The sequence below is a fragment of the Neltuma alba genome, unplaced genomic scaffold (genome assembly GCF_004799145.2).
Source record: "Neltuma alba isolate B1F8T4 unplaced genomic scaffold, ASM479914v2 tig00012419_pilon, whole genome shotgun sequence".
Taxonomy (NCBI): Eukaryota; Viridiplantae; Streptophyta; class Magnoliopsida; order Fabales; family Fabaceae; genus Neltuma; species Neltuma alba.
This window is the reverse complement of record NW_021636908.1, coordinates 1-72,089: the sequence shown is the minus strand read 5'-3', so window position 1 is coordinate 72,089 and position 72,089 is coordinate 1. Positions and strand designations below refer to the sequence as shown.

At 31.8% G+C, this 72,089-nt stretch overlaps 2 protein-coding genes across 2 annotated transcripts; both read right to left on the bottom strand.

Moving 5' to 3' along the window:
* Positions 1 to 29,542: 29,542 nt before the first annotated feature.
* Positions 29,543 to 30,061, bottom strand: LOC114726982 (metalloendoproteinase 5-MMP-like). Its single transcript, XM_028913689.1, has one exon. It carries the CDS (start codon positions 30,059 to 30,061, stop codon positions 29,543 to 29,545), a length of 519 nt encoding a protein of 172 aa, XP_028769522.1.
* A 17,441-nt stretch (positions 30,062 to 47,502) lies between these two features.
* Positions 47,503 to 48,612, bottom strand: LOC114726980 (metalloendoproteinase 1-like). Its single transcript, XM_028913684.1, has one exon. The coding sequence runs from the start codon at positions 48,610 to 48,612 to the stop codon at positions 47,503 to 47,505; it is 1,110 nt and encodes a 369-aa protein (XP_028769517.1).
* Between the last annotated feature and the right edge of the window lie 23,477 nt (positions 48,613 to 72,089).

The following is a 72,089-nucleotide window of genomic DNA, read 5'->3' as shown; positions in this document are numbered from 1 at the left end:
CAATCACTTGATCGATCAGTACTTTATCAATCAAATGATCGATCATCATTATCCTACTGTTTTACTGTGATAAGTTATTTTTCGATCACTTGATCGATAATCTAATTATCGATAAAATGATCAATCATCCAATCTTCTAAAACATTCTTTTTCACATAACACGATCGATCAAATTCTTTCTTGGTTTTTATGGATTAAATCTTTCAGATATTGTTTTATCGATCACCTGATCGCTTAATCCTTAATCGATCATCTATTCGATAAATTATACAGTCTGATTTTTTCTCCTAGAATATTTTTCTTGATCTTTTATCGATCAGTTTATCCATCATCTATTTATTGATAAAGTACTCGATCATTACTCCTTGGAAATCTATTTCTACCACTTAGCTTTATCGATAACATGATCGATCAAATATTCAATGATCACTTGATCGATCATTGACTTATTTCAACTAGTTACAGTTACTATTAAAATACGTTGATTATTTTTCTTCGAGCTTTTTTTGGCGTTCTTGATTATCTTAATTCTCTATTTTAAGAATCTCAAAATAGAAAGTGATCTTGAAACTGTTCTTTACATGTTTTTTTGAAGTCATTCTTTTCACTTTTCGATCACTTGATCGATCAATGATTAATCCATCTCTTAATCGATAAATGTAGTTACTGGTTTTAAAAGTTCTCACTTTGGATGATCGATAACTTGATCGATCAATCAGTCATCAATGACTTTAATCAAGGATGTTCATTTCGTGTTCAATACTGTCAACTTATTTGATTAAAGTATTACTCTGTAAGGAAAACTTATTTGATTAAAGTATTATTACAGATTACAGAGAAAAGTTCAACGGTTATCCAATGGTTGCTTAGTAGTCTGTAACCTACCATGTCAGAAGCATTAATGGCGAGAACCGTTACAACTGAGAAAACATGCAACCAAACTCTCAACGGCTAGAAGCTCTTCTGTCTAACGGTTACTAAACTTCCTCAACTATAAAAGGCATGAAGAAGCATTGAATGCAAGAATTAAATATGCGAGCTACCTTCTATTAATAATTTACTGTTGCATTCAATACTCTGTTCTTGATAATACTAAGCTTCAGTGATTCTCATTTATTTACTCTGTGAGAGAGCTTTATCTATCATCTTCAATTACTTTCTGAGTGAAAATCAAGAGTGTGGACTCTTGAGTGGGTTTGTAATCTTACAGATAGTAAGGGGGAGTGATTGAGTGAATCAATTGCTGTACCGCGACACCAAGAGCCCGATTAATCTTGGAGCGTAGTGAAATACTCAAAGGTGTTCTGAGGACTAGACGTAGGTCAAATGGTTGAGACCGAACCAGTATAAACTTTGTATCCACTCTCTGCAGTGAAATCACTCTAACTCACGCTCTCTGTGTCTATTTAGCTTACTGTTTTAATACGCAAGATTTTTATAACTCACCCAATTCACCCCCCTCTTGGGTGAGACTGCCACTAACATAAGTATAACATGAAATAAAAAAATGATATTGTAACTTACAAAATAGCCAGCTGCATGAAGACTATATCCAACTCTTTAAAGTTGAGAAACTGAACGAGGTCCTTCTTGTCAATGGTGAAATCACATGTTAGATCTGAACCCACAACCCTCACTTAATCCTTCGAAACTTTCTTGCCATGGAACGTTGTACCCAAGAATGCTCAGCCACTAGCAACGTGATGAGATGAACCTTCAAAGTCCACATAGAGAGTGTAACATCTTAATTTTCATATATCTAATATTTAAACAAATTTTTATAGAATGGGTAGAGGTTAAACATACATATATGTAATTAAAATAATTCTGATTTTTGTGTGTGTGTGTGTGAGAAAATGAATAAAATAGCGATGTTAAGAAGTCCCACATTGATTAGATGATAGGAAGATGGATAAAATAGTAATGTTAAGAAGTCCCACATCGACTAAATGATGGGAAGAGGAAGCTCTAGGAGCCTATATATAGGTGGTAGTAGGGGAGAGTTAAGGATGAATTAAATAATTTTCGCACAAAACTAAAACAGTCTCAATAAAGTGTTGTTTACGAGTTTGTAAACCATTGGATCGGGCTGCAATTTGGTCAGCTGATCTTAGACTTCAAACTCGTTAGTTTCAACGGTTGCATCATCAATTCAATGTCTGAGTTACAAGTTATTAGGTACTTTTTCATTTATTTTTTTTAGATTTGGTAGATAGAATACTAGATAGTAAGTTAGTGTTTTTAAATTTGTTCACCGTTGGATTAACCCGAAATTTAGAGAGAAGTCTTGTGACATGTAAGACATTAAATTCAATGGTTGGATTAATAATTACACTTCTACAGTAAGAATAAATTAACTCATATTGAAGTTATCCATCTAAATTCTTTGAAGATGGAACATAAGTTATAAATTGAGGGTTCTTTATCTAGGTTGTGAATTTGGTGTTTCAAATGATATAATTTAATAATTAAAGATAATATAAGTTAAAGGAGCCTAGAAATTGAATATAAATCATCATATATATGTTCTTACCCCAAACCTTAGAAAAAGCCTTTCGAGCTAGAATTTCGAGTAACAGCTGAATGTATTAGAGGGAGCGTTAAAGGCTAAAAATTTGTGAGTAGTTTACTCTAATACTGTAGAAATAATGTTTTAATTTCAATTGTAGATATAAACCCTATTGTGGCATTTTCGAGTACAGGCCTCGTTTGTGCTTAATTGTTAGCTAGGAGACCAGGTAACTAAATTTCTATATGTTACATGCATTGGTATGAGGTTGGCGAGTGATTTTATAACCAAGTTTCGTATACATATATTATGTTTTGTATGAACTGTCGTGTGGGATACTGTTTTGAAAAGGATTGAAACCGTTTGTATTGTTAGAAATTAATGATTATGACTCTGAGGTGTTATTCTGGAATTCGGTTGCTTATGTATATAAATGTGTTATTTTGAACCCTGTGCATCTAGTTTGGGTGGGGGAAGGAGATGATTGGAGTTATTGAGATGTATATACTTACCATGTGGTATCGGCCTCCATACGGAGCTCTATGATTGGCCACTATTATTGTCACACTAGTTCTTTGAGGGACTGCGACATCTCACTAGTTCTTCGAGGGGGGACCCATGGTCCACCGAGTGCTCTGTGGTCTTTGGTCGGTCCATATCACTTGAGTGGTGAGTTTGTCAGAGTAGCCAGTCAAATGAAAAGAACTTAGCCCATGGATCCAGTCGGTAGAAATAAGGAGGATATAAGGATGGATTTGGGTTCATGGATTTCATATGACATGATATCTTCATTTGATATTTATATCTTTTGAATAAAATGAAAAGTATGTTATCTCTTTTTGAAATTTATCAGCTGTATGAGAGTGGCAGAAATATTCGACTTATATGGTTACTGTGAGTTTAACTGTTAAATAAATGTCTATTGATTGTTTTGACTTAGTGTATCCTACCTGACACCTTGCTAGCCCATGCTAGCATGTGTGATAGGTAGGATTTAGTTACTAAAACGTTGTCTCATCCCTATTGTTTAATATTTTTCAGGTGAAAGCTCTAAAGAAGGGACGTCAGGGAAGGCTCAGGAGGAGTAAAGCTACATTAGCAACTGGTAGCGTCTCCTCGATTTATGAGCTATGTTGTATCATGTATATTGCTACCTTAGGATAAACTGTGTTTATTTGATTCATGCATTATGATGTGTTATATCCTTTGAGTTGTACTATGAATTTCTCATTTAATTCTTAATATTTCGATCTATGAGCTATATTATATGTTGTTTTGTAACCATATTAGATGAGATTGATCATTTCTTACATAGGTTGTATTTGAATGAGTTAAGAAAAGTTCTTTATCCGTGATAGGATGTATGATTGGGTGCTACTCTTTTCTATCATGGATAACATTATGATATAGTTAGTTAGTGTAGATGACTGTGATATAATTTGGGTTCGTATTTAGCTGGTTTCGTTATAAAAAGCTATTTCTTAAAGTTACTATATAAAAAAAAAGTTAAGTTTTTTAGTTTATTTAGGAAGGTTGTTTCAGAGAGCACACGGCAGTCCATTGCCTTGGGCAAGGTCAAGATCAAACATTGTCAGCTGTTACATCTAATTATTACTATCCTTCCTACTTTTAATCATAGGTAAGTCTTGAAACATAGAAAGAAATTACTTAAGGCACACTAAATACACTTAAATAGATGAAATTAACCTTGAGAAGATTTGAGAAGATGTGTGATTATTACCTGTAACAGGTCAAACACTTGAGGCATCTGAAGTTCGGTTGTGCCCATCATCATCATAGTCTATTGAAACTTAGCATCAAACCCCTCACACATCTTTTGCATCTCTGCCTTATGTTCTTAACTAAGTTGAGCTCGAACCCTCTCCGTTTCTTCTTGTAATCACTGGTTAAACTCCTCTTTAGATACCATGTTAGCAGAGGATGAACCAGTGCTTCTTTGTGAACCAGAGCCAACAAACTATTTAATACCAATTCCTTTAGAGGCCTATCTAACTCTATTGGGATGGACAGCCTTTCCAATTGCAGTCACCAAGATATCCACCCGTCCATGAGAAATGAATGTATCTTGGGATATGCTCCTCAAGTGTATCCTGTAACATAAAAGCAACAAATTCAATTTAAGATAACTAAAAAAGTAGTTAATGAAGCATAATATTTGATATTACTTACAATCCTTTCAGCAACAGTATTTGAAGTGATATATTGACCTTTTTTAACCCTTGCTGCCTTCCATTTTTCTTAGTGAGAAGGATGCTGGATGGGTAGAATGACTCCAATAGGGTCTGAAGCAACAGCCATTTGTGCAGTCTACAACTACTCGTCCATCATACTTCTTTCCAACCCGTTGTACCCTCCACGAGACATGGTATGTCAGTACACATTTAGCTCAGATATTTGCTTATTCTTCCTACTCAGTGCCTATGACAATGAAATAAATTCAATAAAGTTAGTTTAGTTAAATAAATTCATTAATAACTAAACTTGAAGAAACCAAACCTGAAATGCAGGGTCTTCCCGTTGCTTGATAGACCTCTCCCATGCCTCACCACTAATAAAAGAGTATCGATCCTTAGGATGCTCTCCCTTTCTTTTTCCATAGAGATACTCCCTTGGAAGCATGGATTTAAAATCTCTCCACCGTTCATCAAATTGTTTTAATATACGGTATTTCATCTCTTCTGTTGTGGGAATATCAAATGTGAGTTACAATAAAATATAATAAAATTAGAAGTAAATAATCAATTATAATTGAAACAGATACAGAAAAGAATTCATAATATACCAAAATATCCTCGCAAAGCTTGTCCTTCACATTTTCATCTATCATCCTCCAATTAGGAATGTCAATCCCAATTTTACTACGTGCTAGATAACCCACATAACTGTTAAACTGATTCACTTCAAGACCTATTCCCTTCAAATCATCATCGAACTGTACTGTTATCCTCGTGGCCTGTGTGGTATCATTACGCAAAGCTAACTTTTTCATACGGGTCGGCCCTCTATCCTTTTTCTTGCTAGTAAAAGAGTTGTCATCACTAAAACCCTGTTAACCAGTACCTTGATGGTTGGATTCGTCCATTTTCTATTCAAAGAATGACTAACAAATGTAAGAATACAAAACATCAAGTAAATTTAATAAGAAACATCACATTATGAATAAATAATAGAAAAATAATAAATGATAAATATCAAACAAATTTAATAAGAAACATCAAATAATTTATTTAGGCTTTACAATGATTATCCTCCCAAATTCCTTCACACAATGATCATCCCTAACAGCATAGTCGTCATCTACCAAATCTAATTTAGTTGTTTTAGGTCGAGTAGCTGTAAAAGGTAGGGTTTCATCGAGATTGAACTTTTAGTTAGTGTCATCTCTACCAACTACTTGCCTCTTATCTTGGACCACGATAGAAAATTTTTTCTTTGTTAGATCAATGACATAAAACACTTGTTTCACTTGACTTTTAAAATAAATGGCTCATTTCTATATCTAACCCTTTTAAGGTCAACAAAAACAAATCCAAATTATTTATCCACTTGCACAGCATTACTATTAACCCAATTACATTTGAAGACGGAAACTTTAAACTTGGTATAACTAACCTCCCATATCTCTTCTTTTACTCCATAATAGAACATAGACGCCAACGTTTGGTTTTTATCTTTTGAACTAGCAAAATGCATAGTTTCGGCTACTACCATCACCCAACTATTCTGCATAGTAATCTTATCGTCTTGGGCTTTTGTGTAAGACGAATAACCATTTATATCATATCCACCCTAACACACAATCTTAAAATGAGGCCTCGTGGCTAGCCTTTGTATTATCTCAAAAGGATTGTCATCCTTTAATACTTCTTGCTTGAACCACTCTACAAATAATTTGTTATGCTTATTAGCTAGTTGCATATTATTCTTTCTTGGATTGATATTTTTTAGCATATTCTTGTGAGTATCCGAGTAAGACAAAACTTCATATATGTTGTTTAAAATATATAGATGTGCCTACATTACAACTTTATGAGATATAGACCTCACTATGACACCCTGTGTTCCCATGCTGCTCCCTTAATCATGTTGAGATTGAAGAAGTCCAACTGCCATTATCCTATAAAGATATGCTTTACAAAACTCAACTGTCTCCTCAGCTACATATCTCTCAACAATTGATACTTTGGGCTGATAAGGATTCTTATAGTATCTTTTTAAGATTTTTATGTATCTCTCAAATGGATACATCTACGTTAAACACACAAGGCCACAAAGTCTTATCTTTCACCCAAGGTAAGCTATCAAATGGACCATAATGTCAAAAAAATGATGGAGGAAAGTGTATTTTTAATTGGAAGAGGATCACATAATCTTTATTTTCTAATTTATCTAACTTAGCAGGATCAATGACTTTGTTGTAAATAGTATTGAAAAACATACAAAGTTTTGTAACAGTGCTTCTCACAACATTTTTCATAATGCCTCAAATGGCAATTAAAAGCAATTGTTGTGTCAACACATGACAATCGTGAGATTTCATCCCGTTATCTTCAAATCTTGCATTGAAACAAACTTTCTCAAATTAGAAGAATAACCTTTTAATAACAGTGAAAAGAGAGAAAATGAGTCAGAGAAAATATACTACCTATTTAATAAGGGCAACTATTCAATACTCTCATTAGTTTGTGAGAAACTTATACAGTAAAAAGGACCAGAATTAATGATAGTGTTATAAAAAAAATATTTGGTGAACAACATGGGGCTATCAGCTCACCCACAATATCCCTTTACAAAAATGAGAGAAATAGTGTTATAAAATTTTAATTAAAAATGTAAAATAAAATAGTAGGCAAAATTAACTAAATTCTTTTGACCCTACTTCTTCTATTTTTCAAATTGAACTCTTTAAAATTTTCCCACCTCACCATTAGTCTCGTACCAAAGGGAGCTCTAGTTCACCCAAGCGCACACACTTATATAAAACAAATAAGTACCAATCTAATGAAATCTAAATTCAAGAGTTAGAATCATAATTATTCTGGGAAAAATGTTTAATAAAGCAGAATATTTATCCTAATATAATTTCTTATCTTTTTTAATTATGATAAAATATGTTTAAAGTAACTTGTAAATGTAGGGCTACGTGGTAATTAAGTGACAAGAAGAGAACTTCACAGTTATGGACTCCTCTTCAATAAACTTGGCCAGTGTCTTCAATGGCCTTTGCTTCTCTCGTCCATGTCCTCTTCTTTTCTAACACTGGTTATTATAAATAAGAGAATATGACATTTAAAGACCCTGAAAATTGTTAAATTCTAATTTATATTCTCAAAATAACATAATCGCTGTGAAGACTAAATTAAAGTGATAAAATTCATGCAAAATTATCAAAATACCCCAATTTGTAAATAATCCTTGTGACAATATTTCACTGAAAATAACAAGTTCTGATTATAAAATAATAAGTCTAGAGGTGAGAATTCTATAAAAACGTTTTTTAATGTCAAGAATGACATTATTTTCAAAGCTGACTTAAGAACAATAAGCATGATTCTAGGATAACATTCTCAAGTTGAGATTTTATTCTCTTTTTTTCCACAAATGAGGCTATTTAGTAATGTTGCTTGAATTTTATGATTCCAATTTATTTTTGGTCTCTTGTGGGAATTACGTCATTTTGAAAACCCAAACTCGAATTCAACAATTTTCAGGGTCTTTAAGTGTCTTTTTCCTAAATCAAAAAAGAAAAAAAAAACAATATTTCTCCTATTCATAATATAGGCTCTAATTGAGAAGTTAATGTTGGTCCTATATGTAAGATTTATTTCACATGTTTATTAATTTTTTTCTAAATTAACCCTATTAATATTTTCTTAACAATAATCAAGCAGAAAAATGAGGGAGAAAATTAAAGAAGATAATTATAGTATTTGAAAAATATATATATCATATTAACTAGTTTAACTAATATTTTTAATCTATTTAAATTAGTTAATTATTAAATTTTATATTAACGATCAAGTCATATAAATGAAACAATAACGCATAACCACCGTGTGGCCAGAGAGACAGAGAAGCATGAGTGAGCCCCCCGTAGGGCACTAAATTATTGTACTGGCATGATTAATGTGATGTCTAAAGATGCCTAAGAGAAAAAGACAATAAACTCCCTTACAGTGACCCCAAAATATCTCTACAATTAATTTTTTTGCCAACAATATCTCTACTATTAATAAATAAACCCCAGTGATTTGCCAACAATGGCTGCCTCCTAAACAATAAATATGCAAAAATTAAACCTTATTTTTTTTAAATATATCCTTATTTAATAAGGGAGCAAATAACCAGTAATGTCATAGATCATAAAAGATAATGTAGTACGAGAAAAAGATAATGAAACAGAATAGAAAATTAATTAGGGACAAGATTAATAAAACAGTATTTAATGTTCAAATACTTCTAAGCGGGATCTTACAAAAAAAAAAATCAAACCAGTTCAAAATAAAACAGTATTTAAATTGTTGGATAAATTACAAAATACTTTATAGTATGGGGTACAAATAAAAAAAAATATTTTATGGTGGTATATGAACCACGAAATATTTTAAGATGTTGGATGCACCATAAAAAATAATTCAGCATGCTTGATCAACCTTAACCCTTGAAATATTTATCACCTAAAAATACCTAAAACTTGTTTAAAGACACAGAAGTAACTCATCTTCAACGCGTATAACGTTTTTTGCAACTTTGTGCAACATATTTTTAATTATATGCAAAAAGAAAGACATTTACACAAAACTAAAAGCATTTTAGAGGGAGCCAAGGAAGAGTTATACCAACTCAATTCAGGTCCTTTTAAGCAAAACAAAAAACTTTTTAAATAAGGACTTTTCATCAGTTTTTTCAATAACTTTTCCAACTAAAAGGCAGAGCAAACACACACTTTAAGCTTTTTATTTTTATCGAAAGACAATTTTATTCAAATAAAATAAAACGATTACAAAAAAAAAAGATTGATCAGCCACATATAATTTAAGTGAAACTCAAAAAATTAAGGAAAAAAAAAAAAGACCGGCTCAACACTAACACTATAAAACATGAGAGGTGCAAGGAAATAAGAAAAAACGATAACCGCCCGAGGTTTCTTGTCGGCGTTCCTAGCTTCCAAAGCCGGATCCTGCCAAACACTAAGCTGCTACCAAATAATTTACTCCTCCGGTCCTTAATATAGGACCCAATTCTTAAGTTGATTTTGGTCCTAAATATAAGACTCATTTCTTAAAAGTAGTTAAATGGGTCTTACATTAAGGACCAGAGGAGTAATAAAATTGTTAAAACATTAAAAATATGAAATCTTATTAAAAGAAGAAGTGGAGGAATGTTAACATTCAATGAAAATTAGCTAACTTGACAGCTCATATTTATTATTAAGCGTGTGTTTATGGGTACCTGTTATAGCTTTTTCAAACCGTTTCTGATTTCTTTCTCAATTAGCTAACTTCACAGCTCATATTTATTATTAAAGGTACATCATTTTCAGAAACAATATTTCCCCTGACATATCGTGCTAAAGGATTTTTCTTCAATTATTTCATGAGAAACAGTAGTTATTTAAACTATTTGTAAAAGCAATACTATTCTTTTAAGTATCAAAATTTCACTATCCGTCTTAAATATAAGAGTGAGTATATAGGTTTTTTTAAATTTTAAATATAGAATCTCAATCTATTTTGTATCTAAAATTTATACTTTTTTCTCAAATACTCCTTACACATATTAAGGGTTATTTTCCAAGAGATAATTTAAAATGCAAATAACTATAGAAGTATTTTTAAAAAAAAATCAACACATTTTGTACAAATAACTAACAAAATTAATTAACTGGCTATTATATTTAAGATTCATTCAGGCATACTAGATATTCTGCTGACTCCCTTAATTACATATAAAGTAGTATGTGGTATATTAATTAATTTACACTTATATATACTTTAAACATATTCTTTGATGTTTCCTTTTGATCATGATTTTACCTGAATTTAGGGGATGCTTGAATAAAAAAAATTATAATTTTAAAAATATTTTTATAATATACAAAATAAATATGTAAAAGAGTTTACTTTAATTTATAAAAAAATTTTTTAAAAAACACTTCTTAAATAATTCAAACATCTCTTTTGTCACGGGAACCTTGTTGAGGAAAACGATGAGGCAATGAAATTAATTAAATGTCCCAAATATGTACGTTGTGGCTGTGGCATTGTGACACAATTTGGGGCCCTGAACCAGATGCAAAGGACACATTGCAATTTGGGGCGCTTCTTAAATTAGGACTTTTCATCAATTTTTTCAATAACTAAAAGATAGAGCAAACACACACTTTAAGCATTTTATTTTTATCGAAAGACAATTTTATTCAAATAAAATAAAATGAGTACAAAAAAAAAATCAGTCAGCCACATATGATTAATTTAAGTAAAACCCCAAAAAATTAAAGAAAAAGACCGGCTCAACACTAACACTAGAAAATAACAGAGATACAAGGAACAAAAAAGGAAGAGGAAAAAAAACAACTACTGCCTCCGGTCTTTAATATAAGATCTTGTTTGATTTTTATTTTGGTCCTAAATATAAGACCCTAATCCATTTTATCTCTCATATTTATATACTTTTTTTCTAATGTAGTCCTTCTAATAATGATAGTTCTAACCAATATACTTGATTAGCAAAGATATTTTAAGAAAAACAACATTTATTTATTAGAAATAACTAACTTAACTTCTTTTTTAATCTTCTTAAATTAGTCAACTAGCTTCTATAATTAGGATCGGAGATAGTATAACAAAACAAGACAGACTTCTGCAACCAAACAAGCTGGGAAAAACACTCTTGTTCAGGAAGATTACCGCCCGAAGTATCTTGTTAGGGGGCGTCACTTCTTTTCCACCGAAATATTGTGCTAAAGGATTTTTTTCCCCCCAACTATTTCATGAGAAACACTAGTTATTTAAACTATTTGTAAAAGCAATACTATTATTTAGGTATCAGAATTTTACTACAAGTCTTAAATATAAGAGTGAGTACATGGGTTTTTTTAAGTTCTAAATATAAGATCATAATTCATTTTGTATATAAAATTTATTTACACATATTAATGGTTATTTACCAAGAGATAATTTTCAATGCAAATAACTACAAGAGTATTTTGAAAAAATAACACATTCTATGTAAATAACTAACAAATTAATTAGCTGACTTTTATATTTAAGATTCATTCAGACATGCTAGATATTCGACAGACTCCCTTAATCACATATAAAGTGGTATGTGGTATATTAATTAATTTACAGTTATACTCCTCTGGTTCTATTTATAAAGTACTTCCAGCATGTTTTACACAAACCAAGAAAAACCTTAAAATATACTAACCCTCCATTAAAATATAACAATTTTTTAACTTTACCTATATTTAATATATACATCTTTTAAAGAGATAAATACCTATACTATAATAAATGAAGGACAAAATAGTACATTCATACTGAAAATTTAATAAAATAACTTATAAATAAGATCTAAAAAAATCTTCTCTGAGCATGATTTGCCTGAATTTAGCCGTGTGAACCTCGTCGGGGAAAACGATGTGGCAATGAAATTAATTGAATGTGCCGAATATGCCCGTTGTGGCCATGACTTTGTGATAGATAATTTCTGGCACCGAACCAGCTAAAAAGGACACACATTGCAATTAAAATTATATTTGATATGTCTGGTTGGACCCCATATATGTAAATATGTGTACACACCCATCTATAAACGTCTTCCAGCTGGATGGACGTCATGTCTCTTTCTTTCACGTGGAAAAACACAAAGAAAGAAAGAAAAGCTCTTACAAAATAGAATCTATGACTCATACAAGGATACAAGGTGGAGATGCAAATCTATTTACAAAATATTCCGTGCTATAAAAGAGTTGAGCATGAATTGCTCATTTTTAATGCAGATTGTTCATATTTATTTTTCACAACGTCTTTAATAGTGCTTTGCGGGCAAAATTCTGTTCCTAACACCTCTACAATTCTAAGACGTAATAATCACAAAATAGAAGATGGAGAATAAGAAGGGTAAGCACAGTTACTCATTCAGATATTAAAGGTTTCATTAGATCTGAAAAAACGGACTGAAACCATCAAACAGCCTGTTTGTGCCTAAAAATTGTGAGGATCGAATTTAAAATTTCTTTCTTTAAATGGAAAATAGGTTTAAAAGAACAAGTCCTGTGGAGCTAAGGGTTTATATGGTCCAACACTGCAGGCTAAGAGTTGACCTGTTTAGGCTTTTTTTTTAATAAATTTTTTAAAAATTTTTATGTAATTATTATATTATTAAAATTTCTTTAGGCTTAATTTCAAAAATACCACCGGTTTTTTTGCCACAGCATTTTTCTTTATAACCGCCATTAAATTGCGTCCTTATATGTATTTTTCGTATAGTAGTGTATCTATCTTTCTTGCATGATTGTTCCTTTACTTTGATAGAATAAAATAAAATAAAGAATATGTATATTTTAAAATTTTTTATTATATTTAAAAGATTATGATGACTTAAAACGACTGAAATTACATAAATCTAGTGTTTTTCATTATTACCGTCCAATATTTAACCCAAATGGAGATGCTGGCTAGTCTGTAATGGATTGTATATATTGGAAAAAGTAAAATGCGCACAGAAAAAATTTTGATCAAGTTCCTTACATCTATTATATCAAGTTTTTCAATCATATATAGCCATGTGTTTTTTTTTCTTTGGTTTCATATCCATTTATAATTCAATGTTATTGCTAATATTTTAAAAATAGAACGCATAGTCATATGTGATTAAAAAACTTGACATAATGAATATCACTATGGTTCTTATTATTTGTCACTTCTAGGGAGAAATTTTAATCCTTTTTATTTGTCACTTCTACCTTTTAATACTTCATTTCCAATTCTGCTCCTATTAATTATAGTAAAAATGAAGAGAGAGAGGGAATAAGTAAAAGAAAATACTAGTAAAAATGAAGAGAGAGGGGCAAAAGTAAAAGATTTTATCTATTTTAATATATAAAAAACTACTATAAGTGACAAATAATAAAAACCAAAAGGGATAATTAATCTGAAAGTCCTTATAGTTTTAACCAATTTTGAATCAGGTCCCTATAATTTTTTTCTTTTTATCAGGTCATTATATTTTTACCTGTTTTTAATTAAATCCTTACATTTATTTTTCTTTTATCAAGTCCTTATAAGTTCACCTTATTTTTAATTAAGTCCCTAAATTTTTTATTCTTTATTTTATAAATTCTAATAGTACTATTCTATAAACATAAAATAGTATTTATTATTTAATATTAGTTTATAAACAATAATATTCTAAAAATAATAAATTATTATAATAATTTTTTTGAAAAAAATTAATTGTTCTAAAATTTTTTCCTTAATTAATTAATTATATTACTTATCTTTTATTATATAATTATTAATTTAATTTAATTATTAATATTTTATATTTCATTATTAATTTATTTAATTAAGTTTATATTTAATTAATAAATAAAAATTAAACTAGATGGGCCTGATTAAAAATTTAGTGAGATTAAAAGGGCTTAATAAAAAAAATAAATGCGAGAACTTAATTAAAAACAAATAAAAGTATAAGGACCGATAAAAAAAAATTATAAGGACCTAATTCAAAATTGATTGAAACTACAAGGATTTGCGGATTAATTAACCCAAACCAAAATGATATAAAAAAGTTGATAAATATGATCAAACGCAACAAACGCGTAGATTTCTACCCGCCAAACATCATGTGGATTCTCGTCTCCCTCGTCGTGTTAATTAAACCCAGCATTTTTACCAACAATTTTAAATAACACGCCCTCATCAAAACAATGAATGTTATGTTTCCCAACGTCTTGATTAAGCCCAGTTGTGTGATTTTTATTCTGATTTTATATTTTTTATATGCATTTTTGAAACTATAAAAAGCGTATGGTGTTTGACACACTTTGAATAAAAATTCATGAGTAATTTTGTACTATCTATTCTATTAAAATTTGTAATCCCCTATAACCTTATGTTTGGTATAAGAAAAATAAAGGGTAGGGATGAAAAATTTTATTGAATTTGATTTTTTAAAAAAAAAAATTAGAGAAGTATCACTCTGTTCTTTATTATTTGTCACTTGTAGTGGAAGATTTTGGTCCTTTTTATTTGTTACTTATACCCTTTTCAATTTTGCCCATATTTATAACGGTGAAAAGAGAGAAATTGAGTCAGACGAAATATACTACCTATTTAATAATGGCAACTATTTAATGCTCTTGTTAGTATGTGAGAAACTTATACAGCAAAAAGGACCAGAATTAATGATAGTGTTATAAAAGAAATTTCGGTGAACAATAAGGGGCTATCAGCTCACGCACAATATCCCTTTGCAAAAATGAGAGAAATAGTGTTATATAATTTTAATTAAAAATGTAAAATAAAATAGTAGGTAAAATTAACTAAATTCTTTTAACCCTACTTCTTCTATGTTTCAAATTGAACTCTTTAAAATTTTCCCACCTCACCATTAGTCTCGTACCAAAGGGAGCTCTAGTTCACCCAAGCACACACACTTATATAAAACAAATAAGTACCAATATAATGAAATCTAAATTCAAGAGTTAGCATCATAATTATTTTGGGAAAAATGTTTAATAAAGCAGAATATTTATCCTAATATAATTTCTTATCTTTTTTAATTATGATAAAATATGTTAAAAGTAACTTGTAAAGATAGGGCTACGTGGTAATTAAGTGACAAGAAGAGAACTTCACAGTTATGGACTCCTCTTCAATAAACTTGGCCAGTGTCTTCAATGGCCTTTGCTCCTCTAGTCCATGTCCTCTTCTTTTCTACTACCGGTTACTATAAATAAGAGAATATGACATTTAAAGACCCTGAAAATTGTTAAATTCTAATTTATATTCTGAAAATAACATAATCCCTGTGAAGACTAAAATTAAAACGATAAAATTCATGCAAAATTATCAAAATACCCCAATTTGTAAATAATCCTCATGACAATATTTCACTGAAAATAACAAGTTCTGATTATAAAATAACAAGTCTAGAGTTGGGAATTCTATAAAAACATTTTTTAATGCCAAGTGTGACATTATTTTCAAAGATGACTTAAGAATAATAAGCTTGATTGTGAGATAACATGTCTCAAGTTGAGATTTTACTCTCTTTTTTTTCCACAAATGAAGCTATTTAGTACTTTTCCTTGAATTTTATGATTCCAATTTATTTTTGGTCTCTTGTGGGAATTATGTGATTTTGAGAACCCAAATTTTAATTCAACAATTTTCAGGGTCTTTGAATGTCTTTTTCCTAAATCAAAAAAGAAAAAAAAAATACTTCTCATGTTCGTAATATAGGCTCTAATTGAGAAGTTAATGTTAGTCTTATATGTAAGACCTATTTCACATGTTTATTAATTTTTTTCCTAAATTAACCCTATTAATATTTTCTTAACAATAATCAAACAGAAAAATGAGGGAGAAAATTAAAGAAGACAATTATAATATTTAAACAAAAAATATATATCATATTAACTAGTTTAACTAATATTTTTAGTCTATTTAAATTAGGTAATTATTAAATTTTATATTAACGATCGAGTCACATAAATGAAACAATAACAGATAACCACCGTGTGGCCCACGAGACAGAGAAGCACGAGAGAGCCCCCCGCTGCGGGGCACTAAGTTATTGTACTGGCATGATTAATGTGATGTCTAAAGATGCCTAAAGAAAAAGACAATAAACTCCCTGACAGTGACCGAAAAATATCTCTACAATTACTTTTTTGGCCAACAATATCTCTACTACTCCTCCGGTCCTAATTATAAGACCCAATTGACTTATTTGAAGAGATTAAGGAAGTAAGTTAAGTTGGTTATTTATAATAAATAAGTGTTGTCATTCCTAAAATATCCTTGCTAATTAAGTGTATTGGTTAAAACTATGTATTGGTTAAAACTATCATTATTAGAAGGATTATCTTGGAAAAAAATGCATAAATATAAGAGAGAAAATGGATTGGGTCTTATAATTAGGACCAAATAAAAAGTCAAATTGGGTCTTATAATAAAGACCGGAGGAGTATTAATAAATAAACCCCAGTGATTTGCCAGCAATGGCTGCCTCCTAAACAATAAATATGCAAAAATTAAACCTTATTTTTTAAAAATATATCCTTATTTAATAAGGGAGCAAATAACTAGTAATGTCATAGATCATAAAAGATAATGTAGTACGAGAAAAAGATAATGAAACAGAATAGAAAATTAATTAGGGACAAGATTAGTAAAACCGTATTGTTCAAATACTTCTAAGCGGGATCTTACAAAAAAGAAAAATCAAACCAATTCAAATTTTAGGATGTTACTATAGCAAGGAGTAATACTCAATTCATTCACTTCGTAGGATATGTTCGTAATCAATTGAGTTTTGTCAAAATCTTGAAATATGAGTTAAGGTTTGTCAAGTATACGGAATTTTTTTAAAAAAATTATATCAGGTTTAACATCCTATTTTGTGATCCATGCAACATGTTTTGAGACTTGTCTAGGTGGCCTCGACACCTTAATACTTTAAGGATAAAATATTTTAAATTGTTGGATGAATTACAAAATACTTTATAGTGTGGGGTACAAATAAAAAAAATATTTTATGGTGTTATATGAACCACGAAATATTTTCAAATGTTGGATGCACCATAAAAAATAATTCAGCATGCTTGATCAACCTTAACCCTTGAAATATTTATCACCTAAAAATACCTAAAACTTGTTTAAAGACACAGAAGTAACTCATCCTCAACACGTATAACTTTGAATTACACACACATATATAAAGCTCAATTTTATTCTATGTAGGACAAATGACATAAACTCTAATCCACTCACACAGTCACATTTCTTTATATAAGCTTAATTTTATTGTCAACAATTAGTTTTAGCCATAAAAAAATAACCATCAAAGTAAGTATACTACTCTTTTCACCACCATTTATATAAGCGTGTGTTTATGGGTACGTGTTATAGCTTTTTCAAACCGTTTCTGATTTCTTTCTCACTTAGCTAATTTGACAGCTCATATTTATTATTAAAGGTACATCATTTTCAGAAACAATATTTCCCCTGAAATATCGTGCTGAAGGATTTTTTTTTTCCAATTATTTCATGAGAAACAGTAGTTATTTAAACTATTTGTAAAAGCAATACTATTCTTTAAGCATTGAAATTCTACTATCCATCTTAAATATAAAAGCGAGTATATAGGTTTTTTTAAATTTTAAATATAGGATCCTAATTTATTTTGTATCTAAAATTTATACTTTTTTCTCAAATACTCGTTACACATATTAAGAGTTATTTACTAAGAGATAATTTAAAATGCAAATAACTATAGAAGTATTTTTTAAAAAAATCAACACTTTTTATACAAATAACTAACAAATTAATTAACTGGCTATTATATTTAAGATTCATTCAGGCGCACTAAATATTCCATAGACTCCCTTAATTACATATAAAGTGGTATGTGGTGTATTAATTAAGTTACACTTATATATACTTTAAACATATTCTTTGATGTTTCCTTTTGATCACGATTTTACCTGAATTTAGGGGATGCTTGAATAGAAACAAAATTATAATTTTAAAAATATTTTTATAATATACAAAATAAAAATAAATATGTAAAGAAGTTTACTTTAATTTATAAAAAAATATTTTTTAAAAAACACTTCTTAAATAATTCAAACGTCTCTTTTGTCACGGGAACCTTGTTGAGGAAAACGATGAGGCAATGAAATTAATTAAATGTCCCAAATATGTACGCTGCGGCTGTGGCATTGTGACAGAGAATTTGGGGCCCTGAACCAGATGGAAAGGAGACATTGCAATTTGGGGCACGTCTTAAATAAGCACTTTTCATCAATTTTTTCAATAACTAAAAGATAGAGCAAACACACACTTTTAAGCATTTTATTTTTATCGAAAGACAATTTTATTCAAATAAAATAAAATGAGCACAAAAAAAAATCAGTCAGCCACATATGATTAATTTAAGTAAAACCCCAAAAAATTAAAGAAAAAGACCGGCTCAACACTAACACTAGAAAATAACAGAGATACAAGGAACAAAAAGGAAGGGGAAAAAAAACAACTACTGCCTCCTGTCTTTAATACTCCTCCGGTACTTAATATAAGATCTATTTAACTAATTTGATTAGATTAAAGAAGTTAGGTAAGTTGGTTAATTCTAATAAAAGTGACACATTTTTCCTAAAACACCATAATCATCTTTCTTAATACTCCTCTTCCTCTTCTACTTGATTATGGTTGAGGGAGTATCCATAGGGGTAATTTAGCAAAAATTGATAAATATGAGAAATGGGTCTTATATTTAGGACCAAAACTAACTCAAGAATTGGGTCCTATATTAAGGACCGGAGGAGTATAAGATCTTGTTTGACTTTTATTTTGATCCTAAATATAAGATCCTAATCCATTTTGTCTCTCGTATTTATGTATTTTTTTCCTAATGTAGTCCTTCTAACAATGATAGTTCTAACCAATATACTTTATTAGCAAAGATATTTTAAGAAAAACAACATCTATTTATTAGAAATAATTAACTTAACTTTTTTTTAATCTTTTTAAATTAGTCAATTAACTTTTATAATTAGGATAGGAGATACTATAACAAAACAAGACAGACTGCTGCAACCAAACAAGCTGGGAAAAACACACTTGTTCAGGAAGATTACCGCCCGAAGTATCTTGTTAGGGGGCGTCACTTCTTTTCCACCGAAATATTGTGCTAAAGGATTTTTTTTTTCCCAACCATTTCACGAGAAACACTAGTTATTTAAACTATTTGTAAAAGCAATACTATTATTTAGGTATCAGAATTTTACTACCAGTCTTAAATATAAGAGTGAGTACATGGATTTTTTTAAATTCTAAATATAAGATTATAATTCATTTTGTATATAAAATTTATTTACACATATTAATGGTTATTTACTAAGAGATACTTTTCAATGCAAATAACTACAAGAGTATTTTTAAAAAAAATAACACATTCTATGTAAATAACTAACAAATTAATTAGCTGACTTTTATATTTAAGATTCATTCAGACATACTAGATATTAGACAGACTCCCTTAATCACATATAAAGTGGTATGTGGTATATTAATTAATTTACAGTTATACTCCTTTGGTTCTATTTATAAAGTATTTCCAACATGTTTCACACAAATCAGGAAAAACCTTAAAATACACTAACCCTCCATTAAAATATAACAATTTTTTAACCTTATCCATATTTAATATATACATCTTTTAAAGAAATAACTACTTATGCTATAATAAATAAAGGACAAAATAGTACATCCATACCAAAAATTTAATAAAATGAGGATCTAAAAAAATCTTTTCTCTGAGCATGATTTGCTTGAATTTAGCCGTGTGAACCTCGTCGAGGAAAACGATGTGGCAATGAAATTAATTGAATGTGCCGAATATGCCCGTTGTGGCTATGACTTTGTGATAGATAATTTATGGCACCGAACCAGCTAAAAAGGACACATATTGCAATTAAAATTATATTTGATATGTCTGGTTGGACCCCATATATATAAATATGTGTACACACCCATATATAAACGTCTTCCAGCTGGACAGACGTCAAGTCTCTTTCTTTCACGTGGAAAAAAACAAAGAAAGAAAGAAAAGCTCTTACAAAATAGAATCTCTGACTCATACAAGGACACAAGGTGGAGATGCAAATCTATTTACAAAATATTCCGTGCTATAAAAGAGTTGAGCATGAATTGCTCATTTTTAATGCAGATTATTCATATTTATTTTTCACAACGTCTTTAATAGTGCTTTGCGGGCAAAATTCTGTTCCTAACACCTCTACAATTCTAAGACGTAATAATCACAAAATAGAAGATGGAGAATAAGAAGGGTAAGCACAGTTACTCATTCAGATATTAAAGGTTTCATTAGATCTGAAAAAACGGACTGAAACCATCGAACAGCCTGTTTGTGTCTAAAAATTGTGAGGATCGAATTTAAAATTTCTTTCTTTAAATGGAAAATAGGTTTAAAAGAACAAGTCCTGTGGAGCTAAGGGTTTATATGGTCCAACCCTGCAGGCTAAGAGTTGACCTGTTTAGGCTTTTTTTTATAATTTTTTTAAATTTTTTATGTAATTATTATATTATTAAAATTTCTTTGGGCTACTAATGGGGATTGGATCTAGTGAAAAGGGCTAATCTTTCACAATATGACAAACCAAGATTCGAATCCGCGTTGGGAGAGGTGCCTACATTTAGTGTCTGACAGTATCTCAAATAGGATTCCCTCCAAGAGAATAACTATGTTTTAGCAACAAAAAAAAAAATTCTTTGGGCTCCAGTAAAACCCGCTTTGACTGGAAGCAAAATATAAATAGTTGCTACGTGTCGTCTACCATAAAGGGCGCCCATTTGAAGACTTGACCATACAAGTTTTAGGCCTAAACAACCACAGAGCGGCCTGCAATGAAGATGCTGCTCTTCGTTGGATTGTTCTGCTGCTACTTTAATCTCTTTGACTTGGGATAATAATAAAGTTGAAAGCCCCAACAAAGTAATGACATTTTTGGATTATTAAGACTGAATTGAAAATATCTTCTGATTTAGAAAATCTAAAATGCTTATGATGTAAATGCAAAATGTTATTGTTGGCAAAAACAAAATGCAAACTACAACTATATATGCAACCAGGTGCTTTGATATTGACAACTAAGTGCACAATAAGTAAGATTTATTGGAAATCAATTTGCCCAATCAACAATGCAGCTCTCAACTTTGAGTTCAACACAACATATATGATCTGAGATCTATTTTTTTTATTTTTTTAATAAAATAGACCTAAAATATATAAATTCATTCAAATACTAAATTTCAGTGTGTGAAACTTATTTGAATGGTACAAAACTCCGCTCGTAGTTTATTTGGTTTAGGAGACATGGAGGAGTGCAAAAACTGTAGCGAGTTGAATGAAGAAAAAAGTTAGAAGGAAAGGGAGAGAAGATTCATTTTAAAAAAAAAAAATCTCCACCCAATCTATCATTTCAAAATTAATAACTCTTTCCTGAAAAAATAAAGAAATAAGACTGAATTTTAACCTAGTTAAAAGTTTAGAGATTAAGTCCCACCAAATCATATTTAAAAAGAATATGAGTTATAAGTAGGTTAAAAATTGTAAGAGATTAATTTTTTCCCAATTTTTTGAAATTAAAGTTCATAAAATGGTTTGATCTATTTGGTTTTAGACAATAATTTATTCAATGAATAGCTAATATACAAAATTCAAAAGTAAAATTTTTATGAAAAAGAAAAGCTTGATACTTTTGCCACTAAAAAAGAGCATACTCACAAAGAAGAGCAATTAATAATAGTGATGACGAAGTTTTAAAAAATTAAAAATAATATTTATCTATTACATATTTGCACTCTTGATAGAACTTTTGAATGTTTTCTTGTTAATAGATATTTCAGATATTCTTAGATATTGATAGATATTTAAATATGATGATATTTTATATTTGTAACTTAATTTTATTCATATTATGCTTTTTATTAGTAGTTTTATTACTTTATTTTATTTTTTTGATAAAACATATAAGAAATATTAAAAAATTGTATTTTTTTTCCTTAAAAGGGTCAAAAACCCACGGGCTAGCCCTAAATCCCTCAACTTAGGGATCAAACCTAACAAAATGAGATATTTCTAAAATTCTAACTCGTTTTAGCCAGTGACCCTATAGGGACGGTCAGCTCATATTCTCAAGGCTAAGTTTCATCAAATTGTGATTTTAGCTGATACACATGATTAAAAGAATATTTTAAGAAAGATAATACTCCTCTGATTCTTAATATAAGACCTAATTATTGAGTTGGTTTTGGTCCTAAATATAAGACCCATTTCTCATATTTATTGATTTTCTCTAAAGTACCCTTATGAATACTTCCTTAATCATAATGAAGTAAAAGAGAGATGGGATATTAAGAAAGATAAGTATGGTGTTTTAGGAAAAACGTGTCATATTTCTTATAATTAACTAACTTACCTAACTTTTTTAATCTAATCAAACTAGTTAAATGGGTCTTATATTAAAGACCGGAGGAGTATCTATTTGTTGCAAATAATAAACTCAACTAATTTTCTTAATATACTCTAATAAGTCAACTAACTTTTATATTAAGAAACTGATATAATAATTTTCTCTATTTAAAAATAATTAATGAAACGGCCCAAATCTAATGAGTTTGAAGTCATTTGTTTTTATTTCCAAGAGTTCTGTTGTAATTAAGATTTTCTAGTGATTTCTACAAGTTCCCGTGTCTTCTCTAAGTATTCATCCACTTGGACTTGCTTCTCCTTCAGGTGATCTTTGATTCAAACCCGATGGCCCCTTGTTCCTTTTATCATTGGGTAAGTTCAAAATTAAAATCCCATGATTGTCCAGCGGGCTTTTATTACTCCTCCAAGTAGTAGTGTGTTTATTTTTTGGGGGTACAACGCGGCAATAGTTTTGAATCCAATTGTCCAGCGATTCCATCATCACCAACAATAATATTTAGTGCCCGGTAATGTCTCGAATAGAATTGTCTCCAATAGAAGGATACCTATGCTCCTGTTGGAGGCAATCATATTCGATCCTATTGGAGGCAATCCTATTCGAGACACTGTCAGGCACTAAATGTGGATACCTATCCTAACATGGATTCAAACCTTGGTTTCTCACGTTGTGATGGACTAACCCCTTTCGTTAGACCAAATCCTTATTGTTGAATACCTATGCTTTAGTTAAAAAAAAAAACATGTAGTCAGTTGGCCCAACCTCTTAGTGGGTTTGCAGTTGCTAAAATCATTTCTGTTTGCCCCATTATGCTTTTTTCCCTGTTTTTGCTAGAATTTTATTAAAGGTAATTCTGTTTGAAATACTATAAGGTACTAGATATGAGTACATCTTTTAATAAAGATTCAAATAATGATTCATCACATTATAGAAAAATAGCTTCTCACCCTAAACCCAACTCTAGTTGGTAAGCCCACTAAGGGGTTGATCACCCATTCCTTTTTGGGCCTTACCTACACTCATTGGCCCATTAGGTTTAGTGTTGGTATTATGACTATGAGTGTTTCTTTAATAGCAATAAAAATCATGAAAAATTTGTATCCAAAAACAGCCATGAACAGTATTGAGATGAAACTAATTGAGTTAGATTTAACTGAAAGGGTTGATTACTCACAGGTGAATCAAAAATTCATTTTTTTAGAAGAGGTTCTCACATCTTAGTGCTTCAGTGTTTCCAATAATACTTATCAAACCGTTTGATCCTTTTATCAACATAAAATTTGTAATAAAAAATGTATCATAAAAGTTTTTATCATGAATGACTTATTAGTTACTCCCTCCGGTTCAAAATATAAGCTAAAGTTAGCTCATTTACGTTTATCAAGAAATGAATTAAAAAAAGCTTAAAACAATAAATGTGTAAGGTATATATATTGTTTTTCTAAATATACCCTTATTAATGAAAGAAGTAAAAAAATAATAAATAAAAAAAAGAAGGAAAGAGAATATATTGGGGCAAAGGATGAGAGAGAGTGTGTCATGAATAAATTGAATTAGTGGAGGGAAAGAACGTCAACCAAAATGTCATTTGAAAAACAAAAAGGGTTGGAAAATATTCATTGAAGCTTCTCTCTTCTATTCACTTTGTTCGAAACACCTTCTCTTCTGATACCTCGTAAACTAGCACTTTTTATAATTAATGCCATCAATAACCAAAAAAATTAAATACATACGTTAGGGGTAAAATTGGAAAATATTCATTAAATGGTTAGACAAATTTGAAATGTTATCTTATAAAAAAAATCAAGCCTCTCAACAAATATTAGCTTATATTTTATACCGGAGGGAGTATTACCACGCCTTTCCTAGTATGGATCAAGGGTAGGTTTTTACTTTTACTTGACAAAAGGGCGTGCTGGATCCTGAGGCCCCCAGCTCCTGGATACTCCAGCAAGCCCATGTCCTCCTTTCAAAAACGGCATAATGGGCATCTGAAACTGGCCTCTTCATAAACATGAAAAAATATGGACACTACTACCAATAGCATATTCATGCTAACATTCCAATCTTCATGATTTGATTGGAAAGCAAATTGGTGCTACCATACATTCCTCTCCTTGTGTGCTGACTTTTGTAAGATAAACTCTTATCTAGCAAGGATCGCAATACATTATTTCATGCATATATTGCATTATAAAAATACAACCCCGAAAACAACAATGATCTAAAAGGTACTCATGTCCATAACTTCATGCTTATGAACACTCAAACCCAAACATGGGTACACACAAACAAACGCATACATAAAGTGGCTCATTTTAAACTCCAGGTGAAGCACAAAGCACCATCTAGTAAGTTATCAAAGTTTGCTAATTATCATGTTGTTCTCTAACTCTTTGATAAATATCATCATAGATTTGCGTGGTAGGAAAATTGGTACGACAATGCCTTCTTCTCCTTTTGCATTCCCATGGGCAACGAAGAAGCTTACTCCATGGAAGTCTCCAACACCAAGCATTGCTAGTCCACCATATGTTGCCTTACCCCAACTAAAATCTATGTCTTTAAAACCAACACGGGTCAAATCTGATACCTGCCAAGCCCTTGAGGAAATATGGTTAGGCCGTCCTCTCATAACCATAAGATCTGCTACAGATTGTATGTACTTTACTGTTGCCATAGCTTTTGATTTCTTGACCAGCTCCAAGGCATACCCACATAAGGGTTACCGCAGAGCTTCCCGACGGTGGTAACGATGGCCGGGAACACGAAAGCGTTGCTTTAATAAGCCGGTGGCAGCAATGGAGGGTTCGACTTTTTGTTCCTTACATTATTATTGCACATTAAGCAAACCTCCTTGTCTGGTTCAAGTGTAAAGCTATGGTACGACAACGCCATATGAATGCTGTGAGTACTTCAAAGGTAGAGTTTTGACGATGGTGGTGATGAGGGAACAATTGATGAATGGCCTTTAACTGGTTAGGACCAAAGAATAAAGAATCGTAGACCATGTCTTTGTTTCTTGTTTCATCATCATCATTATTTGGCACTTCATCGTATTCAGTGTGGGGGCATGTCATACGAGGTGGGTCCCTCGCATTTAGTAACTCTTTGCACCAAACTGGATGGATTGAAGGCTCACAAGCTCCTTGTGTTATCTCAGCTAAAGCCTTCACCAATTGAACAAGACCAAGACCATCACTCATAGTGTGGTTTAAGCGATGAGCGAAAATGAATCCACCACACTTGAGATGTGTAACCTTAATTAAAGGGGGGGAAAAAACATAACCAACATTAGCACATCTTGGAGGCATTTGAGGTAAAACCTGTCATGGTATAGATAATTCTAGTCCAACATTTATAAGAGCAAAAATGACAGCATAAGTATACCCTCTTTTTTGAGGATGACTTATGAAGTAAACAAAATTGATGAAGCTTGAAATAAAAGACTAAATATATGAGAGGGCCTGAATGAGTAAGAGGGGACAATTAGTGACTCCTTCTGAACCAGGGACATTATAAAGAAGCTCTTCAAAGCAAGGGAATGGAGGTTTAAGAAGGTCACCAAATTGGTAAAGACAAACATCTGCATCAGCTTCAATGAAAATGACTCCTCCTTCATTACAATCTACCTTAAGTTTGCAACAAGTTCCTTCCCTAAAGTGGGGTTCGAAACTTTTAATTAATTTTTATTACTTTTTTATGTTACTTCTTTTGTTTATTAAAATTTCAAAATCTCACTTCTCCAATTTTTAAATAGAGCTCATTAAATTTTTTTTTTCCTTTTCTGCTCTCATCTATTTCCCCTATACCAAACAGTGTCTTAATGAGACTCGCGGTGATAGAAGTCTAAGAACGAGGTTTGCTTTACTTCGCTGGGCCTCAACGAGCTTTCGGCTAAAAAGGGCTCGTATCTGTTGGATATGACACAACGAAACAGTGACAACTAGAGAATGGGCAGTGCCATGACTGCTCTTAAAGACCTTGGGCTACTCGGTTCGGCTAATTTAATAAGGCTCAATCCCATATGCACAAAATGGGCAGTGTTGTGGTTGATGGATTGCCTTTCAGGCTCCTTGTTTAATTCTTGCTCTACTACACCAAATTTTGGGTACACATAAGTATTATTTTTTGGAGATAATTTTATTTAAGACACTTCCGGATACTAAATATAGACATCTCTCCTAACAAGAATATTGAACCTTTATTTATTAAGTTGTGAGAGATTAACACATTCTACTAGACTCAACTCTATTGGTGGTGTAGAATATTTTGTTATACTTCCACAATCCACTCTTTGTTTTCATTATTGGGCTTACATGGATTTGTATTGTGTTTTACTTGAAATGAGCCCAATAACTTTTCCGCGTTATATTTTTTATTTTACTTGTTTCTTTTATAATTTATAATTGGTCTTTTTATTGAAAAAAAAAATGTAATAGCAATATTATAATTACAAATAATGCAAACAATAGAAATTTTTTCATCTGTTCGACGAAGAATTGACGCCATAATGCATATTATTTCTATTTCTATTATGACATAGTAGGAAGAAATATGAACCCACTTGCCTCCGAAAGTTCACACTTAAGATGAAGCCCAAAAAATAATAATAATAAATAAATGACACAACCGAACAAAATCCAAACATGGAATGTAAGTGTTATTTAAGTTTAATGTCGCCCAAGTGTTTTAGAAAAAGTACCCATTCCTTCTGCAACAACAAAGCAAATAATAATGGATCATTTTTTGCTATGTAAATAATAAAGGATATGTTAATGGTAATAAACATATAAAAAAATTAAAAATAATTACAATACCTCTTTATCTTCATACCAATATTGTACAGTATATCCCTCACATGAATTTTTTTCCCGCAAAATATGGAAGCTAGATTTAATTTAATTATAAATACAAGATTTTAATCATCATATCTCCTAAATATATAATTTTTTTTAAACCATACATATCGATTATATGTGTTAATGGGTTTTTCATCAAGAATAATTCCAACACAAATAATTAAAGAGTATATTTTAGGCAAACTAAGCTCATTTTTAACAAATAACTGACTTCTATAATTTTTTTTCATTTTTATGGATTAATTAAGTAGCTTATTTATTGAGCATTGAAGGGATGACTGGATATACCTTAACAATAATTATTTATTAGAGCCCATATCACATATTAAATTGATCATGGTAGACATTGATATGCCATTATAATCCAACACATGTGAACAACTCCGACGCCGCGCTCAGTGTTGTACTCGTGTCCTTTATTGATTGGTCAACAAAATGTTGTCCGTCATGGCCCAATTTTTTCCTCCCAACTAAAATGTTACATATTTATTTGGTCAACAAAATGTTGCGCATAATTTTTAAAAGGGGTTGAGAATTATGAACCCGCTTGCCTTCGAAGTTCACACCTCAGATAAAACAAACAAAAAATTAAATGACACTACCGAAGAAAATCCAAACAAGGAAGGTAGGTGTTATTTACGTTTAATCATTAATGTCGCCCAAGAGCTGTAGACAATTACCTATCCCTTCTGCAACATAAAAGCAAATAACAATGGATCATTTTTTGCTATTCAAATAATAAAGGATATATTTATAATTAATGACAATAAACATATAACAAACTTAAAAATAATTACGGTGCCTTTTGTCTTCTTACCAATATACTATCTCCGTTCCTTATTATAAGAGACGAATAACCAAATTACGTTGATAAAAAAACAGTTAAAATTAGTTAAGAACAATCAATGTATAAAAGGTATAATTTTTTTTCCAAAAAGACCCTCATTAATAAGGAGAGAGAGCATGAGAGAGAACAATAATAAATTATTCAAAGAAAGAGAAGTGAGAAGAAGAGAGAGTGTGAGTTGGAGATAATAAATATGAGTAAAATAAGAAATCAACACAAAAAAATAGAAACAACTTTTAAGTGTCTCTTATATATAGGAACGTGCTATAAGCATCAAATGTCTCTTATAATAAGGAACGGAAGGAGTAATATCTTAATTATTTTTCCTCATATAATTTTTTAAAACTATCCATTTTTTATTGTATATGTTAATAGGTTTTTTTATCAAGGATAATTCCAACACAAATAATTAGAAAGTAGATTTTAGGCAAATTGATACTCATTTTTAATAAATAACTAATTTATTTAATTTGTTAATTTTTATGAATTAATGAACTAGCTTATTTATTAAAGATTGAAGGGAAGAGTGGGTATGCTTAGAGCCAATCACATATTAAGCCATAAAGTTGAGCCCAGGTTCCATCCCGGCCCTATGCCGCTGGCGGCTCCTCCACCGTCCGACGACGGAGACCTCACCTGTAACAACTATTTCGAACTGTAGAGTTGCTGAATCTTCTCCAAATCATCTTTAGCAAAATCCACCTCCTTTTCGGCGATGGCACGATGCAAGCGTACATAATCGCCTCCTCTATCGCCGAATGGTTCAGCCCCAACACATGACCGATCTGGTGCATCACCGTTGACTCGAGGTCCAGTTCGTCGTCCTCCGACAAATCTTCGCTCGGCAACACCCACTCCTCATCGGAGTCCAAAACGACCTTCCGACTCTCCGTCGTATTATCCAACCAGACGCCGCCGACAACTCCCAGCTCGTCGTCCAACGTTGAGAACATGATTTGAATGTCAGCTTCGTCGAACGACGTCGTCTCTGAAAATTTCAACTTCGTCACGGTTGATCACCGGCGAAAGGCATCCGCAAAGACGTCCTTAAACTACGCCGCCGTTTCATTTTCAGGCGAAAAAGCATAAGTAAGCTCTTTCTTCAGCACAGCGGAGGAGCCATTGATGTTAACATCAGGAAGGGCGTATCGCGGCAGCTTGATCAATGAAACAGTGGCATCGTCGGGTTGGCCGGTGACGTTGAGGTGGAACGTCTTCTGGAAGTATTTGATTGCCCATTCGAGATCGGCGGTGAATTCATCGGTGGAGTTTGAATTCAAAGCGGAATTCAGGTAACCGAACAGGTCAAAATAATCTTTAATCTTTGATATGCCGTCGACGAAGTCTCCTATTCGAAGATGACGACCACCATTGGAACGCAAGAATGATCTCAGTTTAGCTAATGCTCTGGAAATGTTTCTAAAATTTAGGGTTCTGGATAATATTCTTAACCCCCACGGTAAAATGGCCAGTACATTAGCTGAAGCTGGTGGAAGAAGAAAAGGGGAAGATTCATCCACAATTAGAAGGGATAAAATCAAGACCACAACGTAAGCTCTTTTCACTCTCATTCTTCTTCCTAAGTATAGAATTAAACAGTTTAATCCTGTGGAGAAAATTTTGAGTGGTTAGCTCTTAAATGGCCCTGGGAAATGATTAGTTTAATTTCTGCGACATTTACTTACGCGTTTCGTGCAGGAATGGCCCTCTTGACTTCTAAGCTAATAAGCCTATATAATATCATCAACTGAGCTTCTTGGAATGCTCTACTGATATATGTTTGCATGGTGAAAGGGAAGGTAATGTTTTACCTTTTCCATTTGTATATATAATAATAGTATTTTTGTTCTAACCATATCTATAATGTTGTTATTAAACTAAATAAACGTAATTAGGAAAACAAGATGACCAATTGTTTATAATGACAATAAATTCAAAGTCTTGATTTTAGCAGTTCCTTGACACCGGTACCATTCCATGGGCAGCGATTTGCATGGGGGGGCGGATGTTTAATATATGCATGTGTGTCTATGTATATGTATGATACATCACTACTACAAAAAAAAACATTTAACGGCAGTTAAAATGAATTTTTCACGGTAGTTTTGAGACCAATGTCCATGCTATCGACGTAAAATGTAAAAGATTTCACGGTCATTTAAAAACTACCATGGTGTGTAACTTTTCACGGCGGTTATATCAATAACCACCGTGGTGTGACTTTTCATGAAGGTTTGAAAGCTCTTTTTTGTAGTAGTACATAAGTTTTGATGGAAAATTATACATATGGTACTTTTAACTTTATGTAAAATTTTAGTTTGGCTCTTTAATTTTAAAAAGTATCTTTGCAATCTTTAACCTTAATATCATTAGTCTTAGATGTTGGTTTTTAATGTGTTTTTATTTTGAAAATTAAACTTGATGTATCAATATTTGCTGTACAATATTTTGTTAATATCATCTAAAATTAGCAATATTAGCATTGTTTTGTTAATGGTGTTCGAAATAAAGGACTTAAAAAATATTTTGTAAATTTATAGGTATATTTTTGTTGGGGTTAATATAATGAGAAGGGATAAAATCAAGACCACAACGTAAGCTTTTTTCACCATCATTTTTCTTCCTAAGCATAAAAAATTTTAATTTTGTGGTTATTGTTTGATAGGAGAGAAAATTTGAGTGGCTAGATCTTAAATAGCCCCTGAAAATTATACTAACTAGGGTCCTAATTATAAGAACTTATTTGTAGTCCCCAGAAAATTATACTACCTACGGTCCTAATTATAAAACCTTGTTTATAGTCTATAAATGAGGTCTTATAATTAGGACTGGAAGTAGTATGTAGTTTAATTTCTGTTATATATTTTCGCGTTTTGTGATTATACCATCGACTGAATTGCTTAGAAATACTCTACTGCAATTTGCTTGCATGGTGAAAGGGAAGGTAATCCCTTTTCTTTTCCCACTTATATATAACGTAATTAGGAAAACGAAATGGCCAATAATTTATAATGACAATGAATTGAAAATCTGATCTAGTGGCTCCTTGACACATTCCATTCCATGGGCAGCGATTTGCATGACGGTGGAAAATGTTTTTATACATGTGTGTCTGTGTATGATGTAAAATTTTGGTGGCAAAATTTAACATTTGATACTCTAATTTTATACTACATGTCTTTCCTATAAAAGCTAGATAACTAATTTAGAGAGATTAAGAAAATTAATTAAGTTAATTATTTGTAATAAATTAGTCTTATTCAATCATGTATGTTGGAATCACACCTAGGTAAAAATACCTTACAATCAATAGGATATTTTTAAGAGCATATTATAAATTTATGAGACAAAATGAATTAGAATATTATATTTAGAACTTTTAACTAACCCTTATATTTAGGACTAGAGGTAGTACAATAATATTTCTATTTGGTTTTTTAATTTTAAAAAGTATCTTTTCAGCCATTTAATCTCAACATCATGAGTCTTAGATATTGATTTTGTTGAAATAATCACTGTTATTTTAAAAATCAAACTTCATACATCATCATTTGATATACAATATTGTCAACATCTACAATTTTAATATAAGTATTTTTTGGGTTAATGGCATTAATAGTAAAAAAATAGAAAAAATGATCAAAAGATATCAAAATCAAATATTGTCTGAAGTTGAAGGATTAAAACTACATTTTTTTTAATTTGGACATATGACTTTTCTGCAGATTAATCCCTATATATAGCTATGAGCCTCATAATTAGATTCAAAACTAAAATAAAGATATCATTCTTTTTCTCTCATTTACGTAGAGAAAAATAGAAATAAATATAAATCCAAAGAAGATATACTTATTAGAGAAATCGAGGTGAAAATTGATTGACACCAGTAACTTTAAAAAAAAAAAGTTTACATTTAATTTTTTCTCTCCACTTACTGATTTTATTATTAGATCATCATGTAGCAGTGGAGATTTAATATGTTAGAGCAATATTATTATATTATTAATTTAATAACACACGCATATATTTAAGCTGTCAGAAATTAATCTACATACATCACCCTTGAAGATTTTTATTAAAATATTTTATGACTATTTTATTATTTTTTATCCTTTGCAGTCTGCACTTTTAAATTGTGTAGTTAAATTTATTTATATATATTTTTATTATTTCATATTATAATAATATTGTTAAATCTCAATCATCGGATAAAACATTCAATGACTGAGAGTGCGTTGACCAAAATTGTGGGTACGAAGGAAACAGGAAGCGGATAGCCTACGGGGATCAGTGTGGCGTTGACATGGAAGCCAATAGGAGGGATTTTTATCAAAATGCTACACACAGTAAAATAAATTACTATGATGCTACACTATGAAAAGTATTTCCCTAAATGCTACACTCAAACTCGTTCACCACAAGAATGAGTTCAAATTTTCAAAGAAGTCGTTCAAGGGAAGAACGAGTTTCATGTCTGATAATTTTTTTTTTTTAACAAGATCGAAACTCGTTCAAGGCATGAACGAGTTTAGCCTGTCATAGCGTTTGAGTCCGCTTCTTCTTTTCCTCTTTCATTTCAGCAAAATTTACAAACAAAGACCCATACCACCAACACATTCTTCCTTTTTCTTTAGACTTCGAAGAGAATTGCAATTAATGACCCAACTCCTCCCCAACCACCGCTTTCATTTTTTTCCTTTGCCCTTCGGTCTATATTTCCAAAAAATATGAATCAATTTTACTTTACATCCTAATAATTAAATTTTAAAAAATATATAAAATAAATTTATTGAATATAAATTATTTATCAATATGATATAATATATGCAAAATTTACGCCTATTTAATATAGTCATTAGACAGATTGAAGGTCAAAGATTATGAGGGAATGAGTGGTGTTAAAATTTATTAAAATTAAACACAAATAATTATGTACAACCGTCTTGTAGCATTCTTGTATATAAAAATTTTTTTAACAGAAATTATGTACATTTATGGAACAATTTATGGGAAAAAAACATAACATGCAAGTGTTTGGTTTAAAATTTGCAAGTTTAAATTTAACCAAACATAAGTTTATTGAAATAATATTATAATTTATATTTGAATTCTTTTTAAAAAATTCAGTTTAATTTAGCATATTGCAACCTGTTTAGATATATGATAAATCAAAATATATCACTTTTAGATGTGTAATTATTAAATAGGGGTATAAATTTTAACAATATTCATAATCTAACTTTGAATTTGTCCATCAGCTACAAATTAAACGTGCTTGAATTATTAATATAAATAAATGGTCATTAAATCATGACAAGGCTGTCTTGATGCATGCGGCATCTGAGTGTATATTGTAAATATTTGTTTGCAAGATATCATTTTAGCCAGTATCAATTTCTAAGTTTTTTCTAATATTTGTAAATGTACATAATTTCTGTAAAAAAAATTTTATATACAAGAATGCTACAAGGCAGTTGTACATAATTATTTGTGTTTAATTTTAATAAATTTTAACACCACTCATTCCCTTATAATCTTTGACCTTCAATCTGTCCAATGACTATATTAAATAGGCGTAAATTTTGCATATATTATATCATATTGATAAATAATTTATATTCAATAAATTTATTTTATATATTTTTTAAAAATTTAATTATTAGGATGTAAAGTTAAATTGATTCATATTTTTTGGAAATATAGACCGAAGGGCAAAGGAAAAAAACGAAAGCGGTGGTTGGGGAGGAGTTGGGTCATTAATTGCAATTCTCTCCGAAGTCTAAAGAAAAAGGAAGAATGTGTTGGTGGTATGGGTCTTTGTTTGTAAATTTTGCTGAAATGAAAGAGGAAAAGAAGAAGCGGACTCAAACGCTATGACAGGCTAAACTCGTTCATGCCTTGAACGAGTTTCGATCTTGTTAAAAAAAAAATTATCAGACATGAAACTCGTTCTTTCCTTGAACGACTTCTTTGAAAATTTGAATTCGTTCTTGTGGTGAACGAGTTTGAGTGTAGCATTTAGGGAAATACTTTTCATAGTATAGCATCATGGTAATTTATTTTACTGTGTGTAGCATTTTGATAAAAATCCCCCAATGGAAAGACGGAAGCTAGCTTCAATGTTTCAATATCATAGGCCATGCGTAAATATTTTTACATTTATTTATAATTAATATTATTATATAAAAAACTAGTTTGACATATAATTTGATTCTAAATGTAAAACCCCAATCTATTTGAGAAAATGACAGATAAAGAAAGTGGAATTCATGAAATTCCAGTTTGTGAAGCTAAGGAAATCTAAGGACAGAGAGGGAAGTCCTTCCCAAATTGGAATTTTGAAATTCAGTGAAATGACAAAAATGTCCTTTGTCTTTTTTTTTTTTAAAAAAAACTCAGCCCCTCACCGGCGGCCGGCCGCCGGCAACCAGCAGCCGCCGCCGGGCGCCTGCCACCGGTGTGGTGGCTGCCGGTGGATTTTTTTTTGTAACAGTGTTTTTTTTTGTATGGGAGAATATTGCAAGAAATGGTGGGGGTGGGATTTAATCCCACAACCTCTTGGTCATTTGGGCCAACAAAACGGTAGATAACCATTGGGCCATCAAAGACTCATTAACTTTATAATGCAAACAAAAATATAAGTTGACTCTTTTACTGTGACTTCAGCCCGTGACAACAATTTACCTGAGGATGACAAGTCTTAACTAAGAAATAACAAGTCTAAATTTGATATTAACAAAGCAACTTTTTCTGATATATAACAAGAAATAGCATGTACATTAATTAAAAATGGAAATAATTTATTTGAAAATGACTCGTCTTTATTGGAAAATGACACGTTTAAACGTGAGATTAACAATATAACTTTTCCTGATACATAACAAGAAGTAGCATGTACATTAATTAAAAATGACAATAATTTATTTGAAAATGACACATCTTTACTGGAAAATAACAAGTCTAAACTTGAGATTAATAATGTGTGTTTCTTGGTACATAATCTAAACATGAGAATACATAATCTAAATTTGAGATTAACAATGCGTCTTCACTGGAAAATGACACGTCTTTTTGTTGGAACCCCCTCTTTTTTTTTAATTAAAAAATGGGTTAGTTGTCCAATAAAAAGTAACAATAATAGCAGTATTAGTTGTCTTCTCCTGATTCATTTTCCAGTGAAGACACATTGTTAATCTCAAATTTAGATTATGTATTCTCATGTTTAGATTATGTATCAAGAGAAGACACATTATTAATCTCAAGTTTAGACTTGTTATTTTCCAGTAAAGATGTGTCATTTTCAAATAAATTATTGTCCTTTTTAATTAATGTACATGCTACTTCTTGTTATGTATCAGGAAAAGGCATATTATTAATCTCACGTTTAAACGTGTCATTTTCCAATAAAGACGAGTCATTTTCAAATAAATTATTTCCATTTTTAATTAATGTACATGCTATTTCTTGTTATGTATCAGAAAAAGCTGCTTTGTTAATATCAAATTTAGACTTGTTATTTCTCAGTTAAGACTTGTCATCCTCAAGTAAATTGTTGTCACGGGCTGAAGTTACAGTAAAAGAGTCAACTTATATTTTTGTTTGCATTATAAAGTTAACAAGTCTTTGATGGCCCAATGGTTATCTATCGTTTTGTTGGCCCAAATGACCAAGAGGTTGTGGGATTAAATCCCACCCCTACCATTTCTTGCAATATTCTCCCATACAAAAAAAAAACATTGTTACAAAAAAAACTCCACCGGCAGCCACCACACAGGTGGCCGGCGTCGACGCCGGCGGCGGCTGCCGGCGGCCGGCGGCCGGTGAGGGGCTGAGTTTTTTAAAAAAAAGAAAGATAAAGGGCATTTTTGTCATTTCACTGAATTTCAAAATTCCAATTTGGGAAGGACTTCCCTCTCTGTCCTTAGATTTCCTTAGCTTCCCAAACTGGAATTTCATGAATTCCACCTTCTTTATCTGTCATTTTCCCAATCTATTTTGTCTCTTCTATTTATTTTTTTCCAAAACAATTATTATAATAGTTGCACATATTAAAAGTTCTATTAAATGGTAACCCTAGCTAATACACATAATTAGTCTAAGAAAGATAGCATTTATTTATTACAAATAACTAAGTTAACAAACTTTTTTAATATATTTAAATTAGCCTACTAATTCTATTAAGAGGTATTCTTCCGATCTTAAATATAAGACTCATTTTGTAGTGCAAATTATACTACAAAATGAGTCTTATATTTAGAACGGGAAACATAGGATACTGTGTATGAGCGTATGGAATTCAATTTTATTTAATATAACTATGGTCTATGGTATTTGCCAGCTCATCCAGTCCACCTCAGCATTGGCTTTCAAAGATGCATCACATCTTTATTGTGGGTATTGTTTATAAACTCTAGTTCTTTTTTTGATAACAAATGCAAGAAAAACTACAAAGAAGACAACATTACATACGCATCAAGCTAACATCAGAAGAAGCTCTAGACAATCTTGCATCCTTCTCAAGCACCCGGCTAAGGAACTCCATTGGAGAAAAGAAACGAGTCAGACCTGGCGCACAACCAAGAGCATGTTTGGCGACTATATCAGCAGCCTCGTTGACAGTCCTTGAGCAGATCGAAACAGTAACAGTCCAGTCATATTGCATCATACGACGAATCTCGTCCGCCAGTGGCTCATTTTCATTTGACACAGGGATATCCCCATGTATCCAATCAACCACCTCCGCACAGTCGCTCTCCAACTCCACGCAACGAAAACCAGCATCCCACGCAACTTTTAGGCCCCCAAGAATTGCCCAAACCTCAGCGTTGGCAATGGTACCAGTCCCGAGATGAAACATAAAACCATGCAACAAACGACCCGTATGATCACGAAGGACACCGCCACAGGCCGAAGCAAGCGTAACCTCAACATTTATCTTCACACATCCTACTGCTGGAGCAGACCAAAACTCATTACCCACAGAGAGCCCCTGTAGCGACTTCATTCTTGTACTTGCCCAAGAAGCGCATGCCCTGGTTCTAGCTTTAAACTTCACCGGAGATTCACTAATTCCCCGAAACACTTTCGTGTTCCTCGCAAGCCACAAATTACGACAAGTGATGGCAAAACACACTCCCCAATCAACTCCACTAAAATCTAACTTCTGATTCAAATTCCATCGAACCCAGCTCGCAATATTTACAAAATCAAAGAATGTCGGATATAAAGCAGGTGGCACTGCTTTCTCACATTTCTCTTGAACTGATGAACATAACAGAAGAGCATGAATAACAGATTCACATTCACACAGGCAAATAGGACACGTATCGTTTGTGGCAAGACCTCTAACATTACGCAAAGAATTTTTTAGGAGTCGTTCCCGAGTAGCAAGCCATAGGAACGTTTTGCGTATCTGAGGTGCCTTTAGTTTCCAAATTTTTCGCTAAAAGCCAGGTTGATGCTGCAAACTACAATGGTTGAGTTGACCATAAGCTGTTTTAAGAGTGAAGAAACCTACACTCGACCATCGCCATAGTGGGGTATCATTAAAACTCCCCATACCTGCAGGACTCACTTTTCTTATTTCAAATAACAAGGTCGGAGGCAAAAGCTCTTGCACAGAATTCAGATCCCACCCCCCCGACACCGTCAACAGACCAGAAACCTTGACATCAAGAAGCTCATCAGGTGTATTTTGCACCGCATAGTTCTCCAGGGCTTCATATTGCGGAACCCACCTATCCTTCCAGAATCGAACAGAAGAACCATCTCCTATCCTCCACGCAATTCCATGCATAGTATTCTTCCAGTTCTTCTTAATCCCTTTCCAGGCCTGAGAGCCCGCCCTTCTTTCATCAATTTTCGGTGTGACATCCTCCCCACATTTATATTTTTCCCTGAGGAACCTTACCCAGAGAGCATCTCTTTTCTTTATTAAGCCCCAACCCAACTTCATCATGAAAATATCATTTTGCTTCCTTGCTGTACGAAGCCCAAGACCACCATCATCTTTCTGCCTACACGCATCCTCCCAAGCAACCAAATGCATCCTTCAAGCCTGCGACGTGCTACCTCAAAGGAAAGAGCGACATTTACGATCAATATCATCACACATATTTAATGGTAATGAGCATGTCTGCATGGCATCCGACGGAATAGCTGAAACTACCGAGGCAACAAGAGTGCGGAGCAGCTAGAGAGAGATGTGAGGCTTTCCATCTAGAAAGGCGACTATCCATCTCATCCAAAACACCCTGATAAGTAGCCTTGGAGACACGCTTATGATGTAATGGAACACCAAGGTACTTCCCTAAATTATGAGTGAGGATAAAGCCAAAGAAATTACTAATTTCCTGTTTACGAGTATGATTCACATTCGCAAAAAAGAATATCCGAGATTTAGTAGCATTCACTTGCTCTCCAGAAGGTTGAGTTTTCGGTATAAAGTGAAGGCTACATATATCTACCTGTGTAGTAACTCATTACAAAAAAATCATCTGAAAGTAAACGATCTCAAACTTCTCTTCAGCTGATAATTAAGTGAGTGATTTTAGGAGTGCTCATAATTGATAAGGCAGCACGTTTTAGTTGGTGCGTTCTACGTCAGTTTAGGGATAGATATAAAAAATTCTGTCATATTAAATAAGCTTATAGACGTTGATTTAATAATAACATACACTAAAAATTTGAATCCTTAGCATGAGAAGTGTCCATATTTAGTGCTTAATAGTATCTTAAACACGATTGTCTTTAATAGAAGAATACTTGCATCTAACCAAAACAGCATAATGACAAAAGTATCTACACAGGTTAAGTGTATTTTTTAAAAAAATAATATATATAATATATTTTATAATATAGTTGATTTTGAATGGAATTTAACGTTTTTAATTTTAAAAAACTCATTTAACAATCGCATGCAATATGCATTATATAATTAAACCTTTTTATATTCATCGGTCATTGAACCATCATTGAAGAGACAAAATATCAACCATCGTTGAAGACCATAAGTCCATAATATACTCATATGATATTCCGGTTTTGAATATAAAACTAGTTGATCATTTATAAAAATTAAAAAATTAATTAAATTATTTATTTATAAAAAAAAGAGTTGATTTTTTCAAATACCCATTTCTATTATTTAGAACTAAAATAGATGTCTTTACTAACTCGTCTAGGTGAGTGTTTTAAAAACGAATTTTTTTTAGGCCTCCATAACAGTTTCTATAATATCTTAAGCTTTGGAGGTAGTTTTCGCCACAAAAACCTTAATGTAATGTACTTTTTAATATGAAAATGGTTATATAACACTTTAAAAATTTATTAGTCGAAATGATATGTTAACTTTATAACTCGGTCAACGACCAATACATGCTTAGCTTATACTTAAATGAAGAAATTTAAGAAAAATATGTTTTTTCATTTATTACTTGAAATTTGGAAAATAAGACATATTAGTAAGGAATGCGAGTTTCCAAAAATTTTATTATATGTACATGTTTTGATGTTGCAAGGAATTTTTTTACATGATTGAAAATATTAGATTTATCAATAATTAAAAGTTATACTACGTTCCTCTTCTTTCATTGAGTGAGTCTTGTGCATGAAAAAAAATCTCCCTCCTCTGTGAGGGTTTTTTCCTCTCCACTAGTGAGAGGTGTTTCCGTTGCTTCTCTCCGGTGACCGTTGAGAGAGGCTGTTCGGCTGTGTGAGTGCGTTAGAGATGTTTGCTGGTGAGAGTTTAATTCTGAAGGAGCAATTGAGAATCATGAAGAGGATCTGAGTCAGAAGAACTTTGCAACAATTGTTTATGAGCAAGAGGCAGGGGATATGCCATTTTGCCTAATAGAAGAAGGAGCTTCTCGATTTGCCTCATTCTCTTCTTCTTCGATAATCGACAAATCTAAACCAAGATCATCATCTATTGCACTTATCCTTAATCATGCGCAGATAATTTTTCGTTGGCCATGGAGATTAATAGATGATCTAAAAGTCTCATCGCTCTCCATTCTTACAAGTTGCATATACTAGAGTTGGTGGAACTCAAATTATGACGGAGAATGAGGTGAATCTAAATAGGATGGGCAAGGTAATGTTGAAGGTGGTTTTCAATTTATTGATCTGGTATGGCCTATCCCTATAACTTTTGGTGGCAGACATGATCTTGTGGAAAGACATTGTCTATCTCGTTAGAATCAACGAAATTAACTTGAGAATGAAGGATGCCATGGACTTTATCTCTAAATTATTCTACTGGTGTTTGAATGGGAATGATAATTTGATTATGAACACAAAAGAATTGGTAGCAAGGTAAAAGATGATAAGAGCTGAGTGCTACCAAGAAGTTATGTTTGTTTTAGTATTGCAAAGTTTATGGCTGGGGAGCTTATGCTGAAACAGGAGGGTAAAAAATGGATTGTGTTGTGGCTGAACATTGTTTGGCTTAATTCTAGATGGTCATGTGATCTCATGGAAGTTTACATAGTCTTCTTGAGATTTTCCTCTTCTCTTGCTTTAGGTGAGAGTTTGAAAGCTGCAATTGGTGAAGCAACTCTGGCGATAAAGGAGTTGGGCTTTTTTGTGGAGCAAATCTTAGAATTACCAACCCGTTTGGCCTCTTTCTTGATCCGTGAAACATCAGGATTTAGCCATTATAATATTAAGCTACAAAGTGTCACCATGAGCTTTTCTGTTATTTTGATGGCTACTTATGTTTTTTGGTATTATTGCTCCTTTTGGTTATGTTGTTTCTGCCTCAGTTGAGCTGAGGAGTTTTGAGGCCGCTAGTTCATTTGCTGTGAAGCATGGCAAAGAGATGTATTTTGTGGGGGAGCCGGCTTTCCTCCTCTACCCTTATCATCCTTGTCCCCTTCTCTACCTAAAACTACACTGTTTTGGGTGTAAAAAATGAAGGTTGATCTCCCCCCCCCCCCTTCAAACCAACATCCTTGAATTAGATATTTTTTGTTAGCATCTAGTATTCTAAAATAATTTTTAGTATACTTGGCACCCAAAAATATTTTTCATTAGTACCCAGTATTTAGCATATTGCACTTTGAACTATTTTTTCAATAACACCTAGTATGCTAAACTAATTTTTAGTGGATCCAATATCCTAAAATAATTTTTAGTGCATATGACACCCAAAATTATTTTTCAGTAGTACTTAATATTTAGAAACCGGCACATTGAATTATTTTTCTAGTAACTCCTAGTATTCTAAGCTAATTTTAAATGCATTCGATACTCTATTATTTTTCTAATGATAACACCTAATATCCTAAAATTAGCTTAGAATACTGCGTGCTATCAAAAAATATTGCAGGTCTAACTTACTAGATGTTGAGCGCTATTGGAAAATATTTTAAGGGCGTTAAATGCACTAAAATTATTTTAGAATATTAGATGCTATTCAAAAATACTTCAAAGTGGCGGATATTAGTTTTTCAAAAAAACAAAGAAGAGAATCAACCCTCATTTTTACGCCCAAAACTGTATAGTTTTGAGTGGAGAAAGAGAAGAGAATTGTAAGGGCATAGAAGGAAACCTAGTTCCATTTTGTAGGGTCGCTAGACTTGCTGGCGAACACTCTGGCTTGGCTTTTGGAGAACTACCCTAAGCCAAGAAGAAGCTTTGCAATGGGCGTCAACGCCGTCAAAATAAGCCAAGCCTATCAAGCCAGCCCGTTTAAGCCTTTTTAAGTAAAAGGTTAGGCTTATATTTTAGGAGGTTCAAAAGAAAATTAGATTTAAAAGGGTCAGCTTTTTAGAGCTCAAAATAAAAAGGCTAGCTCGTTAGGGCTAAGGACCAGTCTTTTTAAGTCTGCTTTTTGTAAAATCTTACATTTTATTCTAAGGATTTAAATATTTAAAAATTGAAAAAAAGGGTTCCAAACTGTTATTTTCTTCGTTTTACCTAGGTCTTTAATTAACTCCAGTTTACCTTGAGTCTTTTCTTTTTAACTGCCTCATCATTTTCTTTCCTTCTTTCTCTCTCTTCATGTGTGTCGCCGCATCACTCTCTCTCCCGCTTCTTTCTTTATCATTACAAATAATTTTGGTAAGTAAAACTACTTCTAATTACAAAACTTTCTTCATGAAAGTTGTTCTAGTCAATTAGATTTATCTAATGATAGTAATTTTGTGTTGCTTAGAGAAAATTTTTGGTATAAAATTTGAAGCAAATATTTAGTTTTGATAGGTGTTAACCACAGTATTGTAGATCTATTATAGTAGATCATTTCTATCAGTTTAGGGCCTATTTGGCTAAGTGGTAGGATCTCAAATAAGCCTATTTAAATCCAAATAAGTAATTATGAATCATGTTTGTCTTGTTTGGATAATTTTTATAAAATTATGATCAATTGTGATTTTACTCTTTTACCGCACTTTTAGGATAAGTAACGAGGAGTAGCTTATACATTTGAAAAATCTTGATCAATCTTTAGCAATTAAATTTTCTCCAATTTATCCTCTCACACTCTTCCAAAAATCTCTCCTTAAATATTAACTTCATGCCTTTTTTTAGTAATTATACATCTATAAGCGATTTTAATAAATGAAAACCAAACATAATCACAATTCTTAAAATTGCCTGTAAAAAAAAACCAAACAGAAATCATGATTAACCAGTGCCACTTATAAAATTCACAATTATCTAAAATCATAGTTGTTCACTGCTAATCCAAACGAGTACTCAGATTTGTTTATTTGTTGGTTTTAATATCTAAAAATGAATTTTTAGTTAAAAAGATCTGTTATTTATGAGATATATCATATTTATACTTATTAAAATTAAGTTAAATAATTTATTTGGGTTGTTTGACATATTATTAATATTTTAATCAGTTCAGTTTTATTTATTGGGTGATTGGAGGTTTTAAAATAATTATTTTAATTAAAAAGTTTGTTATTTATGAAAAAAAAATCTAATAGTTATACCATTAGAATTTTGATTGGATTATTTATATATAAATATTTGAAGTACTATTGAATTTTTGATGGTTTAGTTTTGAGGTTTAAACTTCAAATGAGATTTTTAGAATTTAAAATATAATAATTTTATATTTAAAAATTTTGAAAAATTATTTTTATTAAAGTAAATAATCCGGACGATGTAAATGAGTAATTTGGCTTGTTAGAAAATTATAAGTTAGTTCTAAAATACTTAATTTTGGGTTATGAGAGTTGTGAAAATTTTGAATGAAAATTAAATTAAATTAGGAATTTAACTAATATATAATTTTGTTTAATTAATTAATTAGCTTATATTAATATATGGTTATATTAATTATGTAGATTAATTATTGGTTGAGTAAAGGATTGATCTCGTGGTAATCCTTTCTATTGCTTTGATGAGAGGTAATTACTTTCCACTTGTTATATGTGCTAATATGTTGTTTGTGAATATTTTTGCTATTTTAGAATAGCGATGTGTTCTTTAGAACTCCAATAGATCGGTTATGCCTTTTAAGCTATGAAAATTGTCTTGTGGGATTTTTGAAATTGTAATTGAGAAGTTTGGAAAAATATATATATGATTTATATCTTATAGATTATATTTAAAAAAGACTTAGACATTTTTCGTTATATTGTGAATGATTGATTGTTATTTGTATTTTGGATTAAGCCATATTCTGTCATGTGATAAGGCTGTCATTGGTGTACATTGGTTGGCTTCCTTCGTCCCCCATAGTGAGGGATAGGCTTTTGTGGCTTCTTATTCGTTCCCCAAAGTAAGGGATAAGCCTATATGTCTGATTAATCCTCCATAGTGAGGGATAGACTTATATAACTTGTGTGTTAACCCCCATAATGAAGGTTTAGATTATTAAAATTATATTTCTATAGATATATCTATATTTTTCGAGAATTAATAACTGCCCCACTTGACACCTCATGAGTACGTGTTAGTATATATGATGAGTTGAAAAGCTAGTTACTGAGACGTTTGTCTCATCCCATGGTTTCTACTATTTACAGGTGATAGCTCAGATGATGATCTGTCAAGGAAGGCCTCGGAGGCTTAGTGTGCTATTATAGCTTGTATAGCCTCTCTTCTTTTGTTTTATGTGCGGATTTATTATATATTGCCACATAAGGCTCATCTACTCTAATGTTGTAAACCAATACTTTTAATTAATACTATCTGATATGAGAAACTTCTAAGACTCTCCATGTGACACTTTTTTAAAGTGTTGACTTTTGACTAATGGATTTCATAGTTTATATTAAAGTGATTTATCAGTTAGTATATTTGAAAGTATAATTTTGGTTTAGACTAATAGTTGAATGATATTTCTGGACTTTGGAAGTCCAATGCCCAAGTTAATGATTAACGTTGCTCGTGATATAAGTTTATTTCTTTTAACCATGATAGTGATTTTAAAATTTTAAGATTTTTTTTTATCATGGTTAATCTTTCAAATAAATTGTTTGATTTAATCTAAATGAATTTTTAAAGAATAGTTATCACACTTTTTTTTATTATTATCAAAGTTATTTATATAATTACGTATTAATCTTTTATGGACAAATCTAAACTATAAAATTATTTAGAAGAACCAATACTTAAGGAAGATAATTAAAAAGAATTAGATGTCTTGAACTGGCAGAAAAACAATTAAAATCAGTTCCTAATTCTTTCAAAGATAACAGTTGATATTCTTAGCATTTTAATCACTACAGTAGCCCGTAAATCTTATTTTATTATCAGTTTACATGTCTTAACAAAGTGTAGAAATTCTTTTATTCTAGCAAATGTTGAGGCTCTCATTTATACTCATAATTGTTGCATAGTTTTAATTTAGATAAGGGTTATAAAAACAAAAACCTTAATATTTTTATTACTACAGAAGAGCCACTTGTAGTGAAGAACAATCAAATATTGTTAATCTTGATAATAGTAATGAGAATGAAGATGATAATTATGCTAATATTGTTAATATTTAGCTGCTTGCTTTCTATCATTCTATTTTCCTTGTTTTATTTGGTTTGGTTTTTTTTTTTTTGAGTTTGGATAATAGTTTATTAGTGTTTGATGTTTTGTCTTATACATCATTGTTTATTTTACTAATATTATAATTTGAATAAATTTTTTTAAAATTTTTATTGTTTTTTTATTTCAAAATAATTTTAAAAAATTTAAATTTTAAAAAAAGTAAAAAACACATAAAAAGGTTGGCCTTTTTAGGCCTTGAGTTCATATATTTGAGGGCTATGATGATTCTAAAATATGTGAGTTTTAAAGGGCTAACCTTTTTAGACCCTGAGCCTTTAAGGGCTGGCTCTTTTAAGACTAGCTTGGCTGTTATTGGTGGTTCTATATTGACCGTTGTTGTTTCTTTTTCGTATAATAGTGATAGGCGTGGGATTGGGTAGTATTGTGTTAGCTCTTTTGTTTTCTTGTTAGTTGGCTTTTTATGTTGAAACAGGCCTGCTTTGTTGCTTTTGATTCTCAGTTTCCGTCTTTAATAATATTGACTTCCTTTGGCCAAAAAAAAATTCCTGCACATGAAAAATTAATTAAAATTAAAAAATAGAGAGAAAAATCTAAAATAAATAATATATATTAAAAAGGAAATATAATAAAAATAAAATTATAATTATAATTATTTAAGAAAATATAATAAAAATAAAAACTTAAAAGAAAAAACTAAATTGCCCCACAAAACCCAAATTCCCATCGTATTGTGTCGAAGCAAAATTTTGAGGGCCAATTTAGCATTTTTAAGTTTATATTTTGGTATTTTGATTAATAGACGAACAACATTCAAAGTAAAAACTAACACTTACTTTCTCAAAAATTATATAATTATCATCAGGGATTTCTCTTTGTAATTTTGTATTGTTTCAGTTCTTCAATAGCAAAAACAGCCATAATATATTTAATATTTTCCCAAGATAAAACCATAATTATTACTCTTCTAATCCTAAATGTATGTTAATTAGGGAATTAATTTTGATCTTAAATGTAATACCTTAATCTGTTTAATCTCTCAAATTTATATCATTTTTTCAAACAAAATTATTTAACTTATACATTAGTATAAAAATTTTTAACTTATAAATTAACATATAATTTAATGTTACATAGATTATTTTAGGTAGATCTTGTAATATTTATTAAAATCAAGTAATTTATTTATATTTCTTTATTTATTCAAATTAATTGAGTAATTCTTATATTAAAAATAAGAAAATTGAAAAATTAATAAAAGTATAAAAAAAAGCAATCATAATATTATCGATGAATAATTGCATACAAAAGTAACGATGACTCAAAAAGGAGAAAAAAGAAAAACAAATGAAAAAAAAAATTGGATACTATCTAAAACTAAATATCAACATTTCTCTCAACAATAATTATTTTGATTAATGCTTTTCAAAGTAAAAATTAACTCTTACTTCCGGTCCCCAGAAAAAAAAAAAAAACTAACACTTACTTTCTCGGAAATTATATAAATTATCCTAGGGGATTTTTCTTTGTAAATTTTTGTTGTTATTAATTCATTTCTTCAATTATAGAGATAACTATAGAGATAACCATAGTCTATTTGATATTTTCTTCGAGATAAAACCATAATATATTAATCTTGCAACCCCAAATATAAGTTAGTTAAAAAGTTAATTCTATTACTTCTTATAATTTTTAATATAAAATTTATTTTGTACTATAAATTGTATAATAAAATAAATTTTATATTAAAGACCAGAAGAGTATTAACTACAAGACCCTTAATCCATTTAATCTTTTAAACTAGCACTTACATTTATTAAAGACAGAAAATTGGAAAGGTACAAAGCAAAATAACAAAACTAAAGGAAAAAAACAAACGGGAAAAACAAAGAACCAAGTACGGTGATCCCAGTTTTGAACACGTGTATTATTCTGATAGGTCCAGCAACATAGAACTGTGGTACTAAGTCTCTGGGATCTTCTGGGTCAACCGAAAAAAAAAAAAAAAAAAACCACACACACAAAGGCTCTAGGGTGAGATTTCATTCATTCAGAACCAGAAAAGCCAGATAATTCCAAGCCATAAAGTTGAAACCAGGCCCCATCTGGGCCCCACACCGGGAACTCCCCCCTCTTTTGACAACGGAGACTGCACCGGTGCTAACCCACTCTTACTGGAATTGGACTTGGATTTGGTACTGTAGAGTTGCCGGATCTTGTCCAAATCATCTTCCGCGAAATCCACCTTCCTGTTGTTATTCGATGGCGCAAAGAAAGGGTACATCACCGCCCCTTGCATCGCCGAGTGGTTCAGTCCCAGCACGTGCCCGATATGGTGCATCGCCACCGATTCCAGATCCAGTTCGTTGTTCCCCGTCATGTTCTCGCTCGGAAACATCCACTTCTCATCGGAGTCCAAAACGACATCCCAGTTCCTCGTCGTGTTATCCACCCAGGCGCCGCCTACCACTCCTAGACTCCCATCCAACGACAAGAACGTGATTTGAATATCACATTCGTTAAACGACGTCGTCTCTGTGAAGTTCAATCTCGTCACCTCCGACCACCGGCGGAAGGCGCCTGCGAACAGTTCCCTCATAAAGATCCCTGTTTCGTTTTCAGGTGAAAAAGCGTAAGTAAGCTCTTTCTTCCCTTCGGACCGCCACTTGGTAAACGACGTCGTGTGATTCTCCGGCAAAGTGGAGGACCCATTTATAACATCAGGAAGGCCACATCTCGGCAGTGTGATCATTGACACGGTGGCATTGTCCGGCTGGCCGGTGACGTTGAGTTGGAAAGTCTTCTGAAAGAATTTGATTGCTGATTCGAGATCGGCAGAGAATTCATCGGTGGAATTTGCATTCGAAGCGGAATCCAGGAAACCGAACAAATCTAAATAGTCTTTAACAATCGACAGGCCTTCCACGACGACTCCTCTTGCAATACTACCACCATTGGAATGCAGGAACGATCTCAATTTATCCAGTGCTTTGGAAATTTTGCTAAAATTGAGTGTTCTGAGGGCTTTGAATATTCTGAGCCAGAACGATTTACTGAACAAGGTCTTAGCTGAAGCTGGTCGGAGAAGAAACGGGGAAGATTCATCAACGATTAGAAGGGATAAAATCAAGACCGCAATGTAAGCTTTTCTCACTCTCATTTTTTCTAAGCTCCTTTGAAGTTGATGTGCTTGCTGTCTGTGAGGAGAGAAGATTTGAATCTGGCGTTTAAATAGCCTGGAAAAGCATAATTTCGATGTGACTTCGAGGTGGAATTACTTTGCCGTCAACGGAATTTCTTAAAATATTACGCTCGCACTATAGAGTGGAAAGGAAGGTAATCATTTTGTTTTTCCTCTTTTGTATAATAAAACAACAATTAATTAATTAAAAGATTTACTTTAATTTAAAATATTACTTAGTAATTTTCGTTAGTGGAGGAGTGGAAGGTCCAAACAAAAAAAGATCCTTATATGCATGCATGCGTGCGTAAAATATTGTGGTTGACCTTATTTAATTAGGCAAGCGAAGTGACCGACATAATTGACGAGAACTTTGTCATGGGCACCAATGTAATATCACCCTTGCACGCCATGTTGCGAACAGAAAGGCAGGAAAGTTTCGGAAGCTTATGCGTCGTGACAACGATGCATATAACTTTGGAAAAATTAGGGATAAATACCTCATTGAGAATTTAATTGGCAAATATGACCTAAGAACTTTGTGTAAATGAACTTCTGTTGTGTGCAAGTGATTTTCCGTTTTTGTGTAATTGATCTTCCGTGTGCGTGCAACTGATTTTTGATATGCGTGTAGCTGATCTTCTGTATACGTGCAACTGATCTTCCAAGGGGTGCAACTGATCTTCTTGTGTGCAACTAATCTTCTTTGTGTGCAACTGATCTTTCTAAATCCCAGTTGGCAATTAATTTCTCAATGGGATATTTATTCCCAATTTTCCCCATAACTTTGTATTTTTGTATATTATTTTTTTTGGCCAACGATTAAATATTACTACTTTGGCATAGCCAAGAAAAATATATTAACAAATTAATAATTTTTACCTTTCATATAAGAGCTAGATAAATAATTTAAAAATATTAAAAAATAATTAAATTAGTTATTTATAATAATTATATATATTAATTTTCTAAATTATTTTCTTTAATTATATGTATTGAAATTACCGTTTTTAGAAAATCTTTTACAATTAATAAGGATATTTTGAAAAAAAAAACGTTATACGTTTGGAAGACAAATATATTAAAATCTTATATTTAAGAGTAAACCAACCTCATAATTAGTTTTTATATTAAAGATAGAAAGTAGTATTTTTTCCCATATAAGATCAATTTATTAAAACTAGGAAAAAGATACCCAGTAAAAAAGCTCCTCTACAAAATCAGTTATTTTGAGAAAAGTGTTTATTAAAACAGAATATTTATCCTAATATAATTTCTTATCTTTTTTAATTATGATAAAATATGTTAAAAGTAACTTGTAAATGTAGAGCTACGTGGTGATTAAGTGACTAGAAGAGAACTTCACAGTTCTGGACTCTTCAATAAACTTGGCCTGTGTCTTCAATGGCCTTTGCTCCTCTCGTCCATGTCCTCTTCTTTTCTAATACCGGTTATTCTAAATAAGAGAATATGACGTTTGAAGACCCTGAAAATTGTTAAATTCTAATTTATATTCTTAAAATAACATAATCCCTGTGAAGACTAAAATTAAAACGATAAAATTCATGCAAAATTATCAAAATACCCCAATTTGTAAATATTCCTCGTGACAATACTTTACTAAAAATAACAAACTCTGATTATAAAATAACAAATCTAGAATTGGGAATTCTATAAAAACATTTTTTAATGCCAAGTGTGACATTATTTTCAAAGATGACTTAAGAAAATAAGCTTGATTGTGAGATAACATGTCTCAAGTTGAGATTTTACTCTCTCTTTTTTTCCACAAGTGAGGCTATTTAGTACTTTTGCTTGAATTTTATGATTCCAATTTATTTTTGGTCTCTTGTGGGAATTATGTGATTTTGAGAACCCAAATTTTAATTCAACAATTTTCAGGGTCTTTAAATGTCTTTTTCCTAAATCAAAAAAGAAAAAAAAAACAATACTTCTCATGTTCGTGATATAGGCTCTAATTGAGAAGTTAATGTTGGTCCTATATGTAAGACTTATTTCACATGTTTATTAATTTTTTTTCTAAATTAACCCTATTAATATTTTCTTAACAATAATCAAACAGAAAAATGAGGGAGAAAATTAAAGAAGATAATTATAATATTTAAATAAAAAAAATATATCATATTAACTAGTTTAACTAATATTTTTAGTCTATTTAAATTAGTTAATTATTAAATTTTATATTAACGATCAAGTCATATAAATGAAACAATAACGGATAACCACTGTGTGGCCCAAGAGACACAGAAGCATGAGAGAGCCACTTGCTGCGGGGCACTAACTTATTGTACTGGCATGATTGATGTGATTTCTAAAGATGCCTAAAAGAAAAAGACAATAAACTCCCTTACCACACCCAAAAATATCTCTACTATTAATAAATAAACCCCAGTGATTTGCCAGCAATGGCTGCCTCCTAAACAATAAATATGCAAAAAGCAAACCTTATTTTTTAAAAATATATCCTTATTTAATAAGGGAGCAAATAACTAGTAGTGTGATAGATCATAAAAGATAATGAAACAGAATAGAAAATTAATTAGGAACAAGATTAGTAAAACCGTATTTAATGTTCAAATACTTCTAAGCGGGATCTTACAAAAAAAATCAAACCAGTTCAAATTTTAGGATGTTACTATAGCAAGGAGTAACACTCAATTCATCACTTCGTAGGATATGTTCGTAATCAATTGAGTTTTGTCAAAATCTTGAAATATGAGTTAAGGTTTGTCAAGTATACGGAATTTTTTTAAAAAAATTATATCAGGTGTAACATCCTATTTTGTGATCCATGCAACATGTTTTGAGACATGTCTAGGTGGCCTCGACACCTTAATACTTTAAGGATAAAATATTTTAAATTGTTGGATGAATTACAAAATACTTTATAGTGCGGGGTACAAATAAAAAAAAAATCTTTTATGGTGTTATATGAACCATGAAATATTTTAAGATATTAGATGCACAAAAAAAAATAATTCAGCATGCTTGATCAACCTTAACCCTTGAAATATTTATCACCTAAAAATAGCTAAAACTTGTTTAAAGACACAGAAGTAACTCATCTTCAACACGTATAACTTTTTTTGCAACCTTGTGCAACATATTTTTAATTATATGCAAAAAGAAAGACATTTACACAAAACTAAAAGCATTTTAGAGGGAGTCAAGGAAGAGTTATACCAACTCAATTCAGGTCCTTTTAAGCAAAACAAAAAACTTTTTAAATAAGGACTTTTCATCCATTTTTTCAATAACTTTTCCAACTAAAAGGCAGAGCAAACACACACTTTAAGCTTTTTATTTTTATCGAAAGACAATTTTATTCAAATAAAATAAAACGATTACAAAAAAAAAGATTGATCAGCCACATATAATTTAAGTGAAACTCAAAAAATTAAAAAAATTAAAAAAAGACCGGCTCAACACTAACACTAGAAGACATGAGAGGTGCAAGGAAATAGGAAAAACCCCGGGGGGGGACTATAACGAAAAACGATAACTGCCCGAAGTTTCTTGTCGGCGTTCCTAGCTTCCAAAGCCGGATCCTGCCAAACACTAAGGTGGTACCAAATAATTTAATAAAAATGTTAAAACATTAAAAATATGAAATCTTCTTAAAAGAAGAAGTGGAGGAATGTTAACATTCAATGGGAATTTTTAACACGATTTTTGGATGGACAATTCATCCAAATATTTGGTCGTTGCCAGCACAATGACAACATATGATCTATGTAGCTAAATCCAGATAAAACTTTAATTTGTGGTTGTATTAAAGCATTAAAAGTGAAAATAAAAATTAAACTTCAATTATCAACAAAAAGGTATACTTATATCATTCATCAAAATATATTCATTTGAAAAATAATTAAGAGTAAAGTGCCTTTGAATTATAAAGCTCAATTTTATTCTATGTCAGACAAATGACGTAAACTCTAATCCACTCACACAGTCACATTTCTTTATATAAGCTTAATTTTATTGTCAACAATTAGTTTTAGCCATAAAAAAATAACCATCAAAATAAGTATACTACTCTTTTCACCACCATTTATATAAGCGTGTGTTTATGGGCACGTGTTATAGCTTTTCAAACCGTTTCTGATTTCTTTCTCAATTAGCTAACTTGACAGCTCATATTTATTATTAAAGGTACATCATTTTCAGAAACAATATTTCCCCAGAACATCGTGCTAAAGGATTTTTCTTCAATTATTTCATGGAAACAGTAGTTATTTAAACTATTTGTAACAGCAATACTATTCTTTAAGTATCGAAATTTTACTATCCATCTTAAATATAAGAGCGAGTATATAGGTTTTCTTAAATTTTAAATATAAGACCCCAATCTATTTTGTATTTAAAATTTATATTTTTTCTCAAATACTCTGTACACATATTAAGGGTTATTTACCAAGAGATAATTTAAAATGCAAATAACTATAGAAGTATTTTTTTAAAAAAAAATCAACACGTTTTATACAAATAACTAACAAAATTAATTAACTGGCTATTATCTTTAAGATTCATTCAGGCATACTAGATATTCTGCAGACTCCCTTAATTACATATGAAGTGGTATGTGGTATATTAATTAATTTACACTTATATATACTTTAAACATATTCTTTGATGTTTTCTTTTGATCACAATTTTATCTGAATTTAAGGGGATGCTTGGATAAAAACAAAATTATAATTTTAAAAATATTTTTACGATATACAAAATAAATATGTAAAAGAGTTTACTTCAATTTATAAAAAAATATTTTTTTAAAAACACTTCTTAAATAATTCAAGCATCTTTAGCCGCGGGAACCTTGTCGAGGAACACGATGAGGCAATGAAATTAGTTAAATGTCCCAAAGATGTACGTTGTGGCTGTGGCATTGTGACAGAGAATTTGGGGCCCTGAAACAGATGAAAAGGACACATTGCAATTTGGGGCGCTTCTTAAATTAGGACTTTTCATCAATTTTTTCAATAACTTTTTTTTTTACCAGAATTTTTTCAATAACTAAAAGATAGAGCAAACACACTTTAAGCATTTTATTTTTATCGAAAGACAATTTTATTCAAATAAAATAAAATGAGTACAAAAAAAAAAACTAGTCAGCCACATATGATTAATTTAAGTAAAACCCCAAAAAATTAAAGAAAAAGACTGGCTCAACATTAACACTAGAAAATAACAGAGATACAAGGAACAAAAAAGGAAGAGGAAAAAAAACAAGTACTGCTTCAATATTTAATATAAGATCTTATTTGACTTTTATTTTGGTCCTAAATATAATATATTTTGTCTCTCATATTTATGTATTTTTTTCCTGACGTAGTCCTTCTAACAATGATAGTTCTAACCAATATACTTGATTAGCAAAGATATTTTAAGAAAAACAACATCTATTTATTAGAAATAACTAACTTGGCATAATGAATATCACTATGGTTCTTATTATTTGTCACTTCTAGGGAGAAACTTTAATCCTTTTTATTTGTCACTTCTACCTTTTAATACTTCATTTCCAATTCTGCTCCTATTAATTATAGTAAAAATGAAGAGAGAGAGGGAATAAGTAAAAGAAAATACTAGTAAAAATGAAGAGAGAGGGGCAAAAGTAAAAGATTTTATCTATTTTAATATATAAAAAACTAATATAAGTGACAAATAATAAAAACCAAAAGGGATAATTAATCTGAAAGTCCTTATAGTTTTAACCAATTTTGAATCAGATCTCTATAATTTTTTTTCTTTTTATCAAATCCTTATACTTTTACCTGTTTTTAATTAAATCCTTGCATTTATTTTTCTTTTTATCAAGTCCTTATAAGTTCACCTTATTTTTAATTAAGTCCCTAAATTTTTTATTCTTTATTTTATAAATTCTAATAGTACTATTCTATAAACATAAAATAGTATTTATTATTTAATATTAGTTTATAAACAATAATATTCTAAAAATAATAAATTATTATAATAATTTTTTTGCAAAAAAATTAATTGTTCTAAAAAAATTTTCTGAATTAATTAATTATATTACTTATCTTTTATTATGTAATGATTAATTTAATTTAATTATTAATATTTTATATTTCAGTATTTATTTATTTAATTAAGTTTATATTTATTTAATAAATAAAAATTAAAACTAGATGGACCTGATTAAAAATTTAGTGAGATTATAAGGACTTAATAAAAATAAATAAATGCGAGAACTTAATTGAAAACAAATAAAAGTATAATGACCTGATAAAAAAAAACTATAAGGATCTAATTCAAAATTGGTTGAAACTACAAGGACTTGCAGATTAATTAACCCAAAGCAAAATGATATAAAAAAGTTGATGTAAATATGATCAAACGCAACAAACGCGTAGATTTTTACCCGCCAAGCATCATGGGGATTCTCGTCTCCCTCGTCGTGTTAATTAAACCCGGCATTTTTACCAACAATTTTAAATAACACGCCCTCACCAAAAGAATGAATGTTATGTTTCCCAACGTCTTGATTAAGCCCAGTTGTGTGATTTTTATTCTGATTTTATATTTTTTATATGCATTTTTGAAACTATAAAAAGCTTGTGGTGTTTGACACACTTTGAATAAAAATTCATGAGTAATTTTGTACTATCTATTCTATTAAAATTTGTAACCCCCTATAACCTTTGTTTGGTATAAGAAAAATAAAGGGTAGGGATGAAAAATTTTATTGAATTTGATTTTTTTAAAAAAATTAGAGAAGTATCACTCTGTTCCTTATTATTTGTCACTTGTAGTGGAAGATTTTGGTCCTTTTTATTTGTTACTTATACCCTTTTCAATTTTGCCCATATTTATAACGGTGAAAAGAGAGAAATTGAGTCAGACGAAATATACTACCTATTTAATAATGGCAACTATTTAATACTCTTGTTAGTATGTGAGAAACTTATACAGCAAAAAGGACCAGAATTAATGATTGTGTTATAAAAGAAATTTCGGTGAACAATAAGGGGCTATCAGCTCACTCACAATATCCCTTTGCAAAAATGAGAGAAATAGTGTTATATAATTTTAATTAAAAATGTAAAATAAAATATGTAGGAAAATGGGCCAGTCCACCCTTGGTGGATTGGACCCGAGCCCAATGTCATTTGGGACTCCAGTGTAAATAGCAAAACTCATGGGCCTTAACTGCAATTTTCGCCCTTTAATATATTTTGCCAAAAGGCGGGAACGGTTGTGCAGAGGAGACGGTTTTGAGACGGTTTTTGTTTGAATAAACAAGGAGTTACGAAACTGATCAAAAGGGATCAGTTTTGGGCAGTAGCATTATGTGTTTTTTCTCCCCCACAAGTCTCTCTCTCAGTCTCTCCAAAAACTCTCCCACCGGTGTAATTTGCTGCGTCTCCCAGATCCGACTCCGTCACCGTGATCGGACCTCTGCATGGCAACCTGACTTCATTGCAGACTCCAGGTATGCCCGAAAACCTTCATTGGTATCAGAGCTTATGATTTTTCCTGTTGATTCTGTGGCCTGCGTTTTCATATCAGTATTTTTTATCTGATTGTTCGGTCTGAGTAACTTGCGATTTGCTTCAATATATTATGCAAATCCTCCATTTTACTTCCAATATGATAGTTTCTGTGTCTTATATTTATGTTTAGACATATTGGGTTGCTTCTCTGCCTCTGTGAAAATCGTTTTATACAGTATATTTTTTGGCTGTACGCTTGTTCGTTTTTGGGTTGCTTAAAATCAAGTTTTTAGCTTCAAAATTTATCCCATTGCGTAGAGCTCGAAAAAACGAAGAAAATGATATAAAGTGCACAAAAAACCCAGACCAAAATCATAAAAAAAAAAAATTGTGAAGGGAACCGGTTGGGCCGAAATGGACCCAAACCCAATCGGTCCAAATACCTTAAAAAAAAAAAAGGATCTGTCTAAAAAAATTTTTTTTTGACCAAGCAGCGCCACGTGGCGCGTTCTACCACGTGGCACCCCATCTTGGCACGTGGGGACCACCACCTGACAGGTGGTGCGCGTGGAAGCCGTAGGCACGGTGCGTGTCGCCGGCGGCAGGCTGCATGGGGCCGCGTGAAGTACACGCGCCGACAGCGCGAGTGGGAAAATTTTTTTCCAGTTTTTCGCTAATTTTTCCTTCTAGGGGTGCGTGGAGGGTTCGTTTGAGGTGCGGTTTGTCTCTAAAAATCCCTAAAATCAAGATCTTCATTTTGATATATAATTTGATAATTTTGGAGCAATAAAAGGATCTATTTGTGAGTATTTTCAGTGTATTTTCTGGTATTTTCATGCGAAAATAAATTCCAGAATATTCAAAATAATTTAAATTATTTTGTTCTAGGTGAAAATGAAGCAAGAGGCTTCTAGTAGCACTGAAAATATCAAAGATGGTTCATTGGAATACTCATACATGGATAATGCAGTTCCAGAATATGAACCAGAGGATGAGGATCCTGAAGAGGACCCTGAAGAGGTTCCTCAAGAAATCCCGGAGGAGTTAATGGATTCTGGACCTGAGTCAGAATCTTTATTTCCCACTGAACCCCTCCGTACCGAACCTCATTTGGTCTGTAATGATTCACTAGATCTTCCCAATAAAACCGAAGTAGAGGAAGGCGAAGAGGTGGATCAACCCTGTACCCCTGCTTTAGCTATGAGAATAGCTGAAAGAGATGCAGCTAAATTGACAAACATAAAAGGCATCAATGGTGTGCTCGCTAGCTACGTCCATTACATGACCGATAAGAAGAATACAGAATTCTACCTTAGAGTCATAATGGAGTACATAAGAGCAATAAGAGTTAGAGGCGGACCTAAAGGCAAACCCATAAGAAAGTCTTACTGGATTTGGGCCATAGAGCTAGTGTCCTCCTTTATGAACAAAACGCGCAAACTTAGAAGCCTAAGAAAAGCAATGCTTGATTACATTTATGTTCATATCAAATGATGTAATATTTGTATTCGCCTTGAATTTGTGGTTTCATGCATTGTAAACAGACTAAGTATGTTATTTCATTTAATGAAATTACTTGAATTATTGTTGTATGATTATTTATGAATATCATATGTATGCCTTTTATAAGTGGGAGCTTTTAGAAGATGAGACTTCTAAAGGTTACAATCTTTGAAGTGCTTATATAATTCTTGATAGAATATGATGATAATTGCTAGTATCTGTGTGATGGGAGGTACAAACGTATTCTCCTGATCATAGATCTTGTAATTTCATTATTTACTGATCGAGGATAATATAGGCACATTACATTGTATACTTCATTGTGCTATATAACTGAAATGTTCTTTGGTTCGGTTCTCTTTAAAGAGAACATAGATTAATGTGGGATAGATTTGTCACAGAACTAAGAATGGCAACCAAGAACATAATTGCTGAATTGAACAAGGGAGAAAAGCTTAACGGGGACAACTGGGACATCTGGCACCGAAAGGTCCAGTATATCCTAGAGGAACAGGATGCGATAGAGCCTCTCACCACTGCTATGGTTGAACCTGAGGCTGGCAACACAAACCAGCACAGGAGAGACCAAGAGGCATATCTAACCTGGAAAAAGAAGAATAGCATAGCAAGAATCACGCTTTTGAGCTCCATGGCTGATGACCTGATGTGTGAGTTTGAGTCGCACAAAACTGCACAGGCCATGTGGATAGCATTGAAGGATAAGTTTGGCGGAGTCTCTACGACCAAGCTTAGAAGGTTGACGATTAAGTTTGATACCTATAAGCTCAAGCCAAACAATCCTATGAAGCAACATCTGAGAGAGATGGCCAATATGATCCGGGAACTGAAGGAAGCTGGACATAATCTGTCTGATGAGCAGCAAGTGCAGGCTGTCATCAGGTCACTCCCTGCAAGTTGGGAGCACATGAAAGTCAACCTAACCCACAATGAAAACATCATCACTTTTAATGATGTAGCTAAGCATCTGGAGCTGGAAGATGAACGTCTAGAGGCTTACAAGAGCTCTGGACAGACTTATTTAACTGAGGATGCTGGTACTTCCCAATCTAAGCCCAATTTCAAAAAGGGCAAGAAGCCCCAAAAGAAAGGGAAGAAGGGCGGTCCTCAATTTAAAAAGGGCAAGAAACAATTTAAGAAGAAGGGAAAGAAAGGCGGGAAGAAGAAGCTAGACCTGAAGAAGGTCAAATGCTTCGCCTGCCAACAAATGGGCCATTTCGCACGTGACTGTTCCAAACAGGCTGAAAGCGAAAAGGTATTAGTGAATTATGTGAATTCACATGTTTCATATGTTTCTAGTACTGTTTTTCTAACAGAACCTGTTTCTTCTTCTTGGATTATAGACTCAGGCTCCACAGACCACGTAAGCAGGGATCGGGGATCCTTCGTGGAATACCGTCGGTTGCCGTATCAAAGCAAGTGGCTTTATGTTGGGAACAATGCGAGAATCGAGGTTCGAGGCATTGGCACCTGCAAGCTTGCTTTGCGTGGTGGAAAGACCTTGATACTCCATGATGTGCTTCATGCTCCCGACATCCGACGGAATTTAATTTCTGTTATTTGCTTAGTAGACTTTGGGTTTAATGTTTATTTTCATGATAAAGTTGCAGACATTTCCTTCAACTCTGAATTTTATGGTTCAGCATTCAGATTCCAGAAATTTTTTGTTATGGATCTTGCTTTTGGTTTTAACGCTCATGATTGTTTTGCTATTTCTTCAAGCAATCCTGATATGAATATCTGGCATGCTAGACTAGGACATATTAATCAAAATAGAATGATTAAACTAGCAAAAGAAGGAATGTTGGGCACAATCCCTAACATGGAAATGTCCTTATGTGAAAATTGTCTAGCTGGTAAGGCAACTAGAAAACCTTTCGGTAAGGGAACAAGAGCTGAAAATCCATTGCAATTAATCCATTCTGATATCTGTGGTCCAATGAGTGTGAGGGCGAGACACGGAGCTTGGTATTTTATTACCTTTATTGACGATTTTTCACGATATGGTCATGTCTATTTGATCTCGCATAAGTCTGAAGCTCTTGAGTGCTTTAGACGATACATAAATGAGGTAGAGAATCAAATGGACAGTAAAATTAAAGCATTACGTACTGATCGAGGTCGTGAATATTTATCTGATCAATTTAAACAGCTCTGTGAGGAAAAAGGGATAATTAGACAACTGACTATCCCTGGCACTCCACAACAGAATGGAGTGGCTGAGAGGAGGAATAGAACTCTTCTAGACATGGTTAGGTCTATGATGGCTCAAGCAAACCTACCAATTTCATATTGGGGTGATGCTTTGTTAACGGCAACCTTCATACTTAACCGTGTGCCCTCAAAATCAGTCGCTTCCACACCCTATGAATTATGGACAAAACGCAAACCGGATCTAAGTGTCCTAAGACCCTGGGGGTCAGCGGCATATGTTCATGATGATTCCCACAAGCATGGGAAATTGGGTCCTAGAGGAAAGAAATGTATCTTTATAAGGTACTCTGAACAATCTAAAGGATACGTTTTCATAGGTGAAAACGAAGATGGAACAGTGACTGAAATGGAATCAAGAGATGCCACATTCATTGAGACTGAATTTCCTAATAGAGGAGATGTTGACCGCACTGTATCTCTTTATGAGACACAGGAACAAGTCAGTGCAGAACAAATTGACAGACCAGAATCGTCTAGGTGTGTCAATCTGAGTGGGAGCCAAGAAAGGTCAACACCAAGACCTGAACAAAGAAAGAAAGATAAGCAAATAGCTCCCGTCAGAAGGAGTAACAGGGAAAGTGTTCCCAAAAGACGCTTTCAAATAGAAGGCGAATCTCTCTTAGTTACTCCAGAAGGGGATGATGAGCCCCGTTCTGTACGAGAAGCCTTGTCAGGTCCTGCAAAAGATGAATGGATGAAAGCTATGGAAGAAGAAATGGACTCAATGAAAAAGAACCAAGTTTGGGTGTTAGTTGATCTTCCAAAAGGGCGTAAAGCCATTGGGAACAAGTGGGTTCTCAAAATTAAAAGAAAAGTGGATGGATCAATTGACAAATACAAGGCTCGATTAGTGGCAAAGGGGTACACACAACAGGAAGGAATAGATTATGAAGATACATTCTCACCTGTTGTGCGTTTCAATTCTATTAGACTTATTCTGGCAATAGTAAACAGTTTAGATTTAGAATTACATCAGATGGATGTAAAAACCGCATTTCTGAATGGTGATCTGGATGAAGAAATCTATATGGAACAACCATTAGGTTTCATTGAAAAAGGAAAAGAAAATAAAGTTTGTAAACTCAAAAGGTCCATTTATGGATTGAAACAATCATCCAGACAGTGGTATTTGAGGTTTCACAAAGCAATAACCTCATATGACTTCCAAATGATAGAGGAAGACCACTGCGTCTACATTAAGCGGTTTGAGGGTAATTTTGTCATATTATCCTTATATGTAGACGATATACTATTAGCCGGAAATAGTCTAGATTCGGTGGTGGCTATTAAAGAATGGCTTTCGTCGAATTTTGAAATGAAAGATATGGGTGAAGCAGATATATACTTGGAGTTAAGATCCAAAGAAATCGTTCAAAACGAATCCTCTCTCTTTCACAAGAGAATTATATCAACAAGATTCTTGAGCGATTTAACATGAAAGACTGCAATCCCATGAGTACACCCGTTGCCACTGGAGTGGCTTTGAGTTCTGACATGTGTCCCAAAACCGAATCTGATAAAAAGAAGATGGAAAGAGTTCCATATGCCAGTGCTGTTGGTAGTCTGATGTACGCAATGATGTGTACAAGACCAGACATCTGTTATGCAGTGGGACTGGTGAGCAGATTCCAGTCTAACCCCGGTGAAAAGCATTGGAAAGCAGTGAAGAGGATCTTGAGATACTTAAAGGGCACTTCCAATTATGCACTGTGCTACGAAGGAGGTGACCTGCGTCTTGTTGGGTACTCCGATGCTGATGTAGGCGGAGATGAAGAAGAACGAAGGTCAACTTCAGGTTATACCTTCTTGCTCAACAATGGCGCCATATGTTGGAGTAGCAAGAAGCAAACGTGCATTGCCTTACATTCAATGGAAGCTGAGTTTGTGGCATGCACTGCAGCAGTGCAAGAGGCTTTATGGCTGAAGAGATTTATAGAACACCTTGGATTTGGAAACAAGAGTACCAATCCGGTGATGGTATACTGTGACAATACTGCAGCCATAGCCTATACTAAAGATCCTAAGTATCACAGCAAAACCAAGCACATTGACATCAAGTATAATTTTGTTAGAGATTACATAGCACAAAAGATTGTTACTGTACAATACATTTCAACCAAATGTATGGTAGCAGATCCTCTGACAAAGCCAATAGGCGAAAAAGTTTTTAAAGAACATGTACAAGCCCTTGGCATACGTAAAGTGTAATATGAATGCTTCATTAATGAAATTATATTTCGTTATCACTTTATGTGTCTGTCCGAAAGTATACAATGTCTAGTATGTCGTACAGGTTAAAAAGGTTGGCTCTCTCACACGGGCAACCGCCTTTGACACTCAGGTGGAGTGAACAAAGATGAGACATTTGTGTTCACCAGTAAAGCAGCAATGAATGCTGATATGGTAGAGAAGAAACACAAACTTTATGTCGCCTTGACTAAAGTGTAGCAAGTCAAGATGAGATCCACGTTGATAAAGCTGGATCGAAGTTTGGAATCCCACTTCCATAATACCTGTAGCCAGACAACAAACTCTTCAACGTCGACGTCATAACAATGAGCAGAGTTGAAGAATTTGGGTTTAGATACTGAGTGTGTCTGGACCTAAGTCTGTACGGTGTTAATAATAAATCTAAATCGACATACGCTCTTATAGTAAAAGAGTAACACCGTAGCATGTGTTTCATACCACATGTGCTGAGAGAACCGCAAAAGGGAAGCAAGTGAAAGATCCCTGCTTCATTGCTGTGTGAGTCCCAGGGAGGAATTATCCTCCTATTGGTGTCCTTTGACTTTGACAATATCATGAAGATATGTTTCAGTGACTGCTACTTTGGCATATGTCCTATGGTCATGATTGATGCGATCTAAGGTAGTATGCTAAGAAAGCGACTGATTCATTTCAAAGTGATATTTGGGCGAAAGGAAGATTGACTGTGATATACACACCTATGCTAGTGTCTGTGACATGTCCCTTATGACATTTTGTGGTCGTAAGTGTGGATACTAGACATAAGAGAAAGGTAATCTGAGTCAACATTGACTCGAGAGGGATTAGATTTACCATGAAAAAGTGTATATAAGTAAATCTAGGACATCTGAGGCATAATTTTAAAATTCAAGCTACACAAAGGAGAGGGTGACTTGTGCTGATCCTTTAAAAGGGATTTCTAGTACAGGGACCCAAGCGAAGACGTCATGCCCACGCGGTCACGGCAAAGCACTAAGTATGAAATTGAGGGAAGGTGAAGAGACTAGACCCGCGACATCTAATCCACCAAGTGTGAGTGGGAGATGTAGGAAAATGGGCCAGTCCACCCTTGGTGGATTGGACCCAAGCCCAATGTCATTTGGGACTCCAGTGTAAATAGCAAAACTCATGGGTCCTTAACTGTAATTTTCGCCCTTTAATATATTTTGCCAAAAGGCGGGAACGGTTGTGCAGAGGAGACGGTTTTGAGACGGTTTTTGTTTGAATAAACAAGGAGTTACGAAACTGATCAAAAGGGATCAGTTTTGGGCAGTAGCATTATGCGTTTTTTCTCCCCCACAAGTCTCTCTCTCAGTCTCTCCAAAAACTCTTCCACCAGTGTAATTTGCTGTGTCTCCCAGATCCGACTCCGTCACCGTGATCGGACCTCCGCGTGGCAACCTGACTTCATTGCAGACTCCAGGTATGCCCGAAAACCTTCAAAATAGTAGGCAAAATTAACTAAATTCTTTTAACCCTACTTCTTCTATGTTTCAAATTGAACTATTTAAAATTTTCCCACCTCACCATTAGTGTCGTACAAAAGGGAGCTCTAGTTCACCCAAGCACACACACTTATATAAAACAAATAAGTACCAATATAATGAAATCTAAATTCAAGAGTTAGCATCATAATTATTTTGGGAAAAATGTTTAATAAAGCAGAATATTTATCCTAATATAATTTCTTATCTTTTTTAATTATGATAAAATATGTTAAAAGTAACTTGTAAAGGTAGGGCTACGTGGTAATGAAGTGACAAGAAGAGAACTTCACAGTTATGGACTCCTCTTCAATAAACTTGGCCAATGTCTTCAATGGCCTTTGCTCCTCTCGTCCATGTCCTCTTCTTTTCTAATACCGGTTATTATAAATAAGAGAATATGACATTTAAAGACCCTGAAAATTGTTAAATTCTAATTTATATTCTTAAAATAACATAATCCCTGTGAAGACTAAAATTAAAACGATAAAATTCATGCAAAATTATCAAAATACCCCAATTTGTAAATATTCCTCGTGACAATACTTCACTGAAAATAACAAGTTCTGATTATGAAATAACAAGTCTAGAATTGGGAATTCTATAAAAACATTTTTTAATGCCAAGGGTGACATTATTTTCAAAGATGACTTAAGAAAAATAAGCTTGATTGTGAGATAACATGTCTCAAGTTGAGATTTTACTCTCTCTTTTTCACAAATGAGGCTATTTAGTACTTTTACTTGAATTTTATGATTCCAATTTATTTTTGGTCTCTTGTGGGAATTATGTGATTTTGAGGACCCAAATTTTAATTCAACAATTTTCAGGGTCTTTGAATGTCTTTTTCCTAAATCAAAAAAGAAAAAAAAATAATTCTCATGTTCCTAATATAGGCTCTAATTGAGAAGTTAATGTTGGTCCTATATGTAAGACCTATTTCACATGTTTATTAATTTTTTTTTCTAAATTAACCCTATTAATATTTTCTTAACAATAATCAAACAGAAAAATGAGGGAGAAAATTAAAGAAAATAATTATAATATTTAAACAAAAAATATATATCATATTAACAAGTTTAACTAATATTTCTAGTCTATTTAAATTAGTTAATTATTAAATTTTATATTAACGATCGAGTCATATAAATGAAACAATAACAGATAACCACCGTGTGGCCCCAGAGACATAGAAGCATGAGAGAGCCCCCTGCTGCGGGGCACTAACTTATTGTACTGGCATGATTGATGTGATTTCTAAAGATGCCTAAAGAAAAAGACAATAAACTCCCTTACAGTGACCGAAAAATTATATCAGGTTTAACATCCTATTTTGTGATCCATGCAACATGTTTTGAGACTTGTCTAGGTGGCCTCGACACCTTAATACTTTAAGGATAAAATATTTTAAATTGTTGGATGAATTACAAAATACTTTATAGTGTGGGATACAAATAAAAAAAATCTTTTATGGTGTAATATGAACTACGAAATATTTTAAGATGTTAGATGTATCATAAAAAATAATTCAGCATGTTTGATCAACCTTAACCCTTGAAATATTTATCACCTAAAATTACCTAAAACTTGTTTAAAGACACAGAAGTAACTCATCTTCAACACGTATAACTTTTTTTGCAACCTTGTGCAACATATTTTTAATTATATGCAAAAAGAAAGACATTTACACAAAACTAAAAGCATTTTAGAGGGAGTCAAGGAAGAGTTATACCAACTCAATTCAGGTCCTTTTAAGCAAAACAAAAAAACTTTTTAAATAAGGACCTTTCATCAATTTTTTCAATAACTTTTCCAACTAAAAGGCAGAAAAAACACACACTTTAAGCTTTTTATTTTTATCGAAAGACAATTTTATTCAAATAAAATAAAACGATTACAAAAAAAAAAAGATTGATCAGCCACATATAATTTAAGTGAAACTCAAAAAATTAAAAAAAAAAAAAAAAAGACCGGCTCAACACTAACACTAGAAGACATGAGAGGTGCAAGGAAATAAGAAAAACCGGGGGGGGGGGGGGGGGACTATAACGAAAAACGATAACTGCCCGAAGTTTCTTGTCGGCGTTCCTAGCTTCCAAAGCCGGATCCTGCCAAACACTAAGTTGGTACCAAATAATTTAATAAAAATGTTAAAACATTAAAAATATGAAATCTTCTTAATATATTCATTTGAAAAATAATTAAGAGTAAAGTGCCTTTGAATTATATATACACACATATATAAAGCTCAATTTTATTCCATGTAAGACAAATGAAGTAAACTCAAATCCACTCACACAGTCACATTTCTTTATATAAGCTTAATTTTATTGTCAACAATTAGTTTTAGCCATAAAAAAATAACCATCAAAATAAGTATACTACTCTTTTCACCACCATTTATATAAGCGTGTGTTTATGGGCACGTGTTATAGCGTTTTCAAACCGTTTCTGATTTCTTTCTCAATTAGCTAACTTGACAGCTCATATTTATTATTAAAGGTACATCATTTTCAGAAACAATATTTCCCCTGACATACCGTGCTAAAGGATTTTTCTTCAATTATTTCACGAGAAACAGTAGTTATTTAAACTATTTGTAAAAGCAATACTATTCTTTAATAAGTATCAAAATTTTACTATCCATCTTAAATATAAGAGCGAGTATATAGGTTTTTTTAAATTTTAAATATAGAATCCCAATCTATTTTATATCTAAAATTTATACTTTTTTCTCAAATACTCCTTACACATATTAAGGGTTATTTACCAAGAGATAATTTAAAATGCAAATAACTATAGAAGTATTTTTTAAAAAAAAATCAACACATTTTATATAAATAACTAACAAAATTAATTAACTGGCTATTATATTTAAGATTCATTCAGGCATACTAGATATTCTGCAGACTCCCTTAATTACATATAAAGTAGTATGTGGTATATTAATTAATTTACACTTATATATACTATAAACATATTCTTTGATGTTTCCTTTTGATCACAATTTTATCTGAATTTAGGGGATGTTTGGATAAAAGCAAAATTATAATTTTAAAAATATTTTTACGATATACAAAATAAATATGTAAAGGAGTTTACTTTAATTTATAAAAAAAATATTTTTTTAAAAACACTTCTTAAATAATTCAAGCATATTTAGCCGCGGGAACCTTGTCGAGGAAAACGATGAGACAATGAAATTAGTTAAATGTCCCAAATATGTACCTTGTGGCTGTGGCATTGTGACAGAGAATTTGGGGCCCTGAAACAGATGAAAAGGACACATTGCAATTTGGGGCGCTTCTTAAATTAGGAATTTTCATCAATTTTTTCAATAACTAAAAGATAGAGCAAACACACACTTTAAGCATTTTATTTTTATCGAAAGACAATTTTATTCAAATAAATAAAATGAGTACAAAAAAAAAATCAGTCAGCCACATATGATTAATTTAAGTAAAACCCCAAAAAATTAAAGAAAAAGACCGGCTCAACACTAACACTAGAAAATAACAGAGATACAAGGAACAAAAAAGGAAGAGGAAAAAAAACAACTACTGCTTCAATCTTTAATATAAGATCTTATTTGACTTTTATTTTGGTCCTAAATATAAAATCCTAATCTTATTGTCTCTCATATTTATGTACTTTTTCTAATGTAGTCCTTCTAACAATGATAGTTCTAACCAATATACTTGATTAGCAAAGATATTTTAAGAAAAACAACATCTATTTATTAGAAATAACTAACTTAATTTTTTTTTAGTCTTCTTAAATTAGTCAACTAGTTCCTATAATTAGGATCGGAGATAGTATAACAAAACAAGACAGACTGCTGCGACCAAACAAGCTGGGAAAAACACACTTGTTCAGGAAGATTACCGCCCGAAGTATCTTGTTAGGGGCGTCCCTTCTTTTCCACCGAAATATTGCGCTAAAGGATTTTTTTTTCCCCAACTATTTCATGAGAAACACTAATTATTTAAACTATTTGTAAAAGCAATACTATTATTTAGGTATCAGAATTTTACTATCAGTCTTAAATATAAGAGTGAGTACATGGGTTTTTTAAAGTTCTAAATATAAGATCATAATTCATTTTGTATATAAAATTTATTTACACATATTAATGGTTATTTACCAAGAGATAATTTTCAATGCAAATAACTACAAGAGTATTTTAAAAAAATAACACATTCTATGTAAATAACTAACAAATTAATTAATTGGCGTTCATATTTAAGATTCATTCAGACATACTAGATATTCGACAGACTCCCTTAATCACATATAAAGTGGTATGTGGTATATTAATTAATTTACAGTTTCTGATTCTATTTATAAAGTACTTCCAGCATGTTTCACACAAACCAAGAAAAAACCTTAAAAACACTAACCCTCCATAAAATATACAATTTTTTAACCTTATCCATATTTAATATATACAATCTTTTAGAAGAGATAACTACCTATACTATAATAAATGAAGAACAAAATAATATATTTTATACTGAAATTTAATAAAATGACTTATAAATAGGATCTAAAAAAATCTTAAGCTCTTACAAATAGAATCTATGATTCATACAAGGATACAAGGTGGAGATGCAAATCTATTTACAAAATATTCCGTGCTATAAAAGGGTTGAGCATGAATTGCTCATTTTTAATGCAGATTATTCATATTTATTTTTCAACAGCGTCTTTAATAGTGCTTCGCGGGCAAAATTCTGTTCCTAACACCTCTACAATTCTAAGACGTAATAATCACAAAATAGAAGATGGAGAATAAGAAGGGTAAGCACAGTTACTCATCTAGATATTAAAGGTTTCATTAGATCTGAAAAAAGGACTGAAACCATCGAACAGCCTGTTTATGCTTAAAAATTGTGAGGATCGAATTTAAAATTTCTTTCTTTAAATGAAAAATAGGTTTAAAAGAACAAGTCCTGTGGAGCTAAGGGTTTATATGGTCCAACCCTGCAGGCTAAGAGTTGACCTGTTTAGGCTTTTTTTATAATTTTTTTAAATTTTTTATGTAATTATTATATTATTAAAATTTCTTTGGGCTGTCAATGGGGATTGAGTCTAGTGAAAATGACTAATCTTTCACAATATGACAAACCAATATTCGAATCCGTGTTGGGAGAGGTGCCCACATTTAGTGCCTGACAGTATCTCAAATAGGATTACCTCCAACAGGAAAATAACTATGCTTTAGCAAAAAAAAAAAAAAATCTTTGGGCTTCAGTAAAACCCGCTTTGACTGGAAGCAAAATATAAATAGTTGCTACGTGTCGTCTACCATAAAGGGCGCCCATTTGAAGACTTGACCATACAAGTTTTAGGCCTAAACAACCACAGAGCGGCCTGCAATGAAGATGCTGCTCTTCGTTGGATTGTTCTGCTGCTACTTTAATCTCTTTGACTTGGGATAATAATAAAGTTGAAAGCCCCAACAAAGTAATGACATTTTTGGATTATTAAGACTGAATTGAAAATATCTTCTGATTTAGAAAATCTAAAATACTTATGATGTAAATGCAAAATGTTATTGTTGGCAAAAACAAAATGCAAACTACAACTATATATGCAACCAGGTGCTTTGATATTGACAACTAAGTGCACAATAAGTAAGATTTATTGGAAATCAATTTGCCCAATCAACAATGCAGCTCTCAACTTTGAGTTCAACACCACATATATGATCTGAGATCTATTTTTTTTATTTTTTTAATAAAATAGACCTAAAATATATAAATTCATTCAAATACTAATTTCAGTGTGTGAAACTTATTTGAATGGTACAAAAATCTGCTCGTAGTTTATTTGGTTTAAGAGACATGGAGGAGTGCAAAAACTGTAGCGAGTTGAATAAAGAAAAGTTAGAAGGAAAGGGAGAGAAGATTCATTTTAAAAAAAAATCTCCACCCAATCTATCATTTCAAAATTAATAACTCTTTCCTGAAAAAATAAAGAAATAAGACTGAATTTTAACCTAGTTAAAAGTTTAGAGATTAAGTTCCACCAAATCATATTTAAAAAGAATATGAGTTATAAGTAGGTTAAAAATTGTAAGAGATTAATTTTTTCCCAATTTTTTGAAATTAAAGTTCATAAATGGTTTGATCTATTTGGTTTTAGACAATAATTTGTTCAATGAATAGCTAGAATACAAAATTTAAAAGTGAAATTTTTATGAAAAAGAAAAGCTTGATACTTTTGCCACTAAAAAAGAGCATACTCACAAAGAAGAGCAATTAATAATAATGATGACGAAGTTTTAAAAAATTAAAAATAATATTTATCTATTATATATTTGCACTCTTGATAGAACTTTTGAATGTTTTCTTGTTAATAGATTTTCAGATATTCTTAGATATTGATGGATATTTAAATATGATGATATTTTATATTTGTAACTTAATTTTATTCATATTATGCTTTTTATTAGTAGTTTTATTACTTTATTTTTTTTATTTTTTTGATAAAACATATAAGAAATATTAAAAAATTGTATTTTTTTTTTCTTAAAAGGGTCAAAAACCCACGGGCTAGCCCTAAATCCCTCAACTTAGGGATCAAGCCTAACAAAAATGAGATATTTCTAAAATTCTAACTCGTTTAACCAGTGACCCTATAGGGACAGGTCAGCTCGTATTCTCAAGGCTAAGTTTCATCAAATTGTGATTTTAGCTAATACACATGATTATGAAGAATATTTTAAGAAAGATAATACTCCTCTGATCCTTAATATAAGACCTAATTATTGAGTTGGTTTTGGTCCTAAATATAAGACCCATTCTCATATTTATTGATTTTCTCTAAAGTACCCTTATGAATACTCCCTTAATCATAATGAAGTAAAAGAGAGATGGCATATTAAGAAAGATAGGTATGGTGTTTTAGGAAAAACGTGTCATATTTCTTATAATTAACTAACTTACCTAACTTCTTTAATCTAATCAAACTAGTTAAATGGGTCTTATATTAAAGACCGGAGGAGTATCTATTTGTTACAAATAATAAACTCAACTAATTTTCTAATATACTCTAATAAGTCAACTAACTCTTATATTAAGAAGCTGATATAATAATTTTCTCTATTTAAAAATAATTAATGAAACGGCTCAAATCTAATGAGTTTGAAGTGATTTGTTTTTATTTCCAAGAGTTCTGTTGTAATTAAGATTTTCTAGTGATTTCTACAAGTTCCCGTGTCTTCTCTAAGTATTCATCCATTTGGACTTGCTTCTCCTTCAGGTGATCTTTGATTCAAACCCGATGGCCCCTGTTCCCTTTATCATTGGGTAAGTTCAAAATTAAAATCCCATGATTGTCCAGCGGGCTTTTATTACTCCTCCAAGTAATAGTGTGTTTTTTTTTGGGGGTACAACGCGCCAATAGTTTTGAATCCAATTGTCCAGCGATTCCATCATCACCAACAATAATATTTAGTGCCCGACAATGTCTCGAATAGGATTCTCTCCAATAGAAGGATACCTATGCTCCTGTTGGAGGCAATCATATTCGATCCTATTGGAGGCAATCCTATTCGAGATACTGTCAGGCACTAAATGTGAATACCTCTCCTAACAGGGATTCGAACCTTGGTTCCTCACGTTGTGATATACTAGTCCCTTTCGTTAGACCAAATCCTTATTGGTGAATACCTATGCTTTAGCAAAAAAAAAACATATAGTCAGTTGGCCCAACCTCTTAGTGGGTTTGCAGTTGCTAAATCATTTCTGTTTGCCCCATTATGCTTTTTTTCCCCTTTTTTTGCTAGAATCTTATTAAAGGTAATTCTGTTTGAAATACTATAAGGTACTAGATATGAGTACCTCTTTTAGTAAAGATTCAAATAATTATTCATCACATTATAGAAAAATAGCTTCTCACCCTAAACCCAACTTTAGTTGGTAAGCCCACTAAGGGGTTGATCACCCATTCCTTTTTGGGCCTTACCTACACTCATTGGCCCATTAGGTTTAGTGTTGGTATTATGACTATGAGTGTTTCTTAATAGCAATAAAAATCATGAAAAATTTGTACCCAAAAAGCCATGAACAGTATTGAGATGAAACTAATTGAGTTAGATTTAATTGAAAGGGTTGATTACTCACAGGTGAATCAAAAATTCATTTTTTTAGAAGAGGTTCTCACATCTTAGTGCTTCAGTGTTTCCAATAATACTTATCAAACCGTTTGATCCTTTATCAACATAAAATTTGTAATAAAAAATGTATCATAAAAGTTTTTATCATGAATGACTTATTAGTTACTCCCTCCGGTTCAAAATATAAGCTAAAGTTAACTCATTTACGTTTATTAAGAAATGAATTAAAAAAGTTTAAGACAATAAATGTGTAAGGTATATATATTGTTTTTCTAAATATACCCTTATTAATGAAAGAAGTAAAAAATAATAAATAAAAAAAAGAAGGAAAGAGAAATATATTGGGGCAAAGGATGAGAGAGAGTGTGTCATGAATAAATTGAATTA

Coding starts and splice junctions, on each gene's coding strand:
- LOC114726980 (XM_028913684.1), bottom strand. CDS start 48,612: ATGAGAGTGAGAAAAGCTTACATTGCGGTCTTGATTTTATCCCTTCTA.
- LOC114726982 (XM_028913689.1), bottom strand. CDS start 30,061: ATGAGAGTGAAAAGAGCTTACGTTGTGGTCTTGATTTTATCCCTTCTA.